The 72089-nt window shown below is 37.7% G+C and overlaps 3 protein-coding genes and 1 long non-coding RNA gene across 4 annotated transcripts; 2 read left to right on the top strand and 2 right to left on the bottom strand.

Annotated features, from left to right (window-relative positions):
* Positions 1-40396: 40396 nt before the first annotated feature.
* On the bottom strand, positions 40397-41359 carry LOC127087626 (uncharacterized). The gene is made up of 2 exons (XR_007789986.1): positions 41228-41359; positions 40397-41142 (listed from the first exon to the last, which is right to left on the bottom strand). It is a non-coding gene; the product is annotated as an uncharacterized LOC127087626 (long non-coding RNA).
* Positions 41360-46365: 5006 nt separating this feature from the next.
* On the bottom strand, positions 46366-49601 carry LOC127087625 (uncharacterized). Its single transcript, XM_051028546.1, has 2 exons — positions 49160-49601; positions 46366-47126 (listed from the first exon to the last, which is right to left on the bottom strand). The coding sequence occupies exon 1, from the start codon at positions 49532-49534 to the stop codon at positions 49190-49192; it is 345 nt and encodes a 114-aa protein (XP_050884503.1). The 5' UTR covers positions 49535-49601; the 3' UTR covers positions 46366-47126; positions 49160-49189.
* Positions 46899-48930, top strand: LOC127087624 (aquaporin NIP6-1). Its single transcript, XM_051028545.1, has 5 exons — positions 46899-47138; positions 47313-47537; positions 47696-47890; positions 48134-48195; positions 48311-48930. The coding sequence occupies exons 1-5, from the start codon at positions 46899-46901 to the stop codon at positions 48519-48521; spliced, it is 933 nt and encodes a 310-aa protein (XP_050884502.1). The 3' UTR covers positions 48522-48930.
* A 16361-nt stretch (positions 49602-65962) lies between the features above and the next one.
* On the top strand, positions 65963-70497 carry LOC127087623 (Golgi SNAP receptor complex member 1-1). Its single transcript, XM_051028544.1, has 5 exons — positions 65963-66274; positions 67635-67862; positions 69512-69679; positions 69994-70107; positions 70196-70497. The coding sequence occupies exons 1-5, from the start codon at positions 66236-66238 to the stop codon at positions 70307-70309; spliced, it is 663 nt and encodes a 220-aa protein (XP_050884501.1). The 5' UTR covers positions 65963-66235; the 3' UTR covers positions 70310-70497.
* The last annotated feature ends 1592 nt before the right edge of the window (positions 70498-72089 follow it).

Below are 72089 nucleotides of genomic sequence, written 5' to 3'. Positions count from 1 at the left end.
ATGACATTCTTGTTGTTCAGATTTATGTTGATGAGATTATATTTGGTTATTCTAATGCTACTTTTTGAAAAGAATTTGTTAAGTCTATTGTTGATTGTAATTTTCAGTGTCGGGTTTTTGTTATCGTCTCCACAGGGATTGTGAGATATCGCCGCCTTTCGACAGTTGTTTCAATTCTTAACTCGTAGTAACAAGGGGGTTTTTGGGTTTAGTCACGGTATCTTGCATAAAAGTGTAATAAAATGTGGTAAAAGATTTGGTTTTAATATTTGAGAAATATTGCCAAAGTTAGGGTTCGACGATCACTTTGCACGTATATGTTCGATCAACAAAACTTATAAACTCCTTTAGATGATAAACTATTTCACAAAGTCCTCCCAATGTGTTTATCTCTAACACACATTGTGAGTTTTCCCATTTTGATCCATTGTTTATCTCTAACACAATCTATCAAAATGACAACTTTTTGGTTCAACCTTATGGTGAACAAAATCATTCATTACTATCTCTAGCTAACAAACAAGATTGGATGAAAACCTAGGTAAAGAGTTGGTAAACATCTCTCGATCATAAACCAACACAAAGAGTTTTCAATAAAACAAAGTTTTCACCATATATTCACCATTAAAGAGTTTACAAATGAAGATCATCCCATTTACACACAAAGCTAATGATCATCTACATCTAACCTTGACAAAATGAAGAACTTAGCTACTCATTTTCATGGTAGCTTGGTCAACAAGTTTCGGAAGAAGGTTGATCAACATCTGAGTCGAATAATCGAGATTGGATGGGAATCCACCTTCTTTTTGTGAAAGATTGTTAAGAGATGAAGAGAAATGATTTATATGTCACAAAATATCTCTAGAGCAATGCTGGAAAAATATCTCAAAAGTACAAAACTATGTAGGTGTAAAAAGTATGGCTCCAAAAAGTAGCCCTTGCTAGTTATAGTGCTGCTACTGAGCTGTCATGCTCGCTAGGCGAGCCCCAAAATGAGGCACCTGAGGCACCTGCGCCCAAAGAAATAACCTTTGCCAGATTGGCATGTTCGCTAGGCGAACAAAACCTTCGCTAGGCGAAGCACACGCTTCACCCTTCGCTCCAGCGAGCTTAGGAGGTTTTGCTACTGTAATTGCTCGCTGGGAGCTCGCTAATGGCTCGCCTAGCGAGTGAGTGCTAGCTGCGCTTTTGACCAAGTCTGGACGTGTTCGCTACACCCTTCGCTGGCTGCTCGCCTAGCGAGTTTGCTGATGTTTGCTACTGTAAAATACTGGAGCTCTTCGCTGGGTTCTCGCTAGGTGCTCGCCTAGCGAGCTCTTCGCCACAGCCCTCGCCTAGCGAGCAAGCTGATGAATGCATCCCTTTTTTGGTCCCTTTGCCAACTTTCTTGTGGCTTCATTTTCTATTATTTCATGCCCTATTCCTGCATAATAACACACAAATCAAAGGTACCAAGATCGTTTATCATTGTATTGCAATTCATCTAAAACAAAAGTGGTTTCGAACACTTTAGCAAGGAAATGGAGTGAAAGATGCTCATATTTGATAGCTCAAATAAGCACTTTTGGGTATCTAACAACTCTCCCTAACTAGATTCTTGCTTGTCCTCAAGCAAAGTATGCCTCTTGAAGGACAAGAGGATTTGCATTAAGAAAAAGGTTTCTCCGAAATCGGATAAAACGGCTCAAACCCAAGCGAATCAGCAGATACAAATTTCCAACGGTTAGAATAAAATAATACACAAGAACTAAAACTTAGTAGCAATGCGAAATATGTATCTACCCACAACAATATTATCTTGAATGAATCACCCTATCTCTCCTCTTCGAATAAGGATTGAAGAAATTACGCGTTTGCAACCACGAGAATAATCTCACTCTCCAACAACAATGAAGAAATCAATTCAATTCATACAATGTCTAACAATTATAAATGGTAATGTGGAAGCACGAAGATCACTAAGGACTTTTCGGTTGAAGCTTGGTTAGGTTAACAAACAAGGGTCATTTCTAAGGCCATTGACAACGAAAATTGCCGATGCAAAAGAGACATTCACTGTACATTATTCACACATCTCAACTTCGTTCCATTTATTTCTCATTTGAAACCTTCACAACTCTTATTTCACCACTCAATTTTTGTTTTTCACTATTTTTCTTCCAAGCAAGCATTCATTTTCATTTTCTCTATTTTTTCTTTTCTTTCACATCATATTTACAAAACAGATGTTTCTCTTTTCTATATTTTATATATATTTTTTTTTTATGCTTGCTCGGTTTTTCAAGAGTTGTGGCACTTACCTATTCTCCTTTTCGTTCTCCCCAACTTATTTCTTACTCACCCTAAGTGAATGCTCTTGACTTTTTACGGCAAAAGAACAATTATCAAAATTTTCCGGGTTTCAAGAAGAAAAAAAAGATTTTTGAAATCTCGCTTTATTTCAAGCTGAGATTCAACTGTTTAAGCTCAAAGGGGTTAACGAATACTCTCTCTGCTCACAGGTAAGTTGCATTTGGAACTGGTTGTGCTCGATAGAAAACAAGTGCCTTGATTATTTCTAATTGCTTCCACATATTCACAATAATAAAAGACAAAGCATGAATCAAATGAATCAACAAGGCTTATTAGAATCCAGCATTTAAGTGTACAATGGAGGTTTCCTCACAATTTGTGGTTTTAAGTCCTAGATGAAACATTCGTTCAATTATGTTGCAAAAAGACAATATTCAATTACAAAAAAGAGTAAAGTTCTTAATGCATTCTAAAATTCTAGCCGGAGGTAACCATGTACCTTAGCATTATTCACTTGTTTATTTTTATCATTGTCATCCAAGCTCGGATGCACCTTCATTGGATACTTCTTTGAGGAGCAACCAATCTAGAAGGTTTGACACTCAACCAACCAAAAATTTATTAAAACAAACGAAATTTAAAACATAAATAATAACATTACTTCAAAATTTAAAATTGTTCATGGGGGACAAAACACCCCAAAAGTACATAACCAACATCAAAATACACAAATCTGAAAATACAATAGAAATAAAACAAAATATGAAAAATAAAATAAACTTAGCCCTCCAAGGACTCATAACCCTCATCAGTACCGACTTCAGAACCGGTAGCCTCATCATCATCATCATCATCATCTTCATTAGCAGCACCAGAAGAAGCACCAGCACCAGCACCCGCCCCCTCTCCAAACACAGGCCTGTCCACAGGCCAGCTAGCGTGCTGCAGAAACTGCTCACGTGTCATCATAGAATGCTCACCGGAGGGGTCGCGCATCTGCAACTGTAACAGCTGCATAGAATCGTGCATATCGAGCATGGCACGCTGAGTTGCCGCCATCCAATCCCAGTTGTAGTTGCAGACAGCCTGCTGGAAAGGATCGGATCCTAGAGTAGAAGTACCAAGACCATCAGAAGCCCCGGTAACCTCAGCAGCTGAACTACTTCTTACATTCTTCGGTTTGCAATACTTGGCCACGTATCGGTCATCAATGGGCGGCGGGATCCTTACTTGACCCCTAGAGGGTAGCCTCACCCTCGCTTGCAGGCACAAAGCCATGATTAGGAAAGGGAAAGCCAGGGGACAATTCACTCGTGCCCCCGACTTTAGCCCGCTTTCAATCACGGACTTCAGCTCAAAAGCAATAATCCTCGCCACATCAATCTGGACGTTCGTGAGGATGCTGTGTACCAAGTGTGCCACTGGGATCGGCACGGTAGAAGTATGAGACTTGGGTGCGATGTTTGTAAGAACCAACAAAAGGATCAGTTGAGCCAAGGGAATCATGTCCTCCCTATGGTATCTCATGGGAACCCCAGAGGGGTTCAGCTCAATTGATTTCCCTTTCAAAAGCAGGGCAGCAGAAATCGAATCAGTATCCCGGTGAAGCCTTAAATCTTTGTGGTAGGTGTCTCTCTCCTCGGCTCCCGGATGGAGCGGTTCACCCAGGACACGGTTAATTGCATCCCGATCGAACGCAACAGGACGGCCGGACACTCTAGACGTACATGTGAATGGCTCGTCGTCATTCGGCAGTGCGTTCGCGTAGAACTTACGCACTGTTGCGATATCGTAATGCTCTAGGGGGGATATTAACCGATCCCACTTTTTGCTGTTAATCAACCCGGCGAATGTTCGGTTCGTGCCTTCAGGGTTGATTAAAAATCTCTTTTCGGCAAAATCTTTCGCTTTTCCAAAGCAATATATCTTGCGGCTTGCTTTGGCCCGACAAATTTGTCGGTGTCGAATTGTATTGGTATGGGACGGGAAGTGTTCCCGCCCTTTCTCTTTTTCGAAGCTCCGGACCTGGATTCCATCTGTAAAAACATAGAGAGTGTAGCACCTCAAATTTGCACCTATCATTATACATACATTTTCATATTAGGTCATAGCATGTCATGATCCATTGCATAGCATTTGCATTGTTCCTCAGTTGCCTCAAGTGCAAGCAGTCAAGAATTAGGTCAAACTAATCTCCTGATCAGTCAACCAAGCAAGCAAAGGAATTTCTCATTGAATCAAGGCCTTGGGGTTTGTCCAACAAGTTCACATGGTTTGGAGGTCTATTTGAAGTGTTCATGTCAAGGGTTAAGGGCTCAGAGGCCAGCAGTTCATGCCCAGACAGTCAAAAACCCTAGGAAAGTCAACTGTCAGTCAAAGCAGTGGATGGTGGTCATTCTTGTGGAATTTGGGCACCATGATCAACAATCAAGAGTTCATACAACTTGGGACATCATTTGAAGTCAAATTCTCAAGGAATTAGGGTTTGGAATTCATCAGTCAATGCATAATCAGACAAAAACCCTAATAGTCAACTGTTGGTCAACTGTCCATTTAATCAGAGATTTGATGATTGGAATTGGTTTGTGGGAGTTCATTCATGTCCAAATAGTCATCATATACCATGCCAAACACCATCATGGAAGAATTTGGAGCCAGATCATGAATTTCCCAAAACGGAAACTGGGCCTGTAACTGAAACTTGCCATAAATGGAAAGTTTTGATCCTCAAACTTACATCATGATACAAGCCTCAAATGAATTTTTGCCCAACATGAAAGTTGAAGATCTTGTTCTCCCATTTCCAAAAAGTCATAGAACTCTCAATTCCCATGTGTGGTTGGCAAGTTATGATCGAATCGATTTCAGAAAATCTTGAACTTCAAAGGGGCATATCTCCCAAACCGTTTGGCCAAATTTGGTGGGTTTTTTCCTACAAACCACATTTTTCATCCTCTTTCCAAAAATATAAATTTCATGACCTAAAACCTTACCAATCAAAATGGCATTTTTGGACCTTTTTCATTTAAATTCAAAGTTTGACCAAGAGTTGACTTTTTGACTCAAACATTTTTTCAGCATTTGGCCAATTGGGAAAGCTCATAAATGTCATTTTAAGTGTGTTTGCAAAGCCAAATTATGCAGAACATGTGGATATTGCTTGTTTGCTTGGATTGTAAGAAAAGTACTATTGCACCATGCTTGTCCTTGTTGTCCACAACCATGCTTTGTACCAGCATCATTACAGCATTCTTGATCATTTTTGCTGTCAATTATAAACACATTCTGCAGCCATACTCTAATAGTACCTATGGCCATGTTTGCTCACTTGAATTTTGGCAAAAGGACATGTCCAATTCATGAACCATACCTCTTGCAACCATACTTGTACCTTCACATTGCAGTTTGTTGCCCAGGCTTTTCTGTCAAAACCAGACAGTAACAGCATGGCTTTCCCTCTTTTCTCCTGTCATGAGTAACATGTTACAGCAAAAAGCCAAGGAGACTTCATTCATTTTTTGACTTAGCATTAAAACAACAGCCAACAGCAGGCTTTGGCAAGAGGATTTTCTGTCAACAAAAGGACAACAACAGCAGTACACAACAGCCTATGGTATGGTTACTCCCTGTCATGAAACGGGTAGCAGCAAGGGGCATCCCACAAAAACCATTTCTTGGGCCATAAACAAAGGCACCTAGGCAAAAACCTGGCTGTGCAATTCAGAGGGGACCATACCACCATACTGCAGCAGCCAATTGGCATCAGAAAAGATAACTTGGCCAAGGCAAATAGAAAGGGGAGGCTGATGAAAAAAAAGGAGGGACTTGGCAACGAAAGAAAAAGAAAACTAATATTTTTGCACTGATTGGTCTTCTGTCAAAAACCATGAGCAGACCAATCTCAAACTCACCTTCTTGCCTTGCCTTGTAACCCTGCCATGTACAACCACCTTACCACTTACATTTTGCTATCATCAAACAAAAGCCTTTGGCCACTTTACAACACCCTGTGCCAGAAGAAGAACAAAAACCCGCCTTGAAAATCAAAGTGTGGCATTCAGTTTGTTTTTGCATTTTCTGTCCAAGCATGAGGAACCAATATTTGAGCCACTTTCTGTCATACAAAAGAACTTTGCAGCAGCAGACCTTGTGAGCTTTCACTCTCAAACTTAACCTGGCTATTGGCACTACATTCAAACCAAACCATTCACCACAAAGCCCTTGCCATTTTGCATCATCTTCTGTCATGAGCCAACCAACAGCAGCATCACAAGATCTCTGGCATTAGGCTTTGGCTGTAAAAAAACTGAATAACCTCAAATCAGACCAAACACTCTTCAACCAATCTCAAACTCACCTTCTTGCCTTGCCTTCACAACCCTGTAATCATTTTTAAAGTGGCAGCATACCTCAGGAAAACACTTTGGCAATTGCTCCAAAACAAAAACACTGCTACAGGTAAGTGATCGATCTCCATTATTTGCCATGCCATGATGTATTTTTGAAAGATCTTTTTGAGCTGGTTTTAATGAACTAAAGTATGTTTAATTTGGTCGAGTTTCAGCCAAGAAATCTTGATTTACATTTTCATGAGCAATTGCATTTTTCTTCGATTTGGTTTGAACATAATGAGTTAAAGAAAATTGGTGCCATACTTGTGATACTGAATGCTTGGGGATGCTGTTGGCATGCTTGGTTTTATTTCTTGGGCTTGTTGAAATCTCATGATGATGGCTGCTTGATGATGATACCCTGCAGTTCAGGCTTTAGAACTTGCCCAGATTTTTGTTTGAATGTGTGTGTTTGATTGTTGTTGGGATGTGCATGAGCATTGTCGTGTTATTGCCCTGCTGTTCACTGTTTTGGAATTTTGATTGCGTGAAGATGCTGCTAAAAACCATGCTGTTGCTGCTAAATCTACCATGCCTATATTTCTCCCATGATTATGCTTATATTTGTTGATTGGATAATGATGTTTTGATGTTGTTGTTTTGAGTTAGTGCTCATCTTGATTGATAATGTTATGCTGATGTTTGAATCATGAGAATCTTCCGCCATGCTGTCTGTATGCTGTTGTTTGTTTGGATGATTAATGAATACATGGTATCATTACTACTAAAACCTAGCTGCCCTTCCTTTTTTTTTTTTTTTCCATCATGTTTGGTTTTGATGTATTCCATTGCTATGATGATTGGTTGAACTTTGTTCTGATGCCGGTGATAACATAAATGTATGCTGCTTGTTTTGAACTTTGTGACCATGCTGTTGACCTGCCTGCTATGCCATGAGAACCATGTAGTGTGCAAGTCGAATGTTTGCTGAATGCTATGATGTTGCGCTTGAGCCATGCTGTTGTTTGTGTTAGGGTGCTATTTGAGTATTAATGCTATGCCGTTTATGCTGGTCGAGTTTGTGCTGATGTTTGAATGAGAATGCTGAAAACCATGGCTGCATAAACCCTAAGTTCTTTTTGAAAAAAAACCCAGGAAACTCAAATGCCATTGGCTGTGGTTGTTTAAGTTACTATTCCATTGAAAATGAGCCAATAGGAACATTTCCTGTGCCCCTCCAAAACTCAGTCGTTTTGATAAGTGGCATGCTTATTTACAGCTTTGCCACTCGGTCAACCTTGCTTCGACCAATTGCCATGCTAGTTGCTCATGTTTATCCCAATTATTCATCCAATTTCCACAATTAATTTCTCTCTCATTTTTCACCCTAAGATTATGAAATTTTTTCCACATGTTCATGAATGTGTCCTTTATTTAATCATTATTTTTAATTAATTTTTCATTGGCTGAATTTTAATTGATAATTGACTTTGTGACATGTGACCAAATTTTGTACACTTTGCCAAATCAATTGTGAAATGATGAGAATGTATCCAATGGCTCTCAAATTTTTTGTGCTTAAACTAGACACCTTCATGGTGATTTTGGTATAAAGTTTGTGAATTTATCATTTGTGGTTTGTGAGATATGATTTTTTGAACTAGGGTGTGACAATTTGTGTCACACCATTGATGTCTAACTTCATGATTTTTATTGCCATGCTTCTTGACCTCCAAATGACCCCAAATTTTGCATGAGCCTACTCTTGTATGTCTAGTTTACTTGTGATTTTTCTTGGATTTATTTGAACTACTTTTCCATTTGTTTGAGATTTTTCTTCCCTGCCTAGTCAGATGTTGACCTTGTGTGACACATGTTCCCATTTCATTTGTGAAATTCTCATACTTTATTAGATGGACTTGAAATTTGACATGTGATAACTAGACATCTCAAGCTTTGCATTGGTGTTAATCTCATTCATTTCTCATCTGTTTTCAATTTGATATGATTTTTTGAAGTTGACTCATGCTTGTTGACTTTCTTTGTGCATGCTTGAATTTGGTTTGACTTCATGATTTTCATTGACTGCCTTCCTCTCATCCAAATGCCATGAAATTTTACATGCCTACCATGCTAGATGTTAGGGTTAAGTGTGATTTATTTGATGATTTTTGAAAATGTTTGGGTTGACTTTTGATGCAAGTCATTCTGTTGACTTCTTTGAGCTTGCATTTGCCTTACTTTGACTTCAAATGTTCATTTGAATGTGGGCCCAATTGTGATAGCTTCTTAAATGTTTGACCTTGACTTTGGTTGAATTTTCTTTGCTGTTTTGACTTTCTCTTTCATCCTTGACCCTAGGCTAGTCCTAGTGGTCTTCTGAGCTTACAATTGAGTTTTTTGTTTCAGGTTAAGCACCAATGCCTCAAAGATCATTCAAACTTGTTTGAATTTGATTGTTTATCATTATGCTAACTTTTGTTTTGTAGGTTTGACTCATGTGTTTGAGTCTTGTGCCTTGCACAGTTGACCATCTGTTTGTCTGTGAATCCCATTCCTTTGCTTTTAACTGTTAAATTGCATACTGATTGGTTTGACTTTTTCAGGTACTTTAGTTGCCTAAGTTCTCTGAACTTGACTTTCTTTGCTTTTTAGCAACTTGCTTGAGGTATAATCTCTTTTACTTCATGTAGTCTGGAGACCGGCTTGTTATTTGGCCGGGCAAACTGTCTGAAGTCCTCCTTAAGAGGCAATGTTTGTGGATGTTTAACTTTGTCCTTGCATAGAGTCAAAGACCTCAATGAGGCAATTGGTGGAAGGTAGGGATATGCAATCTATCCCCCACTATTCAGTGTGTCATCTGCCTTGCTCACACCACTGTGTTGATGCATTGCAGATACAAACCCAAGATCTTGTACAACTGTACAGTTGAGTCAGTCTTAAATGTGTAGAAGGGTTCCCACTTTCTGAACCCACACATTCTTGTCTTGAGCTCTCCCAGGCCAGGGATAAGAGCTGTGAGGTCTCATCCTCACTTCATCCTTTCATCTGCTTCACCTTAGCCCCTCAATGGCATGGTTAAGAGCAACATTCACCCAGTTCCAGAGGTTTGTTTGTTGAGGTTGATATGACCCCTTGACTAAAACCTAACCCTTGTTTGAGCCACTTGTTTGTGTATAGCGTGTGCTATCTGTGCTTGTAGGATTGTTTGACTTGCTTCCTGTGCAAGATAGGATTGTTTGACTTGCTTCCTGTGCAAGTTAGGATTAGTTTAGACTTGCTTCCTGTGCAAGTAGGTTTTACTTGGCTTGCTCCCTGTGCAAGTTAAGTGTGTGTGTGGCTTGCTTCCTGTGTGAGCCATGCTTAGGATAGGTTGGCCCGCGTGCCATTTAGCTAGAAACCTTAACTTAGGGATGATTTTGCATGATAACATCTAGGCTCGAGTCGTAGTCTCCCTAGTTGTGTCTCCCTCTGTTATCTGGTTAGGCTAGTCCTTTGTCCCTGCGTAGGGGAACTACATCGCCCTGATCTTCATACCAGATGAAGTATGTAGGCAGGAGATTGAGCTGATCTCTCCGGGCGCCCTTTTTCTTTTTGTGTGTTGTCTGACCTTTGCTAGGCTCGAGTCCCTGACTCCTTAGCATTTGCTGTCTGTTTGTTTGTGTGTGTTGTCTGACCTTTGCTAGGCTCGAGTCCCTGACTCCTTAGCATTTGTTGTCTGTCTTGTTTGTGTGTGTTTGACAGTTATAGGCTGAGTCCCCGACTCCCTATCTATCTGTTGTGTTGTTTAGGTTCGGATGTCAATGTAAGTCCAGTGATTGGCATTTGGGCTCCACGTTTGCCTCTTTGCGTGTGTTTAGGTTCGGATGCTGACATAAGTCCAGTGATTGGCAGTCGGGCTCCACGTTTGCCTTTGCCAGTGTTGTTTGTGTGCGTGTCAGCCGAGCTACGAATGCTCTGATTCTTCTCTCGTCCGAGAAGATACGTATGCATAGGATGCGATATCCTAGCGAGCATGTGTCGTTTCCCCAGTCCGAACTACTTCGACTCTGATGTCTATGCCTGATAGACTAAGTAGGCCCAGGATGCGACATCCTGCCGAGTTCAGTTTCAGTCAGTTTCTTTCCTTTCTTTCAGCCAGTGTGTGTGTGAATATTTGAGCAGTGTTTAGCAACCAATTTCCTTTCTAGTGTGCGTGGATCCCGTAGAGTACTACGGATGCGTAGGGGTGCTAATACCTTCCCTTCGCATAACCGACTCCCGAACCCATCCTCTTTGGTCGCGAGACCATGTCTTTTCCTAGGTTTACTCTGAGCGTTTCCTTTCCCTCTTTTGGGATAAATAACGCACGGTGGCGGCTCTGTTGTTTCTTTCTTTTCCCGCCGGTTTTTCGCGCGATGCGACAGCTGGCGACTCTGCTGGGGATGATAGCGAAGTTGACCTGTGCTGGTCCATCTTCCCTAAGCGAGTCTCTCCTAGCGCTCTCTAGGTTAGGGTTTGGTTGCTTTGTGCTGTGTTTATTTATTGCATTCATTATTTACTGTTTGCATTCATTGTTTATTGTTTGCATCTATGTTTGCATTAATGTTTGCATTTATTCATCTGTTCACCTGGCTGGTTGTTTGTTTCTCTCTGTGTGGGGGGAAGAGTCAGTTGAGGTAAAAGGTCCAATACCCAGACCATGAGTGCAATCTAGGATACTTAGGAATAGAGTGATTCATGGGAAGCGGGTGGTATGGCGCCACTTAGCGGAATATTGATATCACGAGCAGTTCAGACCCTGGTGGGATGCTGTCGTTACATACTTCGGGTGTGTATATGACAGTATTCTGCGAAAGGTTATTTATGCTGCGTTTCTCTCAAGCTTTACCCTGGCCTAGACTACACCCGTGAGTGGGGAAGGGTTATTCATTATTACAGGTACCGTTGGTGACTCGGTTATGTTGGTGACTTGGTTCTGATGGTGACTTTGTGTTCAGACAGTGTTCAGTTAACCTTAAGTGGGATTTATGTTCCGATCTTGACTGAAGCTTCGACTTAGTGATCAGAGATTGCACAACCAGCCAGTCCAGTCTGCATCATGTGCATCATAGCATATTTATTTTTCAAAAGAAACGCATTGAAAAAAAAAAAAGAGAAAAAAAAAATCAAAAGAAAAAAAAAAGAAGAAAAAAAATTAACCTCTGCATGCATATCATTTCTCAGGTACATTCCCGAGCTTGTCTACTGATAGAGATGGCGACAGTTCCCGAGTTGAAGCGGAAGACCTGTTCCTACAGTTTCCACCGTGAGCCGTTGACTCCGCTAGTTGAGTTGGGTAGCCTCGTGACAGACGATCGACTGAAGAGTTTTGTTGGGCGGTACGGAGATATCTTGACAGTATTGAAGACGGTAGTAGATCCAGTGCCTCTGCAGACGCTACTACAGTTTTATGATCCAGAGCTCAGATGCTTCACTTTCCAGGATTACCAGTTAGCACCGACTCTCGAGGAGTATTCTATCATGTTGAGTATCCCAGTTCAGCACCAGACTCCCTTCTTAGACGTCCCAAAGGAGGTTGACTTTAGATTGATTGCCAGAGCTCTCCACTTGGGTATCAAGGAAGTCAGTGATAGTTGGAAGTCCAGTGGGGATGTTGTAGGATTGCCTTTGAAATTTCTGTTGAGGGTAGCTAGAGAAGAAGCAGAGAAGGGAAGTTGGGAAGCCTTTCATGCTCATTTGGCCGTCATGATCTATGGGATCGTCTTGTTTCCGAGTATGCCGAATTTTGTTGACTATGCTGCAGTCAGTATTTTCATTGGAGGAAATCCAGTTCCTACTCTATTGGCTGACACTTACCATGCTATTCACAGTAGGCATGGTAAGGGTGGGGCTATCAGGTGTTGTCTCCCACTTTTGCTCAAATGGTTCTTGTCTCTTCTGCCAGTCAGTGGACCTTTTGTGGATGCTCAGAGCACGCATAAATGGACTCAGAGGGTTATGTCTCTTACCTCCTATGATATCAGGTGGCAATCTTACCGGATGGATGTGCGTAACGTCATTATGAGCTGTGGAGGATTCCATAATGTGCCACTCATAGGGACTAGGGGTTGCATCAATTACAACCCGGTTCTTTCTCTTCGCCAGTTGGGGTTTGTGATGAAAGGAAGACCACTTGAGGCTGAAGTAGCTGAGAGTGTGTATTTTGAGAAGAAGAGTGACCCAGCTAGATTGGAGCAGGTAGGGAGAGCTTGGAAGTCTATTGGTGTGAAGGATGGATCTGTCTTAGGGAAGAAGTTTGCCGTTGCTATGCCCGATTACACTGATTGGGTCAAGAAGAGAGTGGAAACTTTGTTGTTACCCTATGATAGGATGGAGCCGTTGCAGGAGCAACCACCTTTGATTCTTGCTGATAGTGTGCCTGCTGAGCACTATAAGCAAGCCCTGATGGAGAATCGTCGTTTGAGGGAGAAGGAGCAAGATACTCATATGGAGCTGTACAAAGCCAAAGCTGATAAGCTGCACTTGGCCCATCAACTCAGGGAAGTGCAAGGAGAAGATGCTAGCAGACTGAGAAGTAAGAAGAGATCCTACGAGGAGATGGAGAGTATGTTAGATGCAGAACACCGGGAGCGCTTGAGACTGCAGAGAGCAGAAGCCAGTTATCAGAAGAAGATCAGAGACTTGGAGAAGCAACTTAGAGACAAAGATGCTCAGTTGAAGAAGGAGATGGAGTTGAGACAAAGATCAGAGGACCATCTTGGAGGAGAGGTCTTAGAGCTTAGAAGACAGTTGAAGGAGAAGATTACCCCTCTACCAGAATGCTCAGAATGCTCACTGTTGATAGACCAGTGCCATTACCTGAAGACCCTCATTCCAGAAGACCGTCTGTCTTAATTCGTATCTCTGATTGTATTTTGTTGGGAATCACCTCCAGGCTTGTTGGATGGGATTCGTTTGCGTGTAGGCCATCTCTTGGATCTTTTGTTAAGAATCACCTCCAGGCTTGGTGGATGGGATTCTTTTTCTTTGTACGTTGTTTATTCAGATATTCTGTTGACATTGGTTGTATGCCTTTTTACCCTTATGTATGTATAAGGATGTCAGCATTTCCTTGTATCTGTTTTGTTCTCTTGTTGCTGCAGGTTGCCATCTTTTCAGGATGGGTCAGGCTCCTTGAATGCCTGAGAAATGAGCATATCATGTGCATCATACGCATCATTAGCATCATACTCATATCATTTTGCATAACAGGTGTTCTTGATCGTGACTTCTCACTCTTGGTTCCTGTTTAGGCAGGATAGCTGATCAACGTCCGCACCGCTACTTAACAAGACTGAATCGACAGAGAAGTATGGATCAATTTCAAGCTGAGTTGGCTGAGATGAAGGCTAGCATGGCCCAGTTTATGAATATGATGCAAGGGGTTGCGCAAGGTCAAGAAGAACTTCGAGCTATGGTTCAGAGACAAGAGGCTGCAAATCCACCGATCAACCATGCTCCGCCAGAGGGAGGCCCAGTCGATGATAACAATATTGCTGCTGCTGTACCCGTCAACAACTATGCTGTAGGTGATGAGTTGGGGGGTATTCGAATCAACGGTCAACCTATTGTTCCAGATGCCGCTAATGCCAGAGTAGTCCGTGCTCCGGCCCGTAATCCTGCTACGATTGTTGACAGACAAGAGGATATGTTCTCTCTGCTCAGTGAAGACGAAGACATTCTAGGAAGGGTTAATGAGAGAGATCGTAAGGTTGAAGCTCTTGCTGAGAAGATCCGTGCTATGGAAAGTCAGAATTCTCTCGGTTTTGATGTCACTAATATGGGGTTGGTTGAAGGTTTGAGAATCCCTCACAAGTTCAAAGCACCGTCCTTCGACAAATACAACGGTACTTCTTGCCCTCGCACCCATGTGCAGGCTTATTATCGAAAAATCTCTGCGTATACTGATGACGAAAAGATGTGGATGTATTTTTTCCAAGATAGTCTATCTGGGGCTTCCTTGGACTGGTACATGGAATTGAAGAGGGATTCGATCCGATGCTGGAGAGATCTGGGTGAGGCCTTCTTGAGGCAGTACAAGCACAACATGGACATGGCACCGAGCCGGACTCAGCTACAGAGTCTATGTCAAAAATCCAATGAAAGCTTCAAGGAGTATGCCCAGAGGTGGCGTGAACTGGCTGCTAGAGTTCAACCCCCTATGCTGGAGAGGGAGTTGACAGACATGTTTATTGGTACTCTTCAAGGTGTGTTTATGGACCGGATGGGGAGCTGCCCATTCGGTAGTTTTTCTGATGTTGTCATTTGTGGAGAGAGGACTGAGAGTCTAATCAAAGCTGGTAGGATCCATGATGCTGGTTCCTCGTCTTCATTAAAGAAACCCTTCTCTGGGGCACCTCGCCGTAGAGAAGGAGAGACCAATGCTGTACAGCACAGAGGGGGTGTGTACAGAACAAATGCTAACAGAGATCAATATCGTCCAGTGGCTGCAGTGACTATTCCGACACCTCAACCTCGTCAACAACAACAACAAAGAGTTCAACAACCGCAACAACAACAACAACAACAGCAACGTCCTTATCAGCCAAGACAGAAATTGCAGGCTGATAGAAGATTTGATCCTCTGCCCATGTCTTACACAGAGTTATTACCCGAACTACTCAAGTTGGGGATGATTGAGTTGCGTACAATGGCTCCGCCTACAGTGCTGCCTCCTGGCTATGATGCTAATGTTAGATGTGACTTTCATTCTGGGGCACCAGGCCACCATACTGAGAAGTGTCGAGCTCTCCAGCACAAGGTTCAAGATTTGATAGATGCCAAGGCGATCAACTTCGCTCCAGTGCCTAACGTCGTAAACAACCCTATGCCTCAGCATGGTGGGCATAGAGTGAACAATATTGAAGGGAAAGAAGCTGAAGATCTGGTTGTTAATGTGGATGATGTTCAGACTTCTCTGCTAGTTGTGAAGTGCCGTCTGCTGAAGGGGGGTGTCTACCCGGGCTGTGATGAAGATTGTTTGGGCTGTGCAGAATCTGAGAATGGTTGCGACCAGTTGAGGACCGGTATCCAGGGTATGATGGATGAAGGTTGTTTGCAATTCAGTAGGGCTGTAAAAGATCGTGGAACAGCATCAACTATCACCATCTACTTTAAACCGTCTGAAGAACGTGGACAAAGGATCGTCAGTGCACCCGCAACGAACGGTACCCCAGTTACCATTCCTGTGCCTGTAACCATCAGTGTGCCAGCTACTATCGTTGCGCCTGGAAGAAGGGTTGTTGAGAACAGTAAAGCAGTGCCGTGGAAGTATGATAATGCTCACCGCAATTACAGAAGGGCTGAAAGTCAGACAAGACCAGTGAATCAAACTCCAGTGACAATTGGTTTACCGAATAGAGTTCCTGCAACTGTTGGTCCGGCTGTGGATAATGTAGGGGGTCCAGGAGGTTTTACCAGAAGCGGTCGTCTGTTCGCACCGCAGCCTTTGAGGGACAATAATGCTGAGGCTCTTGCCAGAGCAAAGGGTAAGCAAGCTGTGGTTGAGGAAGAACCTGTTCAGAAAGAAGCGCCCGAGGGGTCATTTGAGAAGGACGTGGAGGAGTTTATGAAGATAATCAAGAAGAGTGACTACAAGATTGTAGACCAGTTGAATCAAACTCCGTCCAAGATCTCTATACTTTCACTGTTGATGTGCTCTGAGGCACACCGTAATGCCTTGCTGAAGATGTTGAATCTGGCTTACGTGCCTCAGGAGATTTCTGTCAATCAACTGGAGGGTGTGATGGCCAATGTGAGCACCAGACATGGTGTGGGTTTTACCAACTTGGACTTACCGCCTGAAGGGCGAAACCATAACAAAGCCTTGCACATCACCATGGAGTGCAAGGGGGCAGTGTTGTCTCACGTATTGGTAGACACCGGGTCGTCGCTGAATGTGTTGCCTAAGCAGATTCTGAGAAGATTGAGGCGGAAGGGTCTGTGCTTACTCCCAGTGACCTGATCGTTCGTGCTTTCGACGGCTCCAAACGTTCTGTGTGTGGGGAAGTTACCTTGCCTGTGAAGATAGGTCCTGAGGTTTTTGATATCATCTTCTATGTTATGGACATCCAGCCTGCCTATAGTTGTTTGTTGGGGCGTCCATGGATTCATGCAGCAGGGGCAGTCTCGTCGACTCTCCATCAAAAGCTCAAATATGTCTGGAACGGTCAGATTGTAACTGTGTGCGGTGAAGAAGAGATTCTGGTGAGTCACCTATCCTCGTTCAAATATGTTGAGGTGGATGGCGAGATCCACGAAACCTTATGCCAGGCGTTTGAGACTGTGGCTCTTGAGAAAGTGGCGTATGCTGAGCAGAGGAAGCCGGGCGTTTCAATTACTTCTTACAAGCAGGCTAAGAAGGTTGTTGATTCTGGCAAAACTGAAGGCTGGGGCAAGATGGTGGATTTGCCGGTTAAAGAAGACAAATTTGGTGTTGGTTATGAGCCTCTCCAAGCAGAGCAGAATGGTCAAGCGGGTCCAAGTACCTTTACCAGCGCTGGGCTGATGAATCATGGCGACGTCTCTGCAACCGTTAGTGAAGACTGTGACAGTGATTATGATTTGGACAACTGGGTTCGCCCGTGTGCACCAGGGGGGTCTATCAACAATTGGACGGCTGAAGAAGTGGTTCAAGTTACTCTTCTGACAGAGTAATTTTCTGTTGTTTTGTCATTTTGCATGAAAATCCTACGTTCTGCCCAAGGCGTAGTGATTCATTTTTGTAGGGCCTCATCATGTTTTAATGATTATCATTAATGAAGGACATTTTTTGAACAAATTTTGTGATCCCTGTCTTTCTGTTTTCTGTTTTCACTTTTTTTCAAAACAATAAAAATGGCAATGTTTTTGTTTTTTTGTGACTTTTTTTGAACTCTTTTTCTAAAACAAAGCATTAAACATGCAGAAGCGATCTTATGGCATTCACTATGAACAGTTCTGTTATGGCTCAGTATGATTTCGACAATCCCATCTACCAAGCTGAAGAGGAGAGTGAGGAAGACTGTGAACTTCCTGCAGAATTGGTCAGATTACTGAAGCAGGAGGAAAGGGTCATCCAACCTCATCAGGAGGAGTTGGAAACTATTAATTTGGGTACTGAGGACGACAAAAAGGAAATCAAGATTGGGGCTACTTTAGAGGACTCTGTCAAGAGGAGGCTGATTGAGATGCTGAGAGATATGTGGAAGTGTTCGCCTGGTCATATCAAGATATGCCTGGGTTAGATACAGACATTGTGATGCATCGATTACCCTTAGAGAAGGATGTCCTGCGGTCAAGCAGAAGCTTCGTAGAACGAGTCCTGACATGGCAACTAAGATCAAGGAAGAGGTTCAGAAGCAGTGGGATGCGGGTTTTCTGGCTGTCACCAGTTATCCACCGTGGGTGGCCAACATCGTTCCTGTGCCGAAGAAGGATGGCAAAGTCAGAATGTGTGTCGATTACCGGGATTTGAACAGAGCGAGTCCGAAAGATGATTTCCCATTACCTCACATTGATGTATTGGTTGATAATACGGCTCAATCCTCGGTATTCTCTTTCATGGATGGTTTCTCCGGATACAATCAGATCAAGATGGCGCCAGAGGACATGGAAAAGACGACATTCATTACACCTTGGGGCACGTTCTGCTATAAGGTGATGCCATTTGGGCTGAAGAATGCCGGTGCTACCTATCAGAGGGCAATGACGACTCTCTTTCATGACATGATGCACAAAGAAATTGAAGTGTACGTGGATGATATGATTGTGAAGTCGCAGACAGAAGAGGAGCACCTGGTTAATTTGCAGAAGCTGTTTGACCGGTTGAGAAAGTTCAAGCTGAGGTTGAATCCGAACAAGTGTACGTTTGGAGTAAGATCAGGGAAGCTCTTAGGTTTCATTGTCAGTGAGAAAGGGATTGAGGTTGATCCAGCAAAAGTCAAAGCTATTCAAGAGATGCCTGAGCCGAAAACGGAGAAGCAAGTCCGTGGGTTTTTGGGGAGATTGAACTACATTGCAAGGTTCATATCTCATCTAACTGCTACATGTGAACCAATTTTCAAACTGCTCAGAAAGAATCAAGCGATCAAGTGGAATGATGACTGTCAGAAAGCTTTTGACAAGATCAAGGAGTATTTACAGAAACCTCCAATCCTCATACCTCCAGTTCCTGGGAGACCTCTGATAATGTACCTGTCAGTGACTGAGAACTCGATGGGGTGTGTATTGGGACAGCATGACGAGTCTGGTCGAAAAGAGCATGCCATATACTACCTTAGCAAAAAGTTTACCGACTGTGAAACAAGATATTCACTGCTCGAGAAAACTTGCTGTGCTTTGGCCTGGGCTGCTCGCCGACTGAGACAGTATATGTTGAACCATACCACTTTGTTGATTTCTAAGATGGATCCAGTGAAGTACATCTTTGAGAAACCAGCTCTCACCGGACGTGTTGCCCGTTGGCAGATGATTCTAACAGAGTATGACATTCAGTACACATCTCAGAAAGCCATCAAAGGTAGTATTCTTTCAGACTACCTTGCCGAACAACCGATTGAAGATTATCAGCCTATGATGTTTGAATTCCCTGATGAAGACATCATGTATCTTAAAATGAAAGATTGCGAAGAGCCTCTTGTTGAGGAAGGACCGGACCCGGATGACAAATGGACACTGATGTTCGATGGGGCTGTGAATATGAATGGTAATGGTGTTGGGGCAGTGCTGATCAATCCCAAAGGTGCTCATATACCTTTTTCTGCCAGATTGACGTTTGACGTCACCAACAACGAAGCTGAGTATGAGGCTTGTATCATGGGGATAGAAGAAGCCATTGATCTGAGGATCAAAACACTTGACATATTTGGAGATTCAGCTCTAGTGATCAATCAGGTCAACGGAGATTGGAATACGAATCAGCCGCATTTGATTCCGTATAGAGATTACACCAGAAGAATACTGACGTTCTTCAAGAAAGTGAAGTTGTATCATGTCCCCCGGGATGAGAATCAGATGGCTGATGCCTTGGCTACTTTGTCATCTATGATCAAAGTTCATTGGTGGAATCATGTGCCGCATATTGAAGTGAATCGACTCGAGAGGCCTGCGTATGTGTTTGCAGCCGAGTCCGTTGTGGTTGACGAGAAGCCGTGGTATTATGACATCAAGAATTTCCTCAAGACTCAAGAGTATCCTGAAGGCGCGTCCAAGAATGACAAGAAAACACTGAGGAGGCTAGCTGGAAGCTTCTATTTGAATCAGGATGATGTGCTGTATAAGAGAAACTTTGACATGGTCTTGCTCAGATGCGTGGACAGACCTGAGGCAGACATGTTAATGCAGGAAGTTCATGAAGGTTCCTTCGGTACTCATGCCGGCGGACATGCAATGGCTAAGAAATTGTTGAGAGCGGGCTATTACTGGATGACTATGGAATCCGATTGTTTCAAGTATGCTCGGAAGTGCCATAAGTGTCAAATCTATGCTGACAAGGTGCACGTACCACCAAGCCCTCTGAATATCATGAATTCGCCTTGGCCGTTTGCCATGTGGGGCATTGATATGATTGGGAAGATTGAGCCTACTGCTTCGAACGGACATCGCTTCATCTTGGTTGCGATTGACTACTTCACCAAATGGGTGGAAGCAGCTTCCTATGCTAACGTTACCAAACAAGTGGTTACCCGGTTCATCAAGAAAGAAATCATATGTCGTTATGGAGTTCCTGAGAGAATCATCACTGACAATGGTTCGAATCTCAATAACAAGATGATGAAAGAGCTTTGTAAAGATTTCAAGATTGAACATCACAATTCTTCTCCTTACAGACCGAAGATGAATGGTGCTATAGAAGCGGCAAACAAGAATATCAAGAAGATTGTGCAGAAGATGGTCGTTACGTACAAGGATTGGCATGAGATGCTGCCTTTCGCTTTGCATGGGTACCGTACCTCAGTACGTACGTCGACCGGGGCAACCCCTTACTCCCTTGTGTATGGTATGGAAGCTGTCCTACCTGTTGAAGTGGAGATTCCTTCTCTGAGAGTTTTATTGGATGTCAAGCTGGACGAAGCCGAGTGGATTCGAACAAGGTTTAACGAGTTGAGCCTTATCGAGGAGAGACGGCTAGCAGCTGTATGTCATGGACAGTTGTATCAGCGAAGGATGAAGCGAGCCTTTGATCAGAAAGTGCGTCCTCAAAGCTACCAGATCGGTGATCTAGTTTTGAAGAGGATCCTCCCTCCCGGTACAGATAACAGGGGCAAGTGGACTCCTAATTATGAAGGTCCGTATGTTGTGAAGAAGGTCTTCTCCGGTGGAGCCTTGATGCTTACAACTATGGATGGTGAAGATTTTCCGTCTCCTGTCAACTCAGATGTAGTCAAAAAATACTTCGCATAAATCGACCCGCTGGACAAAAAGAATAAAAGAGTCCAGGCAAAAATGGGCATCCCGGCGAACCAAAAAAAAAAAAAACAGAAAGAAAAGGTTCGGGCAAAAATTAGGGATAAAAATGAAAAATTCGTACACCCGGTAAGTCGAAAACCCGCAAGGGCGGCTTAGGCAAAAATGGGTATCCCGGTGGATTGAAAACCCGAAAGGGCGATCCAGGCAAAAATAAGGGATTAAAGCGAAGACTACAGTCTGAGTTATCTGTACTTCATCAAGCTTTGTCGTCTGCCATCTCGAAAGATGTAATCCGTCCAGTCATTCTTCTCAGAAAGCAAGGAGTTGGGAGGAAAACTGATGATCTGTGGGTTATAACAGAATTGGGAAATAGTGGATGCCGTGTTCACATTGCCATTAGGATAGATTTTTCCTTTTATGCGCAATTACCTCTTTCTAGGAATTGCTTCCCAATGTATTTTGCCTCTTCAGGCACATTTTCAATCAATAAAATTGTTATTCAGATAAATAGCTCTTGTTTTTATTTTTACTGTTTTGTTTGCAAAAATGTCCGAATTCTTGATAAGCATTGCATATAAGAACATGGAGGCTATACAATAACGTGCAGAAAGATAAAACATTTGAAAATCATTTTGAATGTTGAGGACACTTGAGCGTATCTTGTCCGTGTATCCCCTGGGGGCATTTTTTTTGTGCTATTTTTTCAGATTGGCATCTGTGAGGACGTTCCCTCAACAGATATTTTCCCCAAGCAAGCTTGGAAGCTGTCATAGCTATGTTCCCCTGTAGAGACACCCGTGGATAGTGCCTTCTATTCCCCAACAGGTCTAAGGATTGCCTATCCCCAACAGGCCTGTATTTGCCATTTCCTCCCCGAGTGAGGCGGGTTCATTAAGGTTATCTCCAGCATTTATCCTACCTGTGGACTGAAGGATATACCCTAGCGGAGTTTACCTTTCCCCAGCAGCAGTGCTATTCTTCAACATGAGTGTGAAGTCGCTTTACCGTTCCTCAAGCAGAGTTCCCCGCAGAGTATTTCGCCAAGAGGAGTCTCCCCACAGAGTCAGAGTATCTGATCATTTCGGCTCCCTAGCCAGGGTTCATTTGCATTTTGCATGTAGTAATCATTGCATCCTCAAACTGCGTAGCATTCCCATTCAATATGGAGCATTACGCCATAGAAAATTCAAACATATGCATTCATGTGTTAACTTCACCAGACCGTATCCCCGGCAGAGGCGGATCATTTCATTCAACATCAGCACAGCAAGACTGCTACAGTTGCTTCGACAGCATTCAGAATTGTTTATTCCCCACAAAGGTTTATTTCCTCACCCGATGGTGACAGAGGTTTATTTCCTCACCCGATGGTGACAGAGGTTTATTTCCTCACCCGATGGTGACAGAGGTTTATTTCCTCACCCGATGGTGACAGAGGTTTATTTCCTCACCCGATGGTGACAGAAAGTTTGTTTCTCTTCAGTGAGACCCCCAGCAAGTGGTCAACCTTGCCTTAACAGATCTAAGATGTCGTTCTCGTGATGCCGGTAAGTGTCATGCCAGCACCCACGTGTGTTTTCTTTGTTTGGTGTCGGTAAACACCCTTGTTTCGGTGTCTGTAAACATCGAGTATTCGCTACAGTCATCAGTAAATGTCTGGTCGTCATCTTTGTTTGGTGTCGGTAAACGCCATTGTTTCGGTGTCTGTAAACATCAAGTCTTACTCCAGTCATCGGTAAATGTCTGGTCATTTTTGATGTCGGTAAACATCATCTTTCGATGTCAGTAAACATCGAGTCTTTTCCTCAGTCATCGGTAAATGTCTGATAATCCCCAACTAGAAATCCCCAGTAGAGTCATATGTAAATGTCCTATCTGGTTTCCAGTTACAAATATTCGTATCTCCCCACTAAACTTCTCGTTCCCAGTCATCGGTAAATGTCTGGTCATTTCTTTGGATGTCGGTAAACATCACCTTTCGATGTCGGTAAACATCGTGTCCCACCCCAGTCATCGGTAAATGTCTGTCTTTCTTTCGATGTCGGTAAACATCGTGTCCCACCCCAGTCATCGGTAAATGTCTGTCTTTCTTTTGATGTCGGTAAACATCGTGTCCCACCCCAGTCATCGGTAAATGTCTGGTCGTGAAATCAAGATCCCCAGAAGTCGTCGGTAAACATCTTATCTGGTATCACCACAAGGATTGTGTTCCTCCCCCAAGCGGAGATGCCATCAGTAAATGGCCCAGTTTACTTCGATATCGGTAAATATCGAATCCCCAGTTGCAGTAGCCATCGGTAAATGGTCTTGCTAAGTTGACATCGGTAAATGTCAGGATTCCTTGAAGCCACCATCGGTAAATGGTTTTGCTTCCTTTCTACATCAAAATCTGTTTCCCCAGCCGCCATCGGTAAATGGTCGTGCTGCAGTTGATATCGGTAAATATCAAGTTTCCAGTTCTACAACCATCGGTAAATGGTTTTGCTTTTCTGAAGCTGTCATGCAGTTTGTCATCGGTAAATGACATGGTTCTTTTGTATTATATCCAGTCTGTGCAAATTCTACGGTTCTTTGGTATTCAATCCCTGTTTACCCTGAAAGTCTGACAGCCATCGCTATCATCCGTTCGGGTTCCCAGCTGATTGAATAGGGGCAGCTGTAGCACCTCAAATTTGCACCTATCATTATACATACATTTTCATATTAGGTCATAGCATGTCATGATCCATTGCATAGCATTTGCATTGTTCCTCAGTTGCCTCAAGTGCAAGCAGTCAAGAATTAGGTCAAACTAATCTCCTGATCAGTCAACCAAGCAAGCAAAGGAATTTCTCATTGAATCAAGGCCTTGGGGTTTGTCCAACAAGTTCACATGGTTTGGAGGTCTATTTGAAGTGTTCATGTCAAGGGTTAAGGGCTCAGAGGCCAGCAGTTCATGCCCAGACAGTCAAAAACCCTAGGAAAGTCAACTGTCAGTCAAAGCAGTGGATGGTGGTCATTCTTGTGGAATTTGGGCACCATGATCAACAATCAAGAGTTCATACAACTTGGGACATCATTTGAAGTCAAATTCTCAAGGAATTAGGGTTTGGAATTCATCAGTCAATGCATAATCAGACAAAAACCCTAATAGTCAACTGTTGGTCAACTGTCCATTTAATCAGAGATTTGATGATTGGAATTGGTTTGTGGGAGTTCATTCATGTCCAAATAGTCATCATATACCATGCCAAACACCATCATGGAAGAATTTGGAGCCAGATCATGAATTTCCCAAAACGGAAACTGGGCCTGTAACTGAAACTTGCCATAAATGGAAAGTTTTGATCCTCAAACTTACATCATGATACAAGCCTCAAATGAATTTTTGCCCAACATGAAAGTTGAAGATCTTGTTCTCCCATTTCCAAAAAGTCATAGAACTCTCAATTCCCATGTGTGGTTGGCAAGTTATGATCGAATCGATTTCAGAAAATCTTGAACTTCAAAGGGGCATATCTCCCAAACCGTTTGGCCAAATTTGGTGGGGTTTTTTCCTACAAACCACATTTTTCATCCTCTTTCCAAAAATATAAATTTCATGACCTAAAACCTTACCAATCAAAATGGCATTTTTGGACCTTTTTCATTTAAATTCAAAGTTTGACCAAGAGTTGACTTTTTGACTCAAACATTTTTTCAGCATTTGGCCAATTGGGAAAGCTCATAAATGTCATTTTAAGTGTGTTTGCAAAGCCAAATTATGCAGAACATGTGGATATTGCTTGTTTGCTTGGATTGTAAGAAAAGTACTATTGCACCATGCTTGTCCTTGTTGTCCACAACCATGCTTTGTACCAGCATCATTACAGCATTCTTGATCATTTTTGCTGTCAATTATAAACACATTCTGCAGCCATACTCTAATAGTACCTATGGCCATGTTTGCTCACTTGAATTTTGGCAAAAGGACATGTCCAATTCATGAACCATACCTCTTGCAACCATACTTGTACCTTCACATTGCAGTTTGTTGCCCAGGCTTTTCTGTCAAAACCAGACAGTAACAGCATGGCTTTCCCTCTTTTCTCCTGTCATGAGTAACATGTTACAGCAAAAAGCCAAGGAGACTTCATTCATTTTTTGACTTAGCATTAAAACAACAGCCAACAGCAGGCTTTGGCAAGAGGATTTTCTGTCAACAAAAGGACAACAACAGCAGTACACAACAGCCTATGGTATGGTTACTCCCTGTCATGAAACGGGTAGCAGCAAGGGGCATCCCACAAAAACCATTTCTTGGGCCATAAACAAAGGCACCTAGGCAAAAACCTGGCTGTGCAATTCAGAGGGGACCATACCACCATACTGCAGCAGCCAATTGGCATCAGAAAAGATAACTTGGCCAAGGCAAATAGAAAGGGGAGGCTGATGAAAAAAAAGGAGGGACTTGGCAACGAAAGAAAAAGAAAACTAATATTTTTGCACTGATTGGTCTTCTGTCAAAAACCATGAGCAGACCAATCTCAAACTCACCTTCTTGCCTTGCCTTGTAACCCTGCCATGTACAACCACCTTACCACTTACATTTTGCTATCATCAAACAAAAGCCTTTGGCCACTTTACAACACCCTGTGCCAGAAGAAGAACAAAAACCCGCCTTGAAAATCAAAGTGTGGCATTCAGTTTGTTTTTGCATTTTCTGTCCAAGCATGAGGAACCAATATTTGAGCCACTTTCTGTCATACAAAAGAACTTTGCAGCAGCAGACCTTGTGAGCTTTCACTCTCAAACTTAACCTGGCTATTGGCACTACATTCAAACCAAACCATTCACCACAAAGCCCTTGCCATTTTGCATCATCTTCTGTCATGAGCCAACCAACAGCAGCATCACAAGATCTCTGGCATTAGGCTTTGGCTGTAAAAAAACTGAATAACCTCAAATCAGACCAAACACTCTTCAACCAATCTCAAACTCACCTTCTTGCCTTGCCTTCACAACCCTGTAATCATTTTTAAAGTGGCAGCATACCTCAGGAAAACACTTTGGCAATTGCTCCAAAACAAAAACACTGCTACAGGTAAGTGATCGATCTCCATTATTTGCCATGCCATGATGTATTTTTGAAAGATCTTTTTGAGCTGGTTTTAATGAACTAAAGTATGTTTAATTTGGTCGAGTTTCAGCCAAGAAATCTTGATTTACATTTTCATGAGCAATTGCATTTTTCTTCGATTTGGTTTGAACATAATGAGTTAAAGAAAATTGGTGCCATACTTGTGATACTGAATGCTTGGGGATGCTGTTGGCATGCTTGGTTTTATTTCTTGGGCTTGTTGAAATCTCATGATGATGGCTGCTTGATGATGATACCCTGCAGTTCAGGCTTTAGAACTTGCCCAGATTTTTGTTTGAATGTGTGTGTTTGATTGTTGTTGGGATGTGCATGAGCATTGTCGTGTTATTGCCCTGCTGTTCACTGTTTTGGAATTTTGATTGCGTGAAGATGCTGCTAAAAACCATGCTGTTGCTGCTAAATCTACCATGCCTATATTTCTCCCATGATTATGCTTATATTTGTTGATTGGATAATGATGTTTTGATGTTGTTGTTTTGAGTTAGTGCTCATCTTGATTGATAATGTTATGCTGATGTTTGAATCATGAGAATCTTCCGCCATGCTGTCTGTATGCTGTTGTTTGTTTGGATGATTAATGAATACATGGTATCATTACTACTAAAACCTAGCTGCCCTTCCTTTTTTTTTTTTTTTTCCATCATGTTTGGTTTTGATGTATTCCATTGCTATGATGATTGGTTGAACTTTGTTCTGATGCCGGTGATAACATAAATGTATGCTGCTTGTTTTGAACTTTGTGACCATGCTGTTGACCTGCCTGCTATGCCATGAGAACCATGTAGTGTGCAAGTCGAATGTTTGCTGAATGCTATGATGTTGCGCTTGAGCCATGCTGTTGTTTGTGTTAGGGTGCTATTTGAGTATTAATGCTATGCCGTTTATGCTGGTCGAGTTTGTGCTGATGTTTGAATGAGAATGCTGAAAACCATGGCTGCATAAACCCTAAGTTCTTTTTGAAAAAAAACCCAGGAAACTCAAATGCCATTGGCTGTGGTTGTTTAAGTTACTATTCCATTGAAAATGAGCCAATAGGAACATTTCCTGTGCCCCTCCAAAACTCAGTCGTTTTGATAAGTGGCATGCTTATTTACAGCTTTGCCACTCGGTCAACCTTGCTTCGACCAATTGCCATGCTAGTTGCTCATGTTTATCCCAATTATTCATCCAATTTCCACAATTAATTTCTCTCTCATTTTTCACCCTAAGATTATGAAATTTTTTCCACATGTTCATGAATGTGTCCTTTATTTAATCATTATTTTTAATTAATTTTTCATTGGCTGAATTTTAATTGATAATTGACTTTGTGACATGTGACCAAATTTTGTACACTTTGCCAAATCAATTGTGAAATGATGAGAATGTATCCAATGGCTCTCAAATTTTTTGTGCTTAAACTAGACACCTTCATGGTGATTTTGGTATAAAGTTTGTGAATTTATCATTTGTGGTTTGTGAGATATGATTTTTTGAACTAGGGTGTGACAATTTGTGTCACACCATTGATGTCTAACTTCATGATTTTTATTGCCATGCTTCTTGACCTCCAAATGACCCCAAATTTTGCATGAGCCTACTCTTGTATGTCTAGTTTACTTGTGATTTTTCTTGGATTTATTTGAACTACTTTTCCATTTGTTTGAGATTTTTCTTCCCTGCCTAGTCAGATGTTGACCTTGTGTGACACATGTTCCCATTTCATTTGTGAAATTCTCATACTTTATTAGATGGACTTGAAATTTGACATGTGATAACTAGACATCTCAAGCTTTGCATTGGTGTTAATCTCATTCATTTCTCATCTGTTTTCAATTTGATATGATTTTTTGAAGTTGACTCATGCTTGTTGACTTTCTTTGTGCATGCTTGAATTTGGTTTGACTTCATGATTTTCATTGACTGCCTTCCTCTCATCCAAATGCCATGAAATTTTACATGCCTACCATGCTAGATGTTAGGGTTAAGTGTGATTTATTTGATGATTTTTGAAAATGTTTGGGTTGACTTTTGATGCAAGTCATTCTGTTGACTTCTTTGAGCTTGCATTTGCCTTACTTTGACTTCAAATGTTCATTTGAATGTGGGCCCAATTGTGATAGCTTCTTAAATGTTTGACCTTGACTTTGGTTGACTTTTCTTTGCTGTTTTGACTTTCTCTTTCATCCTTGACCCTAGGCTAGTCCTAGTGGTCTTCTGAGCTTACAATTGAGTTTTTTGTTTCAGGTTAAGCACCAATGCCTCAAAGATCATTCAAACTTGTTTGAATTTGATTGTTTATCATTATGCTAACTTTTGTTTTGTAGGTTTGACTCATGTGTTTGAGTCTTGTGCCTTGCACAGTTGACCATCTGTTTGTCTGTGAATCCCATTCCTTTGCTTTTAACTGTTAAATTGCATACTGATTGGTTTGACTTTTTCAGGTACTTTAGTTGCCTAAGTTCTCTGAACTTGACTTTCTTTGCTTTTTAGCAACTTGCTTGAGGTATAATCTCTTTTACTTCATGTAGTCTGGAGACCCGGCTTGTTATTTGGCCGGGCAAACTGTCTGAAGTCCTCCTTAAGAGGCAATGTTTGTGGATGTTTAACTTTGTCCTTGCATAGAGTCAAAGACCTCAATGAGGCAATTGGTGGAAGGTAGGGATATGCAATCTATCCCCCACTATTCAGTGTGTCATCTGCCTTGCTCACACCACTGTGTTGATGCATTGCAGATACAAACCCAAGATCTTGTACAACTGTACAGTTGAGTCAGTCTTAAATGTGTAGAAGGGTTCCCACTTTCTGAACCCACACATTCTTGTCTTGAGCTCTCCCAGGCCAGGGATAAGAGCTGTGAGGTCTCATCCTCACTTCATCCTTTCATCTGCTTCACCTTAGCCCCTCAATGGCATGGTTAAGAGCAACATTCACCCAGTTCCAGAGGTTTGTTTGTTGAGGTTGATATGACCCCTTGACTAAAACCTAACCCTTGTTTGAGCCACTTGTTTGTGTATAGCGTGTGCTATCTGTGCTTGTAGGATTGTTTGACTTGCTTCCTGTGCAAGATAGGATTGTTTGACTTGCTTCCTGTGCAAGTTAGGATTAGTTTAGACTTGCTTCCTGTGCAAGTAGGTTTTACTTGGCTTGCTCCCTGTGCAAGTTAAGTGTGTGTGTGGCTTGCTTCCTGTGTGAGCCATGCTTAGGATAGGTTGGCCCGCGTGCCATTTAGCTAGAAACCTTAACTTAGGGATGATTTTGCATGATAACATCTAGGCTCGAGTCGTAGTCTCCCTAGTTGTGTCTCCCTCTGTTATCTGGTTAGGCTAGTCCTTTGTCCCTGCGTAGGGGAACTACATCGCCCTGATCTTCATACCAGATGAAGTATGTAGGCAGGAGATTGAGCTGATCTCTCCGGGCGCCCTTTTTCTTTTTGTGTGTTGTCTGACCTTTGCTAGGCTCGAGTCCCTGACTCCTTAGCATTTGCTGTCTGTTTGTTTGTGTGTGTTGTCTGACCTTTGCTAGGCTCGAGTCCCTGACTCCTTAGCATTTGTTGTCTGTCTTGTTTGTGTGTGTTTGACAGTTATAGGCTGAGTCCCCGACTCCCTATCTATCTGTTGTGTTGTTTAGGTTCGGATGTCAATGTAAGTCCAGTGATTGGCATTTGGGCTCCACGTTTGCCTCTTTGCGTGTGTTTAGGTTCGGATGCTGACATAAGTCCAGTGATTGGCAGTCGGGCTCCACGTTTGCCTTTGCCAGTGTTGTTTGTGTGCGTGTCAGCCGAGCTACGAATGCTCTGATTCTTCTCTCGTCCGAGAAGATACGTATGCATAGGATGCGATATCCTAGCGAGCATGTGTCGTTTCCCCAGTCCGAACTACTTCGACTCTGATGTCTATGCCTGATAGACTAAGTAGGCCCAGGATGCGACATCCTGCCGAGTTCAGTTTCAGTCAGTTTCTTTCCTTTCTTTCAGCCAGTGTGTGTGTGAATATTTGAGCAGTGTTTAGCAACCAATTTCCTTTCTAGTGTGCGTGGATCCCGTAGAGTACTACGGATGCGTAGGGGTGCTAATACCTTCCCTTCGCATAACCGACTCCCGAACCCATCCTCTTTGGTCGCGAGACCATGTCTTTTCCTAGGTTTACTCTGAGCGTTTCCTTTCCCTCTTTTGGGATAAATAACGCACGGTGGCGGCTCTGTTGTTTCTTTCTTTTCCCGCCGGTTTTTCGCGCGATGCGACAGAGAGGAAACAACACAAACACAAAACAGATTAGAAAGCAAAACCAGAATTCCAACTACTGTCATGGTCGCTGCTGCTTCGCCTAGCGAGAACCTAGCGAAGCTTCGCTACAGGTTCGCCTAGCGAAGTGGCAGCGAATGCACGCCACTGATTCGCCTAGCGAGTTGCTAGCGAATCTTACGGGTTTTTGGGTTCTGCAATGTTTACAGTGAAATTTTGGCAAAACCCAAGGTCTAATGGTATCTATTTCAGAACAAAATGATTTATCAAGAACGGCATTGTTCTAATGTACATGCAAATCTATACCCACATGTAAAATCTAATGTACCCATTCCCCCAAATTCACCCTAAATGACATATACATCAGAAATTTACAAAGTTAAAACATAAAGAAATGGAATCAGGGCAAACCTTAGTGAAAGAGATTGATTGAATTTGAAGTGCACAATGAGGTTTGCAATGCAATGTAATCGTTTAGGGTTTGAGTGAGATGAAAAGTGAGAGAGTGTTTGTGAGAGTTGTGTGAGTGCTTCAGTTCAGAGTGGTAAAAAGAAAAATTGCATTTGGGCCCAAAAGAGTGGCCTGCTGAGAATTAAATTAGTGCTACCACGCAGCGCTCGCTGCTGCCTCGCCTAGCGAGCAGCTAGCGAATCCGCTCGCTACTGCTTTGCCTAGCGAGCAGTTAGCGAGCATGACAGCATTTGCTTTTTCAAAAATAGCATTCCTGGTACATTCAGCCAGGTTTTAACAATTGGAATCCCAATACGACACCACAGAAAAACTGTAAATACTTACAATGTTGGGGTGCCTCCCAACAAGCGCTTGTTTAACGTCGGATAAGCTCGACGGTGCGATGCTCACAGAGGAGCATCCAAAGAAATAGCACAGCTCTCGCGATCCACATGACCGTCGAGATACACCTTCAAACGTTGGCCATCAACGGTCCAACTCTCCTTCTTTTCCATGTCCTCAATGACAATAGCTCCGTACTCCTTCACTTCTTTGACCCGAAATGGCCCGGACCATTTTGATTTCAACTTTCCGGGGAATAACTTCAACCTGGAATTGAACAATAGGACCAACTGTCCGGGCACAAATTCTTTCTTTCGAAGCTTTTTGTCATGATATTTTTTTACCTTCTCTTTGTACAACCAACTTGAGTGATATGCGGCATTGCGCATCTCTTCCAACTCAAGCAGTTGCACCTTCCTTTTCTCACCGGCCAAATCCTTTTCAAAATTTAAAAATTTCAGAGCCCACAAGGCTTTGTGCTCTAATTCGACCGGCAAATGGCAAGTTTTACCAAACACCAATTGAAAAGGAGTGAGCCCAATTGGAGCTTTAAAGGCGGTACGGTATGCCCATAACGCTTCATCCAATTTTTGTGACCACTCTTTTTTCGAATTTGACACAGTTTTTTCGAGAATTCTCTTAATCTCACGATTAGAGACCTCGGCTTGCCCATTAGCCTGTGGGTGATACGGAGTTGCCACTCTGTGTGATACACCGTAATGTTTTAAAATGCTTTCCAACGGTGCATTACAAAAGTGTGACCCTCCGTCACTTATCAACACTCGGGGGGTTCCGAAACGGGAAAATATGTTTTTCTTCAAAATATTTATTACCGTTTTCGCATCCGCCCGAGGTGAGGCAATCGCCTCAACCCACTTAGAAACGTAATCAACTGCGACAAGCATATACTCGTTACCATAAGAGGGTGGGAATGGTCCTACAAAATCGATGCCCCAACAATCAAATACTTCGACCTCTTGGATGTTTTGGAGAGGCATCTCGTCTCTCTTACCAATCCCACCGCTTCTCTGGCAACTATCACAACTTTGCGCATGGGTATGTGCGTCTTTGAAAATAGTGGGCCAATAAAATCCTGACTGAAGGATTTTAGTGGCCGTTCTCACCCCATTATAGTGTCCGCCGTAAGGCGAGTTGTGACAATGCCAAAGGATGCTCTGCGCTTCATCGCCAGTAACGCATCTCCTTAAAAGGTTATCACTACCCAACTTAAACAAGTACGGGTCATCCCATACGTAATACTTGGCATCCGAAAGAAACTTCCTTTTTTGGTTCGAAGTTAGGTCGGGAGGCACAAAACCACTAGCCTTGTGGTTCGCAAAGTCTGCAAACCACGGCCTAACTTGAATTTTGAAAAGTTTTTCATCAGGAAACTCTTCCCGGATTTCCTTCTCTGAAGCTGTAACCTCTACATTAACTAAGCGAGATAAATGATCCGCCACCAAATTTTCCGATCCTTTCTTGTCTTTGATTTCAACATCAAATTCTTGCAACAAGAGGATCCAACGGATGAGCCTTTGCTTCGAATCCGGTTTGGTGAGCAAATATTTAATCGCCGAGTGGTCGGTATACACTACGACTTTAGACCCTATAAGATAAGACCTAAACCTTTCAAGCGCATACACTATCGCAAGTAATTCTTTTTCAGTGGTGGCATAGTTAATTTGAGCCTCATTAAGAACTTTACTTGCGTAATGTATCGCATGAAAATTTTTCTCTTTTCTTTGGCCTAATACCGCTCCGACTGCATAGTTGCTCGCATCACACATTAGCTCAAAATTTAAATTCCGATTTGGAGCGACTATAATTGGAGCGGTAACCAATTTTTCTTTCAAAATCTCAAAAGCTTGCAAACATTCATCGGTTAAGAGAAATACCTGGTCCTTAGCTAGCAAATTACTCAAAGGCTTAGCTACCTTTGAGAAGTCTTTGATAAAGCGCCGATAGAACCCAGCGTGCCCCAAAAAGCTTCGGATTCCCTTCACATTCACCGGAGGAGGTAACTTTTCAATCACTTCAACCTTAGCACGATCAACTTCAAGCCCTCTTGAAGAGACTTTATGGCCAAGCACTATCCCCTCGGTCACCATGAAGTGGCACTTCTCCCAATTAAGCACAAGATTGGTCTTCACACATCTTTCAAGCACCGTTTTCAAGTTTGCCAAGCATAAACTAAAGGAACCACCAAATACCGAGAAGTCATCCATGAAGACTTCCATTGTTTTCTCAATAAGGTCGGCAAAAATGGCTTGCACACATCTTTGGAAAGTCGCCGGTGCATTGCACAACCCAAAGGGCATTTTTCGGTATGCGAAAACTCCAAACGGACATGTGAAAGCCGTCTTTTCATGATCGGCCGGGTCAACCGCAATTTGGTTATACCCGGAATAGCCATCCAAGAAACAATAGTATTGTTTCCCCGAGAGTCTTTCGAGCATTTGATCCATGAACGGGAGTGGAAAATGATCTTTTCGAGTTGCGGTATTCAACCGCCTATAATCAATACACATTCGCCACCCCGTTGCAACTTTAGTAGGGATCAACTCATCCTTGTCATTTCGGATCACGGTAATTCCACCTTTCTTCGGAACCACATGCACAGGACTAACCCATGGACTATCCGAAATCGGGTAAATCATTCCCGCATCCAACAGCTTGACAACTTCCTTTCTAACAACCTCCTTCATAGTAGGATTTAAGCGGCGTTGTGGTTGAGCTATCGGCTTAAAATCCTCTTCCATTAAGATCTTGTGCATGCAATAGGAATGACTAATTCCTTTGAGATCGGAAAGAGTCCAACCCATGGCTTCTTGATTTTTTTTTAGCACATTGATCAAACGGGCTTCTTCATCATTTGACAAAAGGTTTCTTATGATGACCGGCTTTGCTTCGGTCTCATCTAGGAATACATACTTCAAAGTAGAAGGTAACATTTTCAATTCAATAGGCGCTTTTTCGTCATTAACCTCCTTCTTCAAGTCTTCCTCCTCAACTTCCCACGGTTGTAGTTCGTTTAAACCATCAAGTTCCCTTAAGCATTCATCAAGAGCTTGCTCTTCTTCAGCTGTGAAAACTTCAAATGAGTCGTCAAGAGCTAACTCCATAGGAGATATCTCATGAATATGCTTAGAAACCTCCAAAATTGCCTCTTCGATCACATCGATGCGAAAGCTATCACTTCTATCTTTTGAATGCTTCATTGCTTCGAATAGATCGAATGTAACTTCTTCATTTTGGACTCTCACCTTCATCAAACCGTCATCAACGTCTATCATCATGCGCGCGATTTTCATGAACGGTCGGCCCAGAATGAGCGGAACATCATCATCCTCTTCCATATCAATAACAATAAAATCGACCGGGAAAAAGAATTTGTCGACTTTAACCAAAACGTCTTGGGCTACGCCATGAGGATGGGTAGTCGACTTATCGGCCAATTGCAAAGTCATCCGGATGGACTTAATTTCAATGTTGCCAAGCCTCTTTACAATAGACAATGGTATAAGATTAATGCTTGACCCCAAATCAATTAGTCCTTTTCCGACATAGATATCACCAATTTTAACCGGCAAAGTAACTCGTCCCAGATCAACCTCTTTTTTCGGAAGCGTCCTTTGAATAATTGCACTACAGCTCGCATCTAGGACAATGGTCTCCAGTTCCGTATACCTCCGCTTTTTTGTAAGTATGTATTTCATGAATTTCGTATACTTGGGCATTTGCTCCAATGCTTCGGCAAACGGAATGTTGATTTGCAGTTGTTTAAATATATCCATGAACCGGGCGTAATGCCGTTCATTCTCCCTTTTGGATGGAGCATGTGGATAAGGAAGGTTTTGGATTGGAGTAGCGCTCACTACCTCCTTTCCTTTAGCAACTCTAGAACTTCTTGCTCTTTTCTTTTTCACTTCCTCCACCATTACTTCATCACTCTTATTTTTCTCAATTTCCACACTTTCTTTCTTTTCAACTTCACCATTCTTTTTGTTCTTTTCACTTTCTTCCTCACTCCACTCCCCCACTTCACCATCAATATTATCCTCCAATATTTCCTCCTCATTTTTCCTCTTTTCCTCTCTTTGTTCACTCTCATCTCTTTTTTTATTCTCACTAATCAACTCCCTCCCACTTCTCGTCGTGATCGTTTTACAATGCTCCTTAGGATTTGTTTGCGTGTTCGCCGAAAAAGAAGGACCGGGTTGTTGTTCCGCTAGTTGCTTAGCAAGTTGTCCAACTTGAGTCTCGAGATTTTTGATTGCCGCATCGTTGCTCTTTTGATTAGCCATTGACATTTGCATAAATTGTGTCAATGTCTCCTCTAACTTTGAAGTTACGACCGGCGGTTGTTGAGGTTGATAAGGATTTTGGGGAGGGTTTTGACGGCTAGAAGAACCACCCCCATAACCTTGGTTATGGTAATAATTACTCCTAGGTTGGAACCCTTGATTCCCTTGGAAGTGTTGTTGTTGATTTTAAGGATGTGGTTGATAAGGTTGTTGTTGTTGTCTCGGTTGGTAGTCTCGTTGGTTCGCCATGTAGTTTACTTCTTCGAACCCGGGAGGTGGACAAAATCCGGTGTCATGCTCACCTTTGCAAAGCTCACAACAAGCTATTTGTTTAGCTTTTGAAGGTTCTCTCAACTCTTTTATTTGCTGCGTTAAGAGTTCCACTTGTTGTGAAATGAGTTTGTTTTGGGCAAGAATGGCATCGTTCGTCCCAAGTTCAAGCACTCCCGACTTCTTCAAAGAGTTGCCTCTACTTTGACTTTGAAGATCATTTAGAGCCATTCGATTTATGATATCTGTAGCTTCTTCGGCGTTTTTAGACAATAAAGAACCACCCGAGGTAGCATCCAACAAAGTCTTGCAATTTGGTTGAAGTCCATTTTTGAAAATATGGATTTGAGTCAATTCATCAAATCCATGCCCTTTACACTTCCGAAGCATGGATTTGAATCTTTCCCACGCCTCATTTAATGATTCGTTGGTTCCTTGTGAAAACACTAAGATGGCCGTCTTGGATTCCATGAACCGGTTGTGGGAGAAAAATCTTTCGATGAACTTCTCTTCCAACACGTTCCAATCTGTCATGACGGCTGGTGTTTGATCTAAGTACCAATCTTTTGCTTTACCGAGCAAAGTGTGGGGAAATAATCTTCTGAACAACGGTAGCTCTTGAGCTTGATCAACTCCGGCCGCCAATGATATCTCGTAAAATTTGGTGAGAAAAGCAAAGGGATCTTCATGGTCCATTCCGGTGAATGGACTTCCATATAGTAAATTAAGAGTTCCCGTTTTCATCTCGGCTTGCCTTCCCGTGTGGTTAACAAACTGAGCAGTATTCCTTGGACTGTTTACACATGGAGTGGAAATGGGCGGTGGTGGTGGTTCCATGATAGGTATGAATGGTGGTGGATGTGTGGTAGAAGAACTTTCTCCTTGTTCTTGTCGTTGTCTAGCTTGTTGCCTCCTTCGTCTCGTTCTGCTATTCAGCCTCCTTGCGGTTCTTTCGATCTCGGGATCAAAAAGAAGTTCGTCCACAGGAATCTGCCCTCGCATAAAACGAAAGCTGCACACTAAACCAAACAAATTACAAGCACAAGTCAAAAATTCGAAAGCTAAAAATTAAGCAACTATTGCGATGCTCGCAATATCAATTCACAATCCCCGGCAACGGCGCCATTTTGTTGATTGTAATTTTCAGTGTCGGGTTTTTGTTATCGTCTCCACAGGGATTGTGAGATATCGCCGCCTTTCGACAGTTGTTTCAATTCTTAACTCGTAGTAACAAGGGGGTTTTTGGGTTTAGTCACGGTATCTTGCATAAAAGTGTAATAAAATGCGGTAAAAGATTTGGTTTTAATATTTGAGAAATATTGCCAAAGTTAGGGTTCGACGATCACTTTGCATGTATATGTTCGATCAACAAAACTTATAAACTCCTTTAGATGATAAACTATTTCACAAAGTCCTCCCAATGTGTTTATCTCTAACACACATTGTGAGTTTTCCCATTTTGATCCATTGTTTATCTCTAACACAATCTATCAAAATGACAACTTTTTGGTTCAACCTTATGGTGAACAAAATCATTCATTACTATCTCTAGCTAACAAACAAGATTGGATGAAAACCTAGGTAAAGAGTTGGTAAACATCTCTCGATCATAAACCAACACAAAGAGTTTTCAATAAAACAAAGTTTTCACCATATATTCACCATTAAAGAGTTTACAAATGAAGATCATCCCATTTACACACAAAGCTAATGATCATCTACATCTAACCTTGACAAAATGAAGAACTTAGCTACTCATTTTCATGGTAGCTTGGTCAACAAGTTTCGGAAGAAGGTTGATCAACATCCGAGTCGAATAATCGAGATTGGATGGGAATCCACCTTCTTTTTGTGAAAGATTGTTAAGAGATGAAGAGAAATGATTTCTAGGTCACAAAATATCTCTAGAGCAATGCTGGAAAAATATCTCAAAAGTACAAAAGTATGTAGGTGTAAAAAGTATGGCTCCAAAAAGTAGCCCTTGCTACTTATAGTGCTGCTATTGAGCTGTCATGCTCGCTAGGCGAGCAGAATGGCTCGCCTAGCGAGCCCCAAAATGAGGCACCTGAGGCACCTGCGCCCAAAGAAATAACCTTTGCCAGATTGGCATGTTCGCTAGGCGAACAAAACCTTCGCTAGGCGAAGCACACGCTTCACCCTTCGCTCCAGCGAGCTTAGGAGGTTTTGCTACTGTAATTGCTCGTTGGGAGCTCGCTAATGGCTCGTCTAGCGAGTGAGTGCTGGCTGCGCTTTTGACCAAGTCTGGACGTGTTCGCTACACTCTTCGCTGGCTGCTCGCCTAGCGAGTTTGCTGATGTTTGCTACTGTAAAATACTGGAGCTCTTCGCTGGGTTCTCGCTAGGTGCTCGCCTAGCGAGCTCTTCGCCACAGCCCTCGCCTAGCGAGCAAGCTGATGAATGCATCCCTTTTTTGGTCCCTTGTCCAACTTTCTTGTGGTTTCATTTTCTATTATTTCATGCCCTATTCCTGCACAATAACACACAAATCAAAGGTACCAAGATCGTTTATCATTGTATTGCAATTCATCTAAAACAAAGGTGGTTTCGAACACTTTAGCAAGGAAATGGAGTGAAAGATGCCCATATTTGATAGCTCAAATAAGCACTTTTGGGTATCTAACATCTATGCAAGTAGAGTTTGAGATGAGTCTGATGGGAGAACTCAAGTTCTTTTTGGGGACGTACATCCATCAGAGCAAGTACACCAAGGAACTTCTGTAGAAGTTTGATATGTATGAATGTAAGATGTCAAAGACCCTTATGCATCCTACATGCATCCTTGAGAAGGATGAGGTAGGTGCTAAGGTAGAACATAAGGTATACATAGGTATGATTAGCTCTCTCTTATACTTGACTGTTTCTAGGCCTGACATTTTGTTTAGTGTCTGTTTGTGTGGTCGTTTCTAATCAGATCCTAGAGAGTCCCACTTAATAGTTGTTAAGAGGATCCTGAGTATCTAAAAGGTACTATTAACCTTAGGTTGTGCTATAGAAAATCCAAAGACTTCAAGCTAGTTGGTTATTGTGATGCTGAATATGATGGAGACATACTTGAGAGGAAAAGCTCTTCTAGAAGCTTCCAGTTTTGGGGAAATAATTTGATCTCATGGTCCAACCAAAGGCAATCAACAACAGCGCTTTCAATTGCTGAAATTGAATATATAACAGCCTCTAGATGCAACACTCAGATGCTCTAGATGAAAAGTCAGCTAGAAGACTTGCAGGTATATGAGAGTAACATTTATATACTTTGTGATAATACTTATGTTATTTGTTTATCTAAGAATCCTATTTTTCATTCTAGAGCAAAACATATAGAGATAAAACATCAATTCATTCGTGACTATGTCTAGAAGGGTATTTTAAGTCTAAAATATATTAATACAGACCATCAATTGACTGATATCTTTATAAAGCCCTTTACTAAAGATAGATTTATTTTCATTCTGAATTTTTTTAAAATGGACTTATGTCCGGAATGAAAAGGATGTTTCTCTCAAAATGTTTATTTCTCATAATTGTAAAATAAGACTCTAAGATTTGTTGGTTGTTCTAAACATGTGAGACTTCTGAATTGAGAAGGATTCATAAGTTCAGATGTATCCATTCAGAGTTTGTTTTGAAAAATCTGCCTTTTGGACACTGAATAGTTTATTCATTAAATAGTTATCAATCAGTCCTGATTAGTGGAACAATTTTTAAGACAGTTGTCTTAGAAAACTGAACAGTTTCTGATTAGATGATGTGACACGTTGGGTGAATACATCTTGGGATTAGGTAAAATCTTTCACGCTTTACCCCTTGTCAGAATTTTTTCACTAATCTATATTTGTCATGATTGCAAAATTTCCTATTTAAACTCACCTCACTCACTTCACACACCTTCGCTACTCTTACAACCCACACTTTTACTCTTTGAACCAAAATTTGCAGTAAACCCTAAACTCTTTTGTTCTTCATCAATGGATTCTACTCAACAATCCGCTCAACAAGGTCAACATCAACAAGCTCAACAATCCACTCCACAATTATTTGAGAATCAACAATGCAATGCGGTTATTCAAAGGGATGTTCGAATATCTTCATCATCACAACCACCAGAATATATTCCCCGTCTTCTCCAAACTTACATGACACAGTCTACTTTTCATCTTTGTAAGTTTCTGTACATTGAAGATGCATATGATAATTCTGAGATTACACTTTCCACTCCTAAAGAGGACTTGGAAGTTATCAGTGAACTTATGGTTGATTTTGAAAGCATTAAAGGTTTTGGCTTTGATCTTTTATCTGCTGTCAAATTTCAAGGTTGGGAGAAGTTCTTTGACCGTCTTCAAGGTCCAGTTTTCCCTCATCTTGTTAGATATTTCTAGATTAATGCTAAGACATATACCTGTCAAGTTGCTTCTTTTGTCTTTGGAAAGAAGATTGTAAGCACTGAGAAACTCATTGTCAAACTCATTAGTCATGATGGATCTAGTATAAGGTGTGAACTAATATGAGAAAGAAGGCCTGATCAAGTTGAAATGGATAAAGTTATTTCCACAATTGAAATTCATGCCAACAAGATAAAAAATCTTCACTCTGATCTAAGGATTTAAGCAAGAATTCTTCTTGGTTGTGTGAATCACAGGAAGCCAACTAATTCCCCTCACTACGTCAACATTGATCATCAATATGTTCTTCATTTCATTTTTGCTAACATAGCAATCCAAATATCAAGTTTTTTTAGAAAATATAACAAATACACATTCAATGCTTCGACTACGAGAGCAATCAAAAAAATCTAAATCTGTCAAAAGTGTCTCCATGTCCATTTAAGTAGCACCAATCTTCATGGTAAATGCTTCTCGATATTCTTAATAAATTCCTGTAAAAAAATCACAAACCACTTGGTCAAATTATCGTAAAATATTGGTTTAAATATGCTTTAAACATATCAGACTAACATGAACTCACAAAAAGAAGCAGAAGAAGATAGAAGTTGAAAAGAAGAAAATAAAAAGGTTTATGGATTTAATACAGCCTAGCAAATGCAGTAAGATTTCAACTCGGTTTCATGAGATTTCATACTTTTAGACCTTGCAAACTTCAGCTAACAATTGACTTGTAGCCAAAACTAGAGAACTTTTCAAGCATTTAAAACAGTTAAACATGAATGCTGGGTGGAAAACATCACAAGTAGCTATGAGAGATTTTGAAGATCCATATTCAAGCACATGCAAGTCTCTCTTCTTAACTAATTATGAATTATAGCACAATGGGAAAATAACCAAAAAAATATTTGTTGATCCATATTTGCTGGTTATGCTATAACCAGAATTTTTTTTTGTTACAAGTCATAACAGATAAGGAATTCCTTCAAGGTCTTCATGATAACCTGCAGACATAACATAATCGCAAAATTATACTTTGAATAGAAACTTTAATGGCGGTGAGTGTATTGAACAGAGTGAAGACATTACCTTCAATTGTTACTTTTGTATCCATTGAAGGTTGGCCTATATGTACTGGATGTGGAAAACTAGGGATGGAAAATTGTTGATATCTGATCACAAGTCTTAGGAAGTCTTCAACATTATATATTTCTGTTTTATTTAGCCCCAATTTGATCTCGTGAAAATGCATTCTTTCATAACGGTGTCAAATCATTATCGAAGCATTAACTCAGTGTGTAATCACTATTACAAATAATACATTTCATGACAAAACTTTCACCTCATCCTACCAAAATCCGAGGTAAAAGGTTAAGGCGCGTCATATTTTATATTATTTTTTAATAAATGTCATATATTCCTTCGGTTTCTAAATAAAACCGAGGAGAAAAATATTTTAGGAGATGCTTCGAATCCCAGCATTAATAGTTTATGTTTTTGTTTTTTTAAAACTAGTGTCTTTCTTTTTATTTTATTTTTAATTTTTAAATTAATGATCTATTTCTTAGGTTAAATTTAATAATCGAGGGATTAAATTATCATATTTTATTATAAAAGAACTCGTTAATCAAATTTTACAATAAATCTAATTTATATATAGCCGTTCCAAAGTCTTGCGCATCATTCTTTGGATGAATTGCAAGATAGAAAAAATCTTCAACGTTATTCAATATTGAACAAAATATTTTTTCTACCCTTTCAATTTATCTCACACAATGATGTTGATGTTGTTGTTATATTTTTGTAATAACCTTCTTATGTTGTCAATAAAAGAAAACATTGAAAAATTTATTCTTTTCCTCGATTGACAATATTGAGAAATTTATTTTTAAACACAATTATCTATTTCTCTTTCATGTGAAATCATTTACCATGAAAATATTTGCTCAAGATATTGAAATCTCTCTATGATGGATTGAAAGTACAAAAAAACAATTCTCTTAGTTGGAACAGATAGCCTATCAAAATTTTGAAAAGATATGTTGTTATCCAAGAATCAATTGTCAAACTTTTAATTTGTTTAAATAATTTATTTTAATATTTTATGTAAACAATCTAAATATATAAAAAATTCCCCTCAATTTTTAAGAAAAACTGAGAGGTATGTGGTGCTTGAGTTGAAACATATTTTATTTTATTTTTTATTTAAAAAGAAACATATTTTACCTCAATTTTGAGTAATAATCGAGGTAAATTATAAGCGTGTTTATTTAATTTCTTCAACGTTCCAAACTGAGAGATATAAGCGTGTTTATTTAAAGAATGTAATATATAAACTGAGAGTGTATTTACTTTGTCAAAGAAATATCTGATATAAAGAATGTAATATATATATATATATATATATATATATATATATATATATATATATATATATATATATATATATATATATATATATATATATATATATATATATTTCTCCTCAGTTTTGTTATTAAATCAAAAACTATATGATGTTAGTTTGAAAAATATAAAAAACAAACTATTATTGAAACATTTTTTATTAAAAGGAAAATAATATATAAATCTAGTTGCAAATAATATATATAAAGTTGCATTGTTTAACTTTATTTTTAAATAATATTTTAAATTTAGTAAATTTAATATTTTTTATTTAAATTAATATTAAACAGATAGTATAGTAAGTTATTAGACTTAAAAGATTTTTTAATTTATATTAGTCTAATTTTTTTACAAATTTTTTCACTAATTTAAATTTTTATTTTTCTATATCAACTCTATATTTATAGATATGAGTAAGTGTTATGTAATGTATCGTTCAAGTGCAAGCGAACTATAATACAAATTTTAAGAATTTTACAAATGTAAAGATGTAAATTTAAAAAATTTATATTTTTCTATCATTTGAATGAAAACATTAATAAATTTAACTTAAAAGTTGTGAGATTTGAAAATTTGTAATTTTATATTATTGATTGTTTATTAATTAAAATAATTGTTGATGTAAGAGTCGAAAAGTCTAAAAAAATTAAACTTCAATGAATCAAATTTCTACATAATATTTTTATATGTATTTTATTATTTGTATATTCAATTTTATTTACCATTTAAATGAAACATGATTTTTTTAAAAATTTATCATATTTTTATCTATTAAAAACTAATTTTAAAATAGAATCGAACCTATAAATTGTTTGAGCCGGCCTTGGAAACATGCATTAAACCAAATCTATTTTAGAAGATATTGTCATCCTGTCGTATAAAGTAATAGTGCTGAAGAATTATGATGCTCCATGATTAAGACACGAAGGCAATAGGAATTTTTGTAACATGTATTTAGACAATATAACAAAATGGTACTAGGCACACTGCATATGTTTAATTGTACAGTGAAGTAAATCTGTGTAAAAAAAAATTTTGTAACTCTCTTATATAATATGATTTTGCTGACTAATATTTCTTTAGATTTTGAAGTAGTATTATAGTTTCTTAATATGAAAATAGCTTGTTTCAATCTCAGCCTACAATTGTTTGATTAATATGAATAGGATTAAATAAGATAAACAACATTTTTTTTTTGTTATAAATAAGAAAATAATTATTTATACAGATTTCAATAGAAAATAAGTACTTATTAATAATTAATATTTAGTATTAATATTATATATTATACTATTATGTATTCTAATTTTTTACAAGATTTAAAAAATAAAATAAAAAACTTTTTAAAATTATATGTCAAAATAACTATCTTTTCAATTTATTTACCAAATTAATCATGTTTGTGGGAGTATGCGTCACTAGAATTAACGCGCATGCATATAAAATATAAGAGCATGTGCAATTGTAATTGGCACATGTATGTAAAATATATGAGCATGCACCACTGTAATTAACGTTGTAAAATGTATGAGCATGCGCTACTGCAATTGACACATACATGTAAAATGTAGAAGCATGTATCACTACAATTGACACATGCATATAAAATGTAGTAGCATGCGCCAATGCAATAGACACGTGCATGGAAAAAAATAAAGAGTTGTCACATGCATGCGTCAATTAAAATGGCGCATGCTCCTGCATTTTACATACATGCGTCAATTGCACTAACGTATACTCCCAGATTTTACATGCATATTGATCAATACATGCATCATAACAAATGGCACCTTGATTTTTTTTAAGTAATTATATTGATAAATACTTTAAAGTTATGGTTATTTAAAAAAAAATTACAATTATATTATATGATTCAAGATTTCGATTCATTTTTGATAATTTGCTCTTATTTAATAGAGATTGAATTATTACTCATTTACATTTGCCTATAATATTAAAAGTGTTATTGAAATACTTTATAAAATGGGCATCCAACAGAAATAATGTAAATATTCTTAATGTACATTTGGTTATATTTATACCGTACAAAATAATTTTAATATGTACAGACACACCACACTGGTATTTAACTAATTTTAATACATTTTAAAATAATAATTACTTCTTTCTTTTTAATCTCTTTCACGTTTCTCTTCAATCAAACATGACATTAAATATATTATATTTTTCATTTATTTCTCTCTTTTCTCACTCTTTCTCATCTCTATCTCTCTTCTCATTTTCTAGTCACAACTAAACACACCCTTATTCTTCTACTCATCCATTCCCTCCACTTTATACGCATATGCATTATTACTTCTAATAGGCCGAATACTTTATATTTGTGTCCTAGTCTACAATGCAAAACGTGGAGCAATCAGAACCGTCACTTTTTCCTCTCCTGTCCAAGTGAATAAAAAGTAGTCTACACACTGTAAAACTCATAATTAGAAGGCCATGACATTGAGGTTTCCTTCAAGAGCAAAACAAAGATAATAATAAGTGCTCTCGTGATGGGCCATTTTGATTTTTGACAAAGATATAATGAAATGCCAAGGATTTTCTATCAGGGTTAACTTTATTATAGCACTAGAGTATAGACAAGTTAAATGAAAATCTCATTTCAAAGATCTGAGTTTATAATAATGAACATGTTACATCATGAAGCTCAATTTTATTCATATACACATTTGCAGAGGCAGTGTCTATTAATTCTACTATAAGAAGTTCTTTTAACCAAATATACTTCCAAAACATAATTAGATAAAATTAAAGAGAGTGCATTATTGAGCCATGACAAATGAAAGAAAAGGAAGGTGAACATTACACACCCAAGTATTTAACTTGGGATAGAAGAATTTTATATTTGAAGTTGACCAATTGATGTAGAGTGGACTAAGTGGAGGACAAAATGATACAAAATGCCAACTTATTTGACCCTTAGTCTCATTATTTGATGGAGTCCCACATTTCAACCTAATGCATGCATTCTCTTTGATGTTTGAAGCCCTCTTCATATTTTTTAGAGGTTCTCTTCTATCCATTCACACATGCTTTTTCTTTTTCTTTTTTGGTCATAGTCTAATGGCTGAAACTCATCTTTTTAAAGATAAATAAATAAGATGTCGCGGTTCAAACATGTATTCCAGCATCTACCAATTAAGTTGGCTTAATGAGACATTTTCACACATGATTTTAATAAAGCAAGCTTGTGGATAAAATGTTTCTATTCTAGTAAGTGTGTTAGATGTGTCAGAGAAAACCTAAGCACATGACTGTTAGGGATGTTCTTCACTCACAACAAATTATGTGCACTATTTATTCCATATATATTTATTACCACTCAGTTATTTTTAAAAGACCTTGTTAAATGAAATAATTAACAATTAATAGTTATCCAATGTTTCTTCTTATTTTTTTATTTTGTCTTGTTTCTAATGTTTGTCAATTGAACTATTGAGACTTGAGAGAGTGTCTCAACCATCAATTTGATGGTTAAATCCAAAATGGCATTTCAACTCTAATGATGACACAGTACAGTAAAACTAGAGGCATCTTTAGATAATAACTCATTGTAAGAGTGAAAAATGACATGAAGGAGGAAGAGAACCACAAATGTTCAAATCATTGAGAAGAATTTATGCCACCTTTACTGGCATGCATACTTGGGGACACTTATAGGGTCTTATCTTCTAAACCTCTATGATTTTATTTGATATTTGATGCTTTACTCAATCAAATAAAGTTCAGACTTCAAATATAAAACTTAATTGCTAATCATCCTAACTCTTGAACAGTGGCATATAAGCACAACAAAACACTTAATAAAAGCTTGTAAACAGCAATTAATAACTTTTTTTTTGTTCAACACACTCTAATGATATATGGAGGCAATTTTTAATCAAGATTGATTGCATACCTTTGCACTTCAATTGTGTGAAGGAATGGACTGTTTCAAAGTTACAGAAATGGAAAGCACAAAAGTAGTGGCCAAGGACATAGAAGATAAACCGAAAACTACATACTATAATTGTTGCATATTGTAGGGTACCGTGAACCAGGCCTTTTTGGTATGTTCAAAAGTCAAGTAAGAGTCCCCTCAGTAGTGCCCCACCGTCCACTTCCACATGCTGCTACTTTTTTCTCATATCTCAGTTACAACCACTAATTTGCTTCCTTTCATTTCCATATTATAGTGAGGCTAATCATGCTTATATAGTAAGTCAACTATACAGCCTTGCTTGCTACTGCTATATATACATGAGTGACAATAGCAACAATAATCTTGAGCCCACTTCATACTCTAATTTCTGATCTTTTCGTATCTAAATTAAATTTACTGTTGACTGGAGAAATGGAGCATATTAATAATGAGGAAATTCCATCAGCACCAGCAACACCAGGCACTCCTGGTGTACCTCTTTTTGGTGGTTTTAAGTCAGAGAGAAACGGGCATGGTAGTAATAAGAAAAATAAGTCCCTCCTGAAGAATTGTCAATGCTTTGGTGTCAAAGAATGGACCTTAGAAGACGGAGCTCTACCCACAGTCACTTGCTCATTAATGGCGCCCCCTCCTGTCCCTCTAGCAAAAAAGGTAAATGTAGTTTAATTTATATGTATAGTCAGGTAGATTCAGTTACTAAATACAGTATAATATAGTAAAAACTCTGTATGTTTATACATGTGTATGTGTATGTAACCAATGCAGACCATTTTCATTAGTGCTAAGTAATAGTAAATGATTAATCCAAAACATGTTGTGATGCAGATCGGAGCTGAGTTTATAGGGACATTGATTCTGATGTTTGCTGGGACAGCCACTGCTATTGTGAACCAAAAGACAAACGGGTCGGAGACTCTGATTGGATGTGCTACTTCTACTGGTCTTGCTGTTATGATCATCATCCTTTCCACAGGCCACATCTCCGGTGCTCATCTCAACCCTGCAGTCACAATTTCCTTTGCTGCATTGAAGCACTTCCCGTGGAAGCATGTAAGTAAAGCTTTTCCCTAATCCTTTGGCCAAACTTACAAACTAATGTGGTTGAAAGTAACATGAACTAATGAAAGTCATACTAGTACTTAGTTTGCACCTTTAATATTTATGACCATGCATGTACATATGTATATAAGTATAAATTGTACTTGCAGGTGCCTATGTACATTGGAGCACAAGTTTTGGCATCAATATGTGCCGCATTTACTCTCAAAGGGGTTTTTCATCCTTTCATGAGTGGTGGAGTCACTGTTCCTTCCGGTGGATATGGCCAAGCTTTTGCTTTAGAGTTCATTATCAGCTTTAACCTCATGTTCGTTGTCACCGCAGTAGCCACTGACACAAGAGCTGTGAGTATTTCTTCCTGTAGTAACTTTTAGCTAATAAATAAACAAGTTCATTCAAGTTTGAAAAGAAAAATAAAGGATAAGGAAGCTGAAGGATGATGAATCCCCTATACTATCACGATTTACACGTGGGGAATACTATCATCGAAGTTAAAATATAATATAGATTTGGATGATAAATGCCCTACGTGTGACGAGGAATTGATTAATAGAGTCACTGATTGATGATTATGGTTACGCTCGCAGGTAGGAGAACTAGCAGGAATTGCGGTTGGAGCCACTGTGATGCTCAATATACTCATAGCAGGGTATGTCTATGTTCAAACTCTCACTTCTCACTCACAAATTCTCAACATACTCTCCCCTTCTTCCCCCTATCTCCACTTTCCATTAACCTACACATGATGTTGCACGACACTGCAGACCAATAACAGGAGCGTCAATGAACCCAGTAAGAACTCTAGGTCCAGCTATTGCTGCAAACAACTACAAAGCCATATGGGTCTATCTATTAGCTCCCATACTTGGAGCTCTAGGTGGGGCGGGTACTTATACCGCAGTCAAGCTACCCGAAGAAGATGATAAGACAAAATCTAATGTTTCTTCAAACCACCCCAGCTTCACAAGACGATGATCAACTTCTTCGGTCTCCATGCTCATCCATCACCATAAAACAACTCAAGATAGACTGCATGATGATTTTGTTTTGATATATATAATATAGAACTTGTGTGATAAGCGAACACGCGGAAAAAAAATCATTTGGCATGTGCACAAATTTTATATACAAAATATAAATGCGTGAATGTGTATGATATATGTATAATGTATCTATTAAATTAAATCCAAGCAAAACAAAATGAATGCAGTCTCAGTTTGGTAGCAAACACAGCGATAACGGCCGCAACAAATCCGATACTATACCGTTATTCACTATTTTAATGATTAAGAACAAATTGTAATTAACTCACACCGCAACAGAATACAAATAGTGTCGCAACACATGTACAGATTCAAATATATATAGATAAGACTTGAATGAATTACAATTTGAACTGGCGCTATACGGATTCAAATATATATAGATATAAGACTTTAATGAAGAATCAAAAACCTCTTGCAAATAGCTAATACAGAAAATAATTAAACCTAGCAAAACTTATTTCATCCATTACTAATTTCATAGTTTCGAGAAGAAAACAGAGTTACGAAATGAAGCTAAAAGTAGAAGAGTATGAAACTAGAGAGTATCAGAGAAATGCATTTACTTACCTGAATTGAGTTGTGAAAATGGAAAAGGAATCAAACAAGCGAAATCCCTTGTGGATGAGGGCGAGAAAGAGAGGTTTTGGATCGGAAGAGAGAAAGAGCTAATGAAGCAAGGACGACACCAATGATATCGGCGATTGCGTCTTTGAAGGAAGCGCCGGAAGAGCGGAAATAGCCGAGGTGATCGGCGGCTTCTTTGGCGGCGCCGGCGAGGAGAGAAAGTAGGGATCCGATGGAAATGGCGTGGCGGCGGAGGATGGGGTGTGAGGTTAGGGAAGCGAGAAAGTAAAAGAGGAGAGTGATGGAGAAACACATGAGGATGTGATAGAATTTGTCTGCGCCTAACCATGGATCTGCACCTTCATCTTTCTCCACCATAACACAACACTGTTCTCTTCTTCTACAATTCCATTTTCAATTTCGCTATCTTGTAATAAGGGAGAGAAGAGATTTTAAAACTATTTTATTTTTTTATCCTTAAAATATTATAACACTTTTATTAAATAAAATAAAAATAAAATGATATTCAAAACAAAAACAAATTTGTCAATTTATAAACAATATAGATAATCAAGTTTTAAATATTTAATATTTTAAATACTTTAAAATAATATTAAAATGTATATAAAATATTGATAAATATTGTAGAATCATTCTATGATCAATTTTGAAATGAATCATTTTTTCATCTTGATGATTCGTCTAATCCTCTAAATAATTTATGAAATTAAATTCTAGATAATGTATAATTCATATACCATAGATAATACAACACAACAACTTATAAAAAATTAAATTATTACAAACAAAATAGTAAATAAAAAAGAATAAAATAAAACACATGAAAAAAGAAAAAAAGTTGAGTCAGAGGAATAAAAATAATAGAGTTGTGTTTAAAAACTAGGGAGAAATTCTAATAAGGTGACAAATTAACCTATTATAAAATAAAATTTAAGATCATAATAAAAAATAATTATAATTTTGTCAATATAACAAAAATATATTTTATTACAACTCCTCTCTCTTCCCCTCGAAAATCCCTCATTTTAGGAGGAACAAAAAACTACTTCTAGAGGGAATCAGATTACCTCTCATCCCCTCGTAAAAAAAGGGAACCAAACATACTTAGTTTACAATATTTTCTCCCCTCCCCTCCCCTTCAAAATCCCTCAATCAAACAACCCTAAATGTGAGTAAGCATAGAACTACAATAAAAGAAAAAACCTACTTCCTTTGTCCTATTCGCATTTAGAAAAATCATTTGTCTCAAAATATTTGTCACGTTAGTTTATTAATATAATTTTCATTTTTATCTTTCAATTGTACCTTCTCATTAATACTCTTAATTTATTGCTTTTTAATTTTACATTAATATTAATTTAAATACACCAATAATTGATAAGGATAATTTAGTAAAATCATTATATTTTTCTTTTATTTATTATATTCTAAGAAAAGGCAAAGTACATATTTTCGTTTCTAAGGTGTTTAATAATGTCACATTAATCTTTTGACTTATTCTTGTTATACAACATTAGTTTGCCTTATATGTGCTAATAAAAAAATTGTATTACATGTATTTACGCGCTAAAAGTACATTATGTGACAACACTTAGTGGTCAGAGATTTTTAGTATTTGTTATAGGATTTTAAGTTATATCATATAGAAAAGTGAGAAGCTTTGCATACGTGATATCTATATAAATGAGATTGGATCTTCTCAACCTCAGGGTTGAGGTATTTAAAAGTCTATGAGCATGAATCTTAAACTTCTAAAAAATAGCAATTTCTCTCAAGGAGCATGAGAATGGGTTTTTAGTCTGTATTATTCAGGACAACGTGATAGATTCCCTCTTAACTCTCTTTATGCATTATTGTAGACAGAGATACATCAGTGTTAGCCTGGAATTTCTAGTTGGAGAAAAGTCAACAAAGAATGCTACGTTGAGGAAATAATAAGTGTTAGTATTTAATTGACAAACTTCAACAGAAACAAACACGCCGCTTGGAGCATTTCGACTAGCATGATGAACATAGTTTGGAAGAATCTCAAGAGCAGATCTAGTTGATCTTTTGACACCATGTCGAAGGCGAAGCGTTCGACATACGTCAAGGACTTAGGATATTTTGGAATCCAAAGACTTGAAAGAATCTGTCTCAGCACTAGAATTTTTCACAAACTACCTTCGACAACAAGGCAGTTATACACTTGGAGCAGTTACGAACGTTGTAACACCTCAATTCTTGATTTACCGAATTATTTGAATTATTATGATTTAATTTAATTATTATGTGAGATAATTAGAGTAATATGGGTATAAGTAAAAGATTTTCCATGTTTGTTAAAAACTAGTTTTTAGACAAAAACAACAATTGGAGTCGACCCATACGTGTTTGGGATCGACCCCAAACCAGTAGAAAGGAAGGTCAACCCATATGTGCTCGGGGTCGACCCTAAACTGCCAGAATGTTTGTTTTTTTTCTTTTGTTGTACTGTCTGACGATTTTGGTCATAACTTTCGTTCTGTAAATCCAGCTGAGAGGTCATTCAGAGTGTTGGGAAGCTAACGTGCAGAGATACCTCAAGAATCACTTTATGATGATGTTTTCAAAATGATATTGTCATGTGAATTAAGAGCGTGACAGTGTCGTTATGTTTTGAGGTGATATTTATGACTATTATGTGGTTGCATGTATGAGTAATAATCTAATTGAGGAGATTGATTGTATACTTGAGTTGCATTATTTGTATGATATTGTGCATATGTGAATTATTGTGGTGTGGTAATCCATAGAGAGGATTAATTGAGTTGTAAGTGAATTATGTTAAGATCAGATATGGGCCTTAACGCATTGATTTAATGTGTATAAGCATGCAACATCAAGTTGTGTCAAGACACATGTCTGCTAGTTCAGAGAGGGGACTATTGGTTTGTCCCAAGCTCAGAATAAGGGGCTTAGATATCATAAGAGGGGGCTCATGGTTTAGAAGAGGGGACCCGGTTCTAGAAAGAACTAAATATTTAGTTGTGATTGGTACCACATCATATACATAAAGTTGCATTAGTCGAGCTGCATTGCATAATGAGTTATATGCATATTTGTTGAACTGTGATTGGTTGATGAGTATGGGTGTCAGAATGTTTTGTAATATACTGTGAATGATATTGTGTAAAATATATTGTGTTTGATATCCTAACTTGCCGTATATTTCCTATTATTATTGTTTGTGATTTCTCACCCCTTTGTTGTTGATGTGGTATGTGTTCCTCTTTTGAAGTATAGATAAGCAGGTAATTGAGTAGTTGCTTTAGAGTTGAAGGAAAGTGTGAGGTTGTTTCTTCATTTTTCTTTCTGCATTTTAGTTTACGTGCTCTAATATGTAACACATGGAAAAGTTTGTGAGTTTTGTTTAATCTTTTCGTTAGAGAGTTCATGTATACTCTCATGTTTGATATTTTGATGTTTTGAGGAGATTTCATTTATGATTTTGACTATTTCATAAAGTGTATTTAAAGTTTAAATTATTCAAATGATTTAATTAATGCATGTTTTATTATGAGATCTCGCTACGATGATACCCTAACTGAAGGTGAGCATGCGATGACACCCTAAGTGAAGGTGTTGATTGTTGTTTTATCTGATAAAGTATTACAGGGCATGTATGTTTTAAACAGTGAATATGTGGCATCCTATTTGATTATATGAATACTCTAATTTTAATGTATATCTATGCGCGGGGAAAATTGTGTAAATGCAATAATTTTAGTATAAAGACTTAAAAATCATAGCACTCAAATACTCATATATGGCTACAAAATCCATTTCGGCAAAAATTGACTTGATATGTACTAATTGTTCACCAGAGATATCGTAAAAACATAATTCCGCATTTTACGGTAAAAAGTATCCCTCAAACCAATTCGAATCATGCCATCATTCCCAAACCTAACTCACTCGTCATCCTTTTTTCATTCTAGTGCAATCACTTTAAGTCTGTTATCTTTTCACACTCATAGTAGTAAAATTTGTTAATGACTATGATCTGATTTTATCAATCTGCACACTTTGGTTTTAATCATTAATTAATAGAAGGATCATCTACCGTTGGGCTAAATGACCGGGTGAAGGTCACCTAACTTAGAAATAGCATTCCCATTTTATTCATTTATTCTTTAAGTCCATTATCATTCACTTATTTGCATAAAATTCCATATGTAATATGTGTTTTAAGATGGTGCTAACTACCTAGATAAATTACTAAAGAATCATTAGAAGATAAGAACTCAAGATTATGGCATAAAAGATATTCAAATTGATCTCCATATTTGGGAGGCCTGAGGTGTTGGGACGATACCGATTTTACAACAATTTTCCCAAGTCTCCTCAATCTAGCCTCTCTTTCATTTGTAGCCTATATACTTTCTAATCATGCTACCGATTTCAAGTCTCATCAAGCAATTTTTTTTTGGTAGGGCTCAAGAAATTGAGAGATTCAATAAACAACAAGAAACCACACATAAATGACTCGATGACACATGTTAAGACTCAAAATATACACTATGTTATATATAAAAAACAATTAATGGCATAAAACTAACATAGTAACAAAACACAGAAAAACGAAAAGTAAATAAAAGAGGTAAACGCCTCCCCTACACTTAAATGTGACATTGTCCTTAATGTACGAAAATAAGTGTAAGAGAGGTGGGAAGAACCTGGTGAGAAGATCAAGCTACCCATCTCTTTATTTCATGCAAATTCAAACATGTAAACATAACAGCCTAAAAAACCTAGTGGGTTGCCTCCCACATAATATTTCTTTTAATGTCGGTAGCTTGACGACTCAAGAGTGTAAGCACTCATGGTGGTTCTTTTGAGAATGATTCCTTGGTCAAAATAATATTTAGTTTCCATGGCCACTTATCAATTTATCTCTCATATCCCTCACCTTTTCTTTTCTTCCATCTATGGGGTGTTCATACTTCTGGATTTGTGGGGGTGATTTTGGCTCTATCATGAGTATCAACTTTTAAAGTTTGGGTTTAATCATTTCATCCACCACCTCAAAGTCTAACATTCCCCTCTTAACATCAATGATTTCCCTAGTTTCATGATCCTCTAATTTTCTCTTTTTATGCAGGACCTCATACCAAGGTGCATTGGTGTGAATACTTTCCAATACCTCCACATACCTTTTGGATTGAGAGTCTACCTTATCTTCCACAAGCCTTTATGAGAAAGGAGTCAGTGGGTTATAAGGAGGAGAAACAACATACGATGCTTTCTTCTCTACCTCTTTGACAACCTCCCTTTCAGGTGGTGCTGGTGGATTTTTCTCAATCTCTACTCTTTTTTCACCAGAACTCTCCTCATCCTCATTATCACTCTCCTTGGGATTTTCGATTTGTTTTTCACTACTGGTTGAGACAACATCCGTATGCCTCTCATGGGAGGATCCTAGAGGTGTATATGCAAGTAGGGATATTTAAGTCTCAAATGCCTTATTGTGAGTCACAAATGACTCAACCATAATGTTGAGCTGCCTAATGGTTACATTAGTATAGAAACTTTGTTTTCTAAACTCTTCTAGCCTAGAGAGAGTTTGCATCGCAATGAAACCCTCTATTAATATTTCGAGGTCGAGTTTATGGGAATCTTGTGGTTCCTCAAAATAATGAGAGTGGTAATTATAGAGAAATTTTGGGTGATCCATCCACCTAGGATTATATTAATTGAAACAAGAGTGTCTTAGTATATACGGTGCTACAACAGAATCACAATATTGACTGTTTGTCCTTGGCAACGGTGCCAAAAACTTGATGTGTATCCGCAGGTGCACGAAAAAATCAGTTATAGTATAAAAAATATCAAACCCACAGAGACCAATGTCAATCTATTGTCATCTATTCTTGCTTTGTAAATCTAAGATTATCGATAGAAGTTTTGTTTGAAAACGGATCTAAAATAACTAGATTAAGAATTAAATGAAACGAATACCAGAATGTAATTTCCGGGTACCTTTGGGACTTAGATAAAATTTAGCACTTCACTTTATTTTAAAAATCATTTTCAAAGGAGTTACTAATTTAATAACACTACTCAGTTTCACGCAACCCATGTTGTATTTCAGAACCGTAGTTGACTTTTGTCGCACGTACAAGTTACAATTTCAGAATATTTTTTGAAAATCAATAAGTCCTCATTAATTAATAAAGTGTTGTCTTTGTTTTTAGAAAAAAAAATATAAATTTTATGATCGAATACCGTTTTCACACTATCGCGCTGAAACCAATATCTAAATACTTCTCGCTGCCGCGTAAAGCTTTTGACTTTTTGAAACAAAATTTAGAACCAAACAATTATTTTAATATTGAAATTCAATGTTGTTTTTTTTATTGAGTCCCGTCGGAATCACGATCCTCACATCCCGAACTCTCTTAATTTAAGCTAATATATATGGATACATGATCAAAAATAAATAGAATATCAATAACAGTAAACAAATTAGATATGTTCATGAAAGTAGTAATAACAATGGAAGTAGTAATAACAATGGAATATAAATTGTTAATTAAAATGGTAAGACAATATTAATAGCATATAAATTGATAATTAAAATAGCAACTAAGTAAGATTAAATGCATTTTGTAAAAATAACATAAAAACTTCAAACAATAATAATGGCAGTAATAAACAAATGAAAGAGAAAGTAAATTATACCTAAAAATTAAACTGCAATTTTCCTCAAAAGGAGTCTTTAATTCGGTAAAGGAAATAAAACCTTGCTGGAAATTAAATGTTGGAATATAAACTTGCTTAAAAATAAACACCAAGCCTAACGCTAATTTTTGCTACAATCCCTCTATGTGAGAAATTGAAACTTTTAAGAACCGATATTTATGCCTAATTATGCTTGGATGCTCAAAACTGAAAAGTAAGGCCTATTTATAGAGCTAAAACTGGTAGAAAGTGTCATGAAATATTGTTGGAGGAGTGGGATAAAAATCTACAAATAGGGAGAAACTTATCTTTCATGGTGCTATTTTTCAGGCCTTAAAGTCCATGGTGACCATCAAGACCTCATGGTGAACACCATGAGTGCAAAATGGTGAACGTAGCCCTTTTCAGGTCCATGGCCCTTATGGCAAACGCCATTAATGTAAAAATTTTGATCCTTGATTTTTCTTGTTTGCTAGGTGGAGCCCATGGTTGTCACGTCATGGCAAGTGCCATGATGAATACCATGGGTACAAATATTAATTTGTTCTCCGTTTTCTTCCGTTTTCATCCCAATTTCTCGCACGACTGCTCCTACCTGACAAATACCTAAAACAAACACAATATACCTAAAAAAACACAATATACCAGCATAACACCATAAAAAAGAGACAAAATAAGCTAAAATATAATGTGAGTCGAGTCGGAAATACGATGTGTTTTGTGGTTATCAATTAGTAAGAGAGTCACACGAAACATGGTACAAACTAATCTACAAAGTAGGACGAGGACCATAATCGTCTAACTCGGTCGATATGTAACACCCTTCTAAAATACCCCAATATTTAATTTTAAACAACAAATATAAATCAGAGTAGATATGCAATTAAGGGTGTCACACTTGACACTTCACACCATTCATCAAAATAGCTTGTCATGCTCATTTATAAATCAAATTAAGACATTGCACAATCCGCAGCGGATAGAAGATCTAACAGTATGCAAACCATGTAACACATTACATGTAAAACTGTTCAACAACCAACAAATGAAACAAGGTAAAACATCCCGTCCCGATGTTACATCTACCAGAGCATGACCCACTAAGGAACTACACTAGACTCCAAGCACTAGCTTCTACTCAATCACTGCTCGTTACCTGAAACATAGTTGTAAGGGTGAGTTCCTCAATCGATATAATAAGCATTATAGAATATCATGTAATGCTAAGTAAATTAACACATTTCATCACCCAAATCAGATCACACATTCAGCAACGACAACATCAACTCAAAATCATAATCATACTCAACTCAACACAAAACACACGTATAATATTGGAATACATCCATTCATATTATACGCCATACATACATTATGCAATGAGACTCCATGCATGCGGTACCGACTATTCATGAACACATAGTTCAACCTCACCGATCCAATCCAGATACGGCTACCAAGCTCACTAGTCCCACTCATTTGAGACCTAGTGACTCACTCACTAATTCCTCACCATGGGAATTAGCTACCACCCCAAGGGCTATGATATGCACGCTAATCACCTAGCATGCAAACATCAACAACAATCCACAATACTCACTCACTAATTCCTCACCATGGGAATTAGCTACCACCATAAAGGCCACAATATGCACGCCACATCACTTAGCATGCAAACATTCACAACATCCCAAGATGGACATACGCTCACACTTTAAGTCATAAACAGTCCATTCACAATTGCATACATAACATATACATTCACAGCATTATGCATACCATCATACATCATCAACATATTTATCACAAAATCACATCATGTCAATTAATCAATCACAGTATTAGCACACTCTACTAATACCTACACTACTCAAAACAACGGGAAATGGTCCCTACTATAGCATACATCAGCTAAATTGCATCACTCAGCTGAAACGACCAAAAACTGCACAACAACAGCTCAGAAAAATCCAACTTCTGCCCATACGCGTATGCCTAATGCCCATACGCGTATGGCCCAATTCCTGGCCAAGCCCATACGCGTATTACCTGTCTCATACGCGTATGCTACGCGTACCACTTCTCCCATACGCGTACCAACAGAGACAAAACTACGTTAGAATCATCATCTTCTTCATCCATACGCGTATGGCCTCACCCCATACGCGTACCACTCACAGGCTACGCGTAATACACGCGTATGGCGCGTATCAGCGCCAGTTTTTCCCCCCTCCAGGCCATCTCATACGCGTATTGCCTAGTGCCATACGCGTATGACCAGAACCAGAATTTCCAGATCTGCTATGGGTTTTCTCTGCTACGAGGTTTCCCAAATCCAACCTCCCACAGTCCAATTTTTACACAGAATTCATTCATATCATCTAACACGAATCATACCCTATTCAATTTCACAAATTCTAACATTATTCCATCTAATTCTTACGAATCTTCTCCCATTATAACCCATATCTCGTTCATCCATCAGTTCCCAATTTACAACATTCATCATTCCAATTAGGGACAAATCAATGGCTTATCACTACCCATTACATGTTAACCCATAATACCCATTAAACGACGATAAACCCCCCTTACCTGAGTTAATCCGGCAATCCTTTAGCTTCGAGCTCTTCCTCTCTTCAACCCTTGTTCTCTGGCTCTTTGCCCTTTTTCCACTTTAGAGTCGTTTTTCTGTATTCACATGAAAGCTCTCTTTTACCAACTGGGACCTTTTATAATTCCAACTTTTATTCCAATAATAATAATAATAATCCAATAATAATAATCCAATTATTTAATTAAATTAATAAATATACTATTAATTTAAATTAAATAATTATCCTTATTTCATCGGGGTGTTACACGATACACCCGCCCGACCCCAAGGAACGACATAAAATTTTGCATTAGCAGCAAAAGAGATGGGGGTAGCCAAGAAATAGTTTGGCTTGAAAGTACTTCCAACTCTTTGTGTAAACATGGAAGATCTTATTATCGTCCTGACGAATGAGAACTAAGCCATGACCACCTCCATTCTTCTAAAGAGGGTTGGCATTGAAAAGATGGAAAAAAGTATCTTTGAGGCTGAATCCATGAGCACCTGAGCAAGTAAGGAATCAATAGAGAAAGTTCAAAATTCCAAAACAAGGTAACTGACCAACAAACCCAGGGAGAATGAGTGAGCATTGAGTAGAAACTGAAGCAAAAGAAAACATTGGGACTGCAACCTACCTTTTATGAGGAAGTCAATTGCAAACAAACAACCCAAATTAAAAGCTGAGAATAATCTAAAGGTAACGAATGAACCATCTCATCAGAGGCAGTAAAAGGTTATAAACACTCGAGCACCCTAAGCAGAGGAGTCGTGCCTTAACCTGTACCCTAGATCCACGCACTAAAAAGGAATGGCTAAACCTTTCAATAATAGGAAGGAATTTAATAAACTTGTCCCCCCACAACTTTTGCAACTAACATAAGAAGTTTATACTTATGACCTAAAGTGAATGACGTCCTCAATGACTGGTCACAACTACTAAGACTTCCACGACTAACAACTAATCGACAAGTCTTGGGCGAAACTATTTATGACCGATCAAATGCCCAAAAAGGAATGACCCAAACTAATTTCAATTCACTCAAAATAACCTAAGGTATAAAAGCCATCACACGAGAGATTCAAGGTATACTTTATGATATCCACTTTTTACTACACGCATCCTGAATTATGAACTAACATGGTCGTTGGAGTGTTAACCTTGTAGGTTCACCCCGCACTGTCATATCAAAGATCAACATCACCGATTCAAGATTCCTCACTACCGGCATACACCTAATTCTGATTCCAAAACACACACAAACACACGCACACACACACACACATATATATATATATATATATATATATATATATATATATATATATATATATATATATATATATATATATATATATATATATATATATATATATATATATATATATATATATATATATATATATATATATATATATATATATATATATATATATATATATATATATATATATATATATATATATATATATATATATATATATATATATATATATATATAATGGACAACAAATATCATTTATAATGGACTTTCACAATAAGTTTCTAAAGTTATTTTCTGCCATTGATGTCTTTTATCATTTTATAGTCTTTGCCATTATACAGATCTAAGATAAGAGTAAAAATTAGAGGAATTCTTAATGCACTTTATATGCTTCTTAGGCACAACACACACTTAACACATACCATTATGAGTGACGCCCTATTATTTGGTTTATTTTATGCCGGAGATGCATCTCCAAAAAATTTCCGTAGTTATATTTTCGTAAGACAGACACATTAGTACCAGATCCAAATACATGTAATTTTCCAAATTTAAATTAAGATTCATAAAATAAAATTAGGATTACATAGACGAGTTCAACATAAAATGCAATATTACACTTTAATATCCAAGTGGGTGCTTCAACATCTTAAGAATATCTTTGACCGATCTTGAAATCGTCGCTTCCAACTTGAGCATCACTTTTGTTTCGAAATGGGAATACATATTCCACACAACCCTTACATCCGCTTGTGTCTTGAGCTCAAATTTGTTGAACTCAATCTTCCATCTATTTCCAATCGACGGTGAATGATACTCGAGCATCACAATCTTTCAATTGTCTCTATAAGGTAGGAGAAAATGGATTTCATCTTTGATATCTTCAAGGGAGGTGAAATCGATGAGCTTAAATGTGCGCCCGAGTGTAGAGTTGGAGATGGAGACATTTGTGACATACTAGTTGATGTTTATTTGTGACATTTTCAATTTGTGTGAAATATAACATAAGAGAACCTTAATTGATAGAATCCATAAATCAATGTGAACTACTCAATAAGTGACATGCTGATTCCGGAGATATATCTCTAAAACCGCACCCTTTTATCTTGTTCCGGAGATGCATCTCCGAAAATTCTCCTAAATCAGTTGCAAAACAGAACCTTTAAAATAGAACCTGTTTTTTTTACAAAAGAACAACTGTTGTTATGGAGAATATTAAAAATTTACATTAAGACACAATATGAACAATTGTTGAATATATTAAACTTCATTTATATTGAGACACAATTGCATATACTTATTTGTCTGGCTACACAAAAAATTAAAAAGAATCAAAACATAGGTCATCGGCTAAATCTATGGGTGGTACCCCCTCAGACTTTTGCGCATTTGATTCTCTTTGAATGTTGCTCGATTTCTCGAACTCTTGCATCTTTCTATAAGTCTCGACTTTTATTGTTGAATGAGCCATCCACTCTAGTGATGTAAGTGGTATTGGGCATCCCAATTTCAAGTAAATTTGAACAAAATGATTTGATTTTGAGAGTCACCCAATACACATAATACGATCATTTGGATTTTGTGGTAGGGCAGTACGTAATGGAAAAAAGGTTTCCAAAAAACCGTATCATGTCAGATTAACACACACTCGATCATACACAAATGTTATTAGGTGACCCATTTCAGGGAAGCGCGTTCATTTTTTCTATAGATCCGGTCCTCTAAGGCAAGGAACAAGAGACTCATAAACTTCATCAAAGTGTTCTTTCTTTCTATACAGTCGTGTGTATGATTCTTTATGAGTCCTTAACTCTTGAATAAGTTGATGACTAACAAGTGTTTGATTATCTTATCCTTTATTGAGTAAAGTCAAAACAACTCTATATCCTCAATTACCACCCCATCAACATTGATGACCCGCTCAATGTATTTGTGCATAAAAACCTGCATCTTATCAATGAATGAAATCTTTTGTGGAAGCGGCGTAGGAGGTGGTTTGCTAATGCGAGCTTCTTTGATAACACTTTCTTTTTGAGATTTTGAAGTTGGTGAGTTGGGAAAAACTTTGTCGACATGTTAAAAATATGAAGGTGACCATGTAGTTGGATTATCGTTCAATGTAGGCTTCATTTTCTTTGGAGCACCTTTTATTTTTACCAGTTGAGAGGACGGTTTCATGTCGGTGGTTTCCGAATATGCAATCTTCCTCATTTGTTCTTTAATATGGAGTTTCATATTGTCATCGACTTTCAAAAATCTCTCTTGTATCACTTCCCATTCGGTCAAAATAGAGATATTCGATTTACCGTCATTCATGACACCATCATCATCATCAAACCTAAGTCTCTTCCAATGAGTGCAAACCTCATCCATTCTGATTGAATCACCAAGTTTCACCTTTTTTGCAATAACACAAGCACATAAGAGACCATATGCTTTCACAATTGTTCATCCATACTGTACACTATCTGAGCCTAGATTATCATCTCATTTAGCCTCGTGAAAAATATAATTCAAACCCACTCGTGAAATGTTACCGACCAATTGAGAATAAAGAGTGTTGTCTTTAAATCTATGTTCCAAGACTGTGATGCTCCGACCAAATGATGTTTGTATATCATTATGATAGTTTTGAATCACGTGGTTCACAGAGTCCCAAATATCTACATGAATCGCCCTTACTATTTCCAAACCAAATTTTCAAAGTTGCATGGGCAGACTCAAATCTGTTAGTTGTTTTGTCCCTACCGCTGGTTTAATCCAATTTCTCATATTCTTTGTTATATGATACCTAAAAAGTAATACATTAGAAGAAATAAATACCTTTGCAATCGAATTCATCAAGGTAATATCGCGGTCAGTAACAATCACTTTAGGCATCTCACCTTGGTCCTTCAATAGTGTCCGACACACCTCTCAGACCCAAGTAAAATTATCCCTTTTTTAGACTCAAGAAATGCAAATCCAACATAATACGTCTTCTCAGTTGAGGTAACACCAACCATCTCTAATAATAGAAGTTTATACTTGTTGGTCTTGTAGGTTGAATCAAGTATGAACACAATAAGAAACATGTTGATCAACTTTACGGAACCAGGATGAGTCCAAAATATATTTCTAACAGTAACTCCATCCTCACACATTAATTACCTAGACATGTAACTATTATCATCCAACAATTTTAAGAGTTGCTGCATTTCAGTTTTGTCCCCCATAAGCGCTTTGTTAGTTAGGTACCGAACATTATACACTTTGTTTGATATTTGATATATTTTTGGGTCTTTTCTGTTTCAATGTTGCAAATAAATTTTTCGGTTGAACCAAATTCAATGTCATGTCAGAAACAAATTCCTACTTTTCCGGCATGAGCCGACACACACTAGGATGGCCGGATAAATTTTCACACTAATCATGGTTATGCAAATCACATATCACACTAAATCTCCAGTTTTTGTTTGCCAACATGTAACCACACACCTTAAACGGAGACTCACATTTTCTTGAATCAGTTTCGTCTCTTTTAAAATTTCGGAGAGGAGTTTTATATTTCCCACTTCTTTCACACGTCATTGTCACAAAAACGCATCTTCTATCTGAACCACTATCGAACCTTCCGATAACACACAAAATCCAAGTTTAGCGACCTCCATACGAATCCATTGAAGCATTTGATCACGAGATTCAAACTCTTGCTCATTTTTAAATTGGTTCCCAACATCTACCTCCTTCACGACAACACCTTGGACATTCGGAGAAACAACTTTTATTGGGAAAACATCGGGGTGCACCATATCTAATGAAAACAATTACAACATAACAACATATAAGTGACACTACTGAAAATAGAGATGGAAATTAAACACAGAGTAGTTCCGGAAATGCATCTCTGGAAAAGTTCATACTCGTTATGGAGATACATTTCCGAACACAACACTCATTTTTCATAAAAGATGCATGATTAATGTGAGCAATGCAATGGGAAATAAAAAATCTTTACTTGAAATTCTATCTTCTATTGCTCCCTTTGATGTGATGAACCAAAAGATTAAAGATTTGGAGTGAAAAAACGGATTGAGAATGAAAGGGTTTTTGATGAGGGTTTGAGTTGAAAAACAACAATGGCAACAATGGTTGTGTGATCATGCAACTGATGCTATTATCAAATGATTTCGGAGATGCATCTTTGGAAATATCTGACATGCAAATGTGACATAATATTTCAAAATCTCGCCCAGACTTTTGACTATGTATCTCCGTAATTTCTACTGAACTGATCAATTATGAATATATTTCATGAAATGTCCCGAATATGTATCTCCGGAATAAAAACAACGCAATTTATATGACGCCACTCAGAATGGTCTGCGTTAACTGTGTAATAGACGTGTCCGAAAATGCATCTCCGAAAACAGAGAAACATTTTTGAATTTTTGTGTGGTGGCTAAGAAATTCTCAAAAATTAATAATTAGAATTTGAGAAACATAAACTTCAAATGGTTACGTGGGTGAAGATTTGGGTAACCAAACTATTGAAGAAAAACAAGATGGTGGGTGAAGATGAGGATAACCAAACTATTGAAAAAAGTAAGATGGTCAGGAAGATGAGTAAGAGTAAGAGAACGATATGGGACATGAGAGATGTAAAGAAAGTTAGGACTCTTTATTCTTGTATAGTCGAATTGAAAGCTCTAAACTGCAAAATAATTTTTTTTGGATTGATTTAATAACATTATCAAGGTTCATTCTCATTCAGCAAGGAAGATATCAATAAGGAAATTTGTTTGACACACTGGAGAATAACATGTATGGTGTGTTGTTCCTTCGTAAAGGGACAAAGAGCGGTTCATTTCCAACTCGAATTAATCTCAAAAGCAATGGGTGTCAATGTCTAAGATAAGGGCAAATTAGTATTTTATGAAAGAATAATGCTATTTCTACATCAAATTTTATACCAAATAGTTACATCAAACATTGTTCATCGTATTTATATGGTGAACAATGTTATTATTTTTTAATTAATAAAAAAATAATATTTATAAGAAAATATTTTTATTTTTAAAATTATTTTTATAACATAAATATAAAGTTTGTCATTAACTAATTTTATTATTGTATTAACCACAAAAATATAGGTTATTAACCACATATTTTACTTATAATTCATTAATCAAATTTACTATTTCATTAACCAATAATATTAATCAAATTCTGACATTAAAATATGAAATACAGAATTTGATTAAAAACTATATTATATTATATATTTTAATGTTAGAATTTGGTTAATATTATGTATTTTATTGGTTAATGAAGTATAAACTTGGTTAATAAATTATAAATAAAATATGTGTTTAATCACATATATTTTTGTGATCAATACAATAATAAAATTGGTTAAAAACAAATTTTATATTTATGTTATAAAAATAATTATAAAAATAAATATTTTTTATTTATTTATTAAAAAAATAATAACATTATTTATAGTATAAATGCGATTATCAATCTTCATCGTATAAATACAATGAACAATATTTTGTCTAAGTTTTGAATATAACTTTAGTGTGGGAATATCAATGCTCTTTTTAAAACTATTGATTTTTTATACTATAGATATTTAGTAAGATAAAATCTAGTTACTGTGACTTGAATATTTTAAATGATATAACGGTTACACAAACATTTACATTTACTTATTAATATCATAAACTATAAATTATAATTCTTGTTTATTTATAAAGTAAGATTTTAAAAACACAAAAGTTGATGTGATTCAACAAACACTTTTTATTTTTGTTAATTCATAAATTGATTATAACAATTTTTTTAAATTTTAATTCCTTCATTATCACATAATAAGTAATTTATTTGTAAAAAAAATATTCTAAATAATTATTATAAAACGTATCTATCTATACCATATCAAGACATAGATTTTAGTAAATTTGATAATTACTACAAATGAAAAATTGACGATTTTTTTTAATAAACTATTCATATTCATAACATAAATGATTTTTTAATCAATAATAAATACATACACCTGATAAATAATAATTTATTTTTAAATTTATTAAATAATTAATAAATTTAATTAAAATATATTGATAGTATAAAAAGATTTTATAATTTAATTATAAATATTAGATATTAAAATAAATTTAATTTTAATTTTAAAAATTTATAAAATAATATAAATGAATGATAAATTCATAATCAATTTTCAGAGTGTGAGAAAATAAATTAGACATTACTACTAGTAGTAAGATCTAAAAGTGTGGATTACGAAGAAAGCAACCCAATATTTGTTTCTTATTTATTTTAAATGAAAAATAAATAGGCAGAGAAAGAAAAAATTGAAGAAGCGGTGTCATCGTCGTCTGTGGCGTGGGAGCAGACGGCGTCGTATCTTGATCGAGTCAAGCAAACAGAATCATCTCATTCCCACGCCAACATCGTTCTTTCCAATTTTGATCTTTCTTTTCTTTTTCTTCATCCATGGAGGTTCATAGTTCATGGGATTCCCTTCGCAAACAGGTTCCAATTCTTCACTTTTTTTTCTTTGCTAGATTACGTTTTTCTTATGTGAATTTCAATTATATCATATGTTTATGTGTAATTCAGAGGCTTTTTTTTGTTGTTGTCGGTGATTCGTTTGCTATGATATATGCCTTAAACATGATTTAGGGTTTGAGAATTACTGGTTTTATATACGGAGATTTTAGTTTTGAATTTTGATAATGAATTGGAATGGCATGATCTTGTGGTTTGACTAGTTTATGATTCATACGGGAAATGAGTTCTGATCTTTGGTTTAATTTGCTTAGGGAATAAGTTTCTAGATTTGAAATGCTGTTGTTAGATCTCTGTAGACAATGGTTCTGCAGTGGCTGATTTGGCTGATTCTGTTTACTCGATCATATTCTGCTGTTTTAAGTGTGGTGCAAACAGATAAATGTTTGTCTTCATTCTACTTAGTTGAATCCACTCACCTTGTCATATGAAAATCTAACACGAGACTTGGGGGTTGTAACATGTAAATGAGCAATTCACGAGTTTGATTTCTACATATATGCATTTAGTGAGAATGAAACAAAACACATGATATTCAGTATTCTACTTTTATCCGGGATAAAGGAGTGATAGAAACAGTTAAAGTTTGTTGATTTCTTTGAATGCACTTATTTATAATTTGATTTTTTTTTCCTATTAGTATATATGTCTATGGTGTACTATATAGTATTGTGTGTTTCTTGTTAAGTCTTTCCCTAGGGCGTAGGACCATGTTCGTTTTGTGATTTTAGGAGTAAGCTATCAGAAGTTAAATATGAAATGTAATGATGAAGTTGATGTTCTATTTCTCGCAATTATGCTTGGTATATATTTGATCACCGTGTGGGTTCTGACTAAGCGTGATTAATGCATACTTCACTGCTTATTTTTTATATATGCTTTTCCGATGAATATTTATTAAATAGATAATTAAAATAATTTGCAATAAGCTTTAGAGGTTAAATAATCAAGCTGGCACTATTGGTTAGTGTTGTCATTTTATGCACAGAGCATATTGATCACGCTTCTTGATATTATAGCTAATTCATTTGAAATCAAATAGTTGTAATTCGTCATAATACAGATAAAGAGCTGAATTAAAGTTTACGGAATTTCAGGCATGCTGGTTTGTTCTGTTTGTAATTAAGACTTAAGCACATGTTCAATCACTTTTCATTAATCAAACCAGGATAACATGGGTTCTTTGTGCAAATCATGATTAATCATCATAGTTTCAAGTTATTTTTTATATAATTTTTAGGATTACTAGTTATACATTATTTTGTTTTCTAGGCAAATTATTGACAGCAGATTTTGTTGTTCTTCTCTTTTTAATCTTTTATAGGCAAGAAAAATTGAAGCTCAGTTGGACGAGCAAATGGTTTTATATCGTAAGTTGGTTTCTACAAAAGCTGGTGCAACTGAGGGTGATCTCGAGTCTTGGATTGAGCGATTACTTAACCAACTCAAACAAGTAAACTCACAGATGCAAGCTTGGGTGTCCTCTGGCGGCTCAGAAATGGTATCTCATACTCTTACCAGACACCAAGAAATTTATCAAGATCTCTCCCAGGTATTGTATCGCATGAGCGTTACCTACTATCCCTTTAATTTTCTTTAATTTTTTGTGTGCATATTACCATCATGTAGTTGCGGTTTTATTGCATTTAGTGAAATCTGTATGCAAAATCTACTCCCTGATGTAAGAGTTTTTTTTTTCACGGAAGAGAAGGATTTGAATTTAATATATTAATCTTTTTCATCTATGTATTTGAGTATTAAATATGAAATTAAAGGATATGCCCTGATAATGTAAGCTCAACTTTACACTGTCATCTAATCAAGTTGCTTCTTTTGACCACATCAGCATTGCTATATTTTGTTTTTTAATTAAATTAACAAATTATTATTTTTTTGTTATTTTACTGCAATGATGATCATGCTTCTCCCCCATGTCTCCCACCCCACATCTGTAGTAGCATACATCACCAATCACTGGCTCACCGCAAAGTGCAACTTTTCTTCTATTTTATTCTCATTAATTAATCTCCATGCCCCGTTTTAGTCAACAATTCAGTATGGGTTTTATTTAACCAATTGTTCAAACAATTTTTCAAGAGTTGTTTAGTGGGTGAGTGGATGTTCTGGTGTTTTTGGAAAGTATTGAATCTCATCAGCATCACTTCAGCTCAACAACCACGATTGCCGGAAAGTGTGCAACGACCGACCACGTCATTCGACATTATTTTCCTTCTACGCACCTGATATATGCCTCTGGCAGTATCGTCATCATCACTCGGCCGTGGTGTTGCTCTTCATTTTGACAGTAACGTAAAGGGCCATGCAAGTTCTATGTTCCGACTCCGTTTTAGTGATGTATCAGGCAGGCTGCAGAGAAGAGATGTGAAATATGAGCGGAGTATGCAGAGAAGGAGAAAGGGTAATGGAATCAAAATTCAGGGGTTTGGGAATTTATTTAATTAATGCAATGATGTTATTCTAGAAATTATATACTTACTGACGTGGCAAAATCATTAAATTTGATTAGGCGACAGTGTAAAGTAACTTCACACATTAAGTGCACATCCCTTTAACTCATTAAACATCATTACAAGTTCTGCTAGTAAATTTGTACTTGAACTTTATTTTCAAAAGATAACTCTTTTTTACAGACAAGAGTATGACAAACAGGACTAAATGTCATCAGCTTTATTTCTTGTGAGAAGCTCAAACCTTTGATTTGAGTATATGTCTTTCTGTATATATTTCAGCCTTTAATTGAGTTGGCTACATGGATCAAATGATGCCATATATCCCGTAGCCGTTATGAACCATATCTAAAGATAAACCATTTAACTCCAAATCTTTCTTAATGGCCCAACATATAGATTTTCATGGTCTTTCTCTACATTTAACTAATGTCCTCCGTTGGATCTATCGTCATTACCAGAGCTTTTATGAGTATTATCCACACATGCTCAAATCACCTATGATTTGATTCTATGATTTTTTCTACAATCAAAGCTACCCTTAATTTTTTCTAATGATATGATTCCTAAGCCTAATCCAGTATTATATTGTCCGATGGCATAGTTAGCTATTTATTGCTCAGCATTTGACTTCTTATTGATTCATTATTTCCTTCAGATTTTTATATTTTATCGTAAGCTTAAATCTGCCAGACACCAACTTGTTGTTATATGTAACTAATTTGAAATGCAGGAGTTTTATCGTCTGCGGTCTAGTCTTAGAGCTAAGCAAGAACATGCTTCACTACTTGATGATTTTAAAGAGTTTGATAGAACAAGATTAGATTTGGAAGAGGGTGGAGGTTCTGAACAGCAAACCCTCCTTAAAGAGCGTGCATCTATCAGCCGAAGTACAGGACAGGTTGTTGACATGAAACCTTTTTTTTTTATAAAGTTTTGTTATCGTAGCAAGATCCGTCCACCAGAGGACTTTACTTATCATGTACCCACATTTCGGGATATTATGCTCTGCCCATATAACTATGTATAGGTTTTAAATGATTTCACATGTGTCATTCCAATGCCATCTTTAACCTGGGATATGTTCCAAGTTAATGGACTAAATTTCCAAGTGTTCCTTTAATTTCCATGTTTATTTTAAGTTCTATCTACGATGTCTGATCAACAGCTATGACTGTCCTGTTTTAATCTGTTGTGCTCATTTTTGTATTGCAGATGGACTCTGTTATTTCCCAAGCACAGGCAACACTCGGTGCTCTAGTCTTCCAGCGTTCGACTTTTGGTGGCATCAATTCAAAGCTCAGCAATGTGAGCAGTCGCCTCCCAACGGTATGATTGTTATTGAAGTTTAAGTAAATATTGAATAAGGTTGAATATTAATGTTTTGGTTTAATGAGAGATTTTAACAATGTTGCAGGTAAATACTATTCTGTCAGCAATAAAGCGAAAAAAGTCTATGGATACCATAATACTTTCCCTAGTTGGGTCTGTATGCATTTTTCTTATTTTCATCTACTGGCTAACCAAGTAAAGATGATGTTTTTTTTTTTGTGTTGGTAGCTTGAGTTTAATCTTATTGTATACTTCTTGTTTGTTATGGGTGGGGTGATGTATTGTTTGATTGCTGGCGTCCCTTCATATGAAGCAAAGCCTAGTAAAGATGAAGTTGCAAAGTCTAATTTTTCGACATCAATGTATAAAATTATACGCGTTTCAATACATAGTTCGGATATCATAGCGTACGAATACAAGCATAAGATGAATTAATCATGTGTAAACTTTTTTTTCCAAACTTGTTTAAGGGTTTGGATAAGGCTATGCGTTCAACAAATGCTTGAATAGCTCAGGATGGTTACTTCTACTAAAAAAAATGAAGACCACTTTCTGAGAATCATTAACTTGCTGTTAGATAAACGCATGCTTTACGCTATAAGCGAATTTAGCCGACAGAAGTTAACAAAAGCTTCCTTACAAATTTGTTGGACAAATTGTATTAATACAAATCAAATATAAAGAGAACTATACAAAAATGAGTCAAGAGAAGTTCAATTGCATATCAAAAATACTGAATGTTATTTAGGCAGAACTAAAAGGATTACAGTTCCAAAGTACTTGAGAAAAGAACTGACATTAATCACTTTTTCTTTAAAGTAAAGGTGATACGAAATTAAAGAATCATGGTGCAATTGTGGCTAAATAAGCGCACGAAATTGAGTGGAAAACTTTATTTATCTTAGCATAGATTATGCACATAAAGATTTAAGTTAGGTGTCTATAGTTAATAGTTTGAATAACTTAAAATCATCACCCACCAATTTGTCTAGTTAATTGGATCAAGCTTTCAAGTTTCATTTTTCTGGTGTCCATAGACAAGTTCTCTGCAGAACCTATTCTAATATCAACATTGAATACTAACATATGATAAATTGGATTGAAAGTATGAAAAATTTAACCTTTTCTAATTCATTGAACAAATGCAATTTATTATATACTATGAACCATACTAATAGATTCTGTATGTAAGAAAAGTTATGGTGGGCTGTCCATAATAATGTATTGTATTTTTCTAATGCTTTTCCTATCTGAGGCAGACACAGACATATCCTTTTCTTGTCCTTATCCTTAATTTTTGTCAAGGATTTTGAACCCAAACCAACTTGAACACGAGCTAGGAGGAATAATCAATTTCAAAAAGTTATTACTTGTCCATCAATGTCAGAGAATTTCTTGCTAGGTACCACAGTATGTGGTTTTCAATGCAAGTCCTTAGGCCTTAGTCGCTTGTGTCCAACATTTTGTATTGGTTGAGGGAAAGTGAAAGGTTAAAGCAAGGGAAGGGGGACCTTATTTTCTATAACTTGTATTACTAGATCATTAGTAAATATCTTTGGAACTTTTTAGAAAACTATAACACTTGATATAGATTTCTGGCCGTAAGTGCGCCACATACTGATTTCGACCGTCTATATCTGTTACGATCGAGATCGTTTAAGGTTAATTTATTGATGGTAAGGTCCGAGTGTTTAATCTCAAATCTCTTATCGAAAATCTAATAGCATTTGTATGAGATGATACAAATTTACCGATATTAAATCTTTTGAAGGAGAATTTTTTCACCGACTCAAAAGATTAGTCTCTACAATTGTGTGCAGAGGAGATTCAATTCATTAAAAGTATAATGACGGATCAATATTAGTGCAAAATACTTTTATTAGTCAAAATTGACTATTGCCTAATTTATGCCTACACTAATGAAGAAGTGTTTAGGAGACAAAGCTAAGAATAGTTTAGCTTAGTGGAAACTTAACTAA

The sequence above is a fragment of the Lathyrus oleraceus genome, chromosome 5, assembly GCF_024323335.1.
Source record: "Lathyrus oleraceus cultivar Zhongwan6 chromosome 5, CAAS_Psat_ZW6_1.0, whole genome shotgun sequence".
Taxonomy (NCBI): Eukaryota; Viridiplantae; Streptophyta; class Magnoliopsida; order Fabales; family Fabaceae; genus Lathyrus; species Lathyrus oleraceus.
Note: the sequence above shows the minus strand (reverse complement) of the source record. Positions and strands in the feature narration are given on the sequence as shown.

What these genes read in the sequence shown, in the direction of transcription:
- LOC127087623 (XM_051028544.1), top strand. Translation starts at nt 66,236, where the DNA reads ATGGAGGTTCATAGTTCATGGGATTCCCTTCGCAAACAG. An exon ending in GGGATTCCCTTCGCAAACAG is followed by an intron (nt 66,275 to 67,634) that starts GTTCCAATTCTT and finishes AATCTTTTATAG; the next exon opens with GCAAGAAAAATTGAAGCTCA. An exon ending in TTTATCAAGATCTCTCCCAG is followed by an intron (nt 67,863 to 69,511) that starts GTATTGTATCGC and finishes TTTGAAATGCAG; the next exon opens with GAGTTTTATCGTCTGCGGTC.
- LOC127087624 (XM_051028545.1), top strand. Translation starts at nt 46,899, where the DNA reads ATGGAGCATATTAATAATGAGGAAATTCCATCAGCACCAGCAACACCA. An exon ending in CTGTCCCTCTAGCAAAAAAG is followed by an intron (nt 47,139 to 47,312) that starts GTAAATGTAGTT and finishes GTTGTGATGCAG; the next exon opens with ATCGGAGCTGAGTTTATAGG. An exon ending in AGCACTTCCCGTGGAAGCAT is followed by an intron (nt 47,538 to 47,695) that starts GTAAGTAAAGCT and finishes TTGTACTTGCAG; the next exon opens with GTGCCTATGTACATTGGAGC.
- LOC127087625 (XM_051028546.1), bottom strand. Translation starts at nt 49,534, where the DNA reads ATGGTGGAGAAAGATGAAGGTGCAGATCCATGGTTAGGCGCAGACAAA.